The sequence below is a fragment of the Trichechus manatus genome, unplaced genomic scaffold, assembly GCF_000243295.1.
Source record: "Trichechus manatus latirostris isolate Lorelei unplaced genomic scaffold, TriManLat1.0 scaffold00005, whole genome shotgun sequence".
Classification (NCBI taxonomy): domain Eukaryota; kingdom Metazoa; phylum Chordata; class Mammalia; order Sirenia; family Trichechidae; genus Trichechus; species Trichechus manatus.
The window spans coordinates 8086856-8155534 of record NW_004443941.1 but is presented as its reverse complement, the minus strand read 5'-3'; the positions used below and the strand labels follow the sequence as shown (position 1 = coordinate 8155534).

The 68679-nt window shown below is 41.6% G+C and overlaps 1 long non-coding RNA gene across 1 annotated transcript; it reads left to right on the top strand.

Moving 5' to 3' along the window:
- The first annotated feature begins 31853 nt into the window (after window positions 1-31853).
- On the top strand, window positions 31854-35584 carry LOC111821303 (uncharacterized). Its single transcript, XR_002824746.1, has 3 exons — window positions 31854-32661; window positions 33772-34016; window positions 34400-35584. It is a non-coding gene; the product is annotated as an uncharacterized LOC111821303 (long non-coding RNA).
- Window positions 35585-68679: the final 33095 nt, after the last annotated feature.

The following is a 68679-nucleotide window of genomic DNA, read 5'->3' as shown; positions in this document are numbered from 1 at the left end:
TCACCGCTGAGCGTGAGGCCAGCCCGCCGGAAGGAAGAGGCCAAGCTCCAGGCTACTGTCCTGCCTCGCCTGGGGTCGCGCGCTCCCTGCCCTCGGGAACCCGAGTCGCTGTGACCTCCGGCAAGGGCGTCGATCCGGACCCCCAGGCCAAGTAACTCCTGGTTCAGAGCTACAAGGATTTATGGAAAAGCCTACGTCCCTTGTATGCATCCCACTTGTTACTTAAGAGACTTTTATTCTGTTCTCTCTAAGCCCCCATCTTTCTGGTATTCTCCCGGCCGCCATCAGCCCAAGGACGGGAATAGTTATTCATTCAACAGATATTAATTGAATCATTATTGTGTGTGTCAGGCGTTCTCTTTAGTCTCTAGAGTTGGAAAGTGTAAGAGCACCTGGTTTCTGCCCTCCAGGGACTTAAATTCAAGTGGAGGTACAAACTAGTGACGGAGCAATTACAAGAGTGCTTTTAATTGCTATAGAAGTGCAGGGTGCCTCGGGAACTCAAGAGTGATGCTTAATGTGTAAGGATTGAGTACAGAGGAGGCACTCTAGGAATTCAAAGAGGTTCAGGATGGCCAGAGATTGCTTGCAAGAGAGAGAGTGGACAAATGAGACTAAAAATGCTAGGGAGTTTAGGGCTTTATCCTAAGGGCAACGAGAAACTGTTGAAAGATTTTAAGCACAGCAGTGGCATGATAGGATTTGCATTTTAGAAGAATCACTGGCTTTGTGTGGAGAACGGCTTGGAATGGACAATGTTGGAAACTGGAGGACTGGTTAAAAACTGAGCGGTAATCTAGGTGACAGAAGGATGGCCTGGTTGTGAGGTGAAATGTTTTGAGAGCTATTTCAGGAAGCAGAATGGTTAAAGCTTGGTAGTTGATTGACCATGAAGAGTGAAAGAGAGGGAAGAGACAGGATGATGACAGATTTCTGGCTTGGGAGACTGGGTGGTGAAGCCCTTCAGGGAGAGAGAAAACACAAGAGCAGAAAGAGGTTTGGAGGCAGAAATGGCAAAATGCGTTTGGGATGTTTACATATTTTGAGATACGGATCAGGAGGAGGATCTAAACTGGAATATAGATTAGCATACAAGTGGATAGGAGGGGATGAGATGTTGTTGTTAGGTTCTGACTCATAATGTACAACAGAATGAAACACTGCCTCATCCTGCACCATCCCCATGATCATTGTTATGCTTGAGCCCATTGTTGCAGCCACTGTGTCAACCCATTTTGTTGAGGGTCTTCCTCTTTTTCGCTGACGCTCCTCTTTGCCAAGCATGATGTCCTTCTCCAGGGACTGGTCCCTCCTGATAGCATGTCCAAAGTATGTGAGACAAAATCTCACCACCCTCACTTCTAAGGAGCGTTCTGGCTGTGCCTTCCAAGACAGATTTGTTCATTCTTTTGGCAGTCCATGGTGTGTTCAACATCTTTGCCAACACCATAATTCAAATGCGTCAGTTCTTCTTCTGTCTTCCTTATTCAATGTCCAGCTTTCACATGCATATGAGATGATTGAAAACACCATAGCTTGAGTCTGGCACACCTTAGTCCTTAAAGTGACATCTTTGCCTTTTTAACACTTTAAAGAGGTCTTTTGCAGCAGATTTGCCCAATGCAATGTGTCTTTTGATTTCTTGACTGCTACTTCCATAGGTGTTGATTGTGGATCCAAGTAAAATGAAACTTTGACAACTTCAGTCTTTTCTCTGTTTAACATGATGTTGCTTATTGGTCCAGTTGTGAGGATTTCTGTTTTCTTTATGCTGAGGTATAATCCATACAGAAGGCTGTGGTCTTTGATCTTCATCAGTAAGTGCTTCAAGTCCTCTTCACTGTCAGCAAGCAAGGTTGTGTCATCTGCATATTGCAGGTTGTTAATGAGTCTTCCTCCAATCCTGATGCCCCATTCTTCTTCATACATTCCAGCTTCTCGGATTATTTGCTCAGCATACAGATTGAATGATGACAGGATACAATCCTGATGCACACCTTTCCTGACTTTAAACCATGAAGTATCTCCTTGTTGTCTTCAAATGACTGCCTTGTGATCTGTGTACAGGTTCCTCATGAGCACAATTTAAGTGTTCTGGAATTCACATTCTTATTGCAATGTTATCCATAATTTGTTATGATCCACACAGTCGAATGTCTTTACATAGTCAATAAAACACAGGTAAACATCTTTCTGGTATTCTCTGCTTTCAGCCAGGATCCATCTGACATCCGCAACGATACCTCTCATTCCACGTCCCCTTCTGAATCCGGCTTGAATTTCTGACAGTTCCTTGTCAATGTACTGCTGCAAACACTTTTGAATGATCTTCAGCAAAATTTTACTTGTGTGTGATGTTATTGATATTATTAAATAATTTCCACATTCAACTGGATCACTTTTCTTTGAGATAGGCATAAATATGGATCTCTTCTAGTCAGTTGGCCAGGTAGCTAGCTGTCCTCCGTATTTCTTGGCATAGCCAAGTGACCACTTCCAGCACGGCATCCGTTTGTTGAAATAACTCAGTTGGTATTCTGTCAGTTCCTGGAGCCTTGTTTTTCGCCAGTGTCTTCAGTGCAGCTTGGACTTCTTCCTTCAGTACCATTAGTTCTTGATCATATGCTACCTCCTGAATTGATTGAACGTGGACCAATTCATTTTAATACAATGACTACGTATTCCTTCTATTTTCTTTTGATGCTTCCTGCATTGTTCAGTATTTTGCTCACAGAAACCTTCAGTATTGCAACTCAAGGCTTGAGTTTCTTCCTCACTTTTTTCAGCTTGAGAAATGCCGAGCATGTTCTTCCCTTTTGGCTTTCTATCTCCAGGTCTTTGCACATGTCATTATAATACTTTATTTTGTCTTCTCGAGCCGCCCTTTGAAATCTTCTGTTCAGCTCTTTTCCTTCATCATTTCTTCCATTCGCTTTAACTACTCAATGTTGAAGAGCAAGTTCCAGAGTCTCTTTTGATATCCGTTTTGGTCTTTTCTTTCTTTCCTGTCTTTTTAATGACCTCTTGCTTTCTTCATGTATGATATCCTTGATGTCATTCCACAATTTGTCTAGTATTTGGTCATTAGCATTCAACGCGTCAAATCTGTTCTTGAGATGGTCTGTAAATCAGGTGGGATATACTTAAGGCTACACTTCGGCTCTCGTGGACTTGTTCTGATTTCTTCGGCTTCTACTTGAACTTGCATATGAGCAACTGATGGTCTGTTCAGCATGTGAATTGATGACATACAGCACATGAAAAGAATAGGGTCTTTGCCAGACTTTGAGGAACTCCAACATTTAAGGAAGGGCAGAGAAAGAGGACATAGACTGTAAAGAATATTCAAAAGGAGCAGTCAGAGAAGCTAGGAGAATGGGCATCACTGAAACCAGAGAATGTTTCAGATGGAGGAAGTGATCAACAGTGCCAAACTTGGCTGACAGGCCAAATGAAAGGAAACCGGAGAAGGGGACTTACTGATAAACCTGATAAAAACAGTTTCAGTGGTGTTTGGAATGGAAACCAGACTACAGTGACAAAGCATGAACAGGAAGTGAATAGAGTCAGCAAAAGTGGACAACCTTTTTTAAAAGTTTGCGTGAGAAGAACAAGAGAGAGATGAGGTAGCTGGAATGCCAAGAGGAATTTTTGAAGGTGGGATTAATTTAAATGTTTAAATATTGATGAGAAGGAGCCAATAAAGAGAGAGATTGAACACGTGTAGGTAAGGATGATGGAGAGTGGGAGGCGTATGGAACAGTTGGCCTTAACAGTAAGCCAGACTGGACTTCCATTGTCAGAGGAGGAAAAGAGAAGGACAGGTGCAAATGCAGGAAGGTTGCAGATTTGGTCGCTGAAAGTTAAAGAAGTTCATTTCTGATGGTTTCTGTTTTTTCCTGTGAAGCAAGAGAATGGAAATGATGGAGTGGTGTGTAGGAGATTTGAATAAGATTGGACTAGGCTTAGTCTCCAAAAGTCAGAAAACTGATTATAGAAACAACAGAATTGCTTGCCATGGACGAGGACTTAATAAGCCTAGAAGCATAAACTTACTGTTATCAGTTTGCACAATTTAGTGATTTTCTCTAAGCACTGGATTTTCTCCAGTAATCCTTAGGATTGTGTGACATAATTGACTGATATTAGCCAACTACTAGCTGAAAGGTTGGCAGTTCCAACCCACCCACAGGAGACAGGCCTGGTGATCTGCTTCTGAAAGGTCACAGCCTTGAAAATCCTATGGAGCAGTTTTACTCTGACACACGTGGGGTAGCCCTGAGTCAGAACGTACCCAATGGCAACTAACAACAACAACATAGAATGACAGTATAGAATGTCATTTATGTTCATGGTAATGATGGTCTCGTTGCAGTCAAGTCAATTCCAACTCTTAGCGACCCTATAGACAGAGTAGAACTGCCCCATAGGGTTTCCAAGGTGTGGCTGGTGGATTCGAACTGCTGACCTTTTGGTTAGCAAGCTCTTAACCTCTGAGCCACCCAGGTTCCAGGTAATGATGGTAGTGATGTTAAAAAACCCAACCAAACCCACTGCCGTTGAGTCAATTCTGACTCATAGTGATCCTATAGGACAGAGTAGAACTGTCCCGTAGGGTTTCCAAGGCTGTAATCTTTATGGAAGCCAACTGCCACATCTTTCTCTTGCAGAGCGGCTGATGGGTTTGAACTGCCAACCTTTTAGTTAACAGCCAAGCGCTTAGCCACTGCATCACCAGAGTTTATTGAGTAATTTTCAAGGCCAGCGCTTTACCTGCATTATCTCACTGAATTCTCCTCTATATAGAGATGATTGAAAATAGTTGAAAGAGAGTGAAGTCCAGAGCCCTGGTGGTGCAGTGGTTAAGCATTTGGCTGCTAACCAAAAGATCGTTAGTGAATCCACCAGCTGCTCCTTGGAAACTCTATGAGGCAGTTCTACTCTGTCCTGTAGGGTCACTATGAGTCGGAATCGACTCCACAGCAATGGGGTTTGAATAAAGTCTAAGTTGGTTGAAATCAAAGTGAAGAGAGAAGAGGGTTTATAGGGAGAAAATAAAGGGGTCAAGGAACTGCAGATACTGATGAGGTAAACGAACAATATGAAAGAGCGAGCAAGGGATCTGGAAAACAGAAATGTTTGGATTTAAGATCTCAAAGACGAAGCAATTTCAAGTGATGTCAGGCTCCCTGGAAATGGATGTCTAAACTGGAAAGGTTGAAAAAATTATTCGTGTAAAAGAGATCAAGTCTCTTCCTGCTATTCTACCCGAAGTTTTATAGAAAAGACTACTGAAACCCTTTCAGGTGAGAAAGTTGGTAGACGGAAAGTTTCTCTGTGGGACCTGGTCTACTCATCATTCCAGACAGTAGTCCAAATTCTGGGCTTGAGTTTTATCTCTTGGAGCTCAGGATACTTCACCAAAGCATAACAGCCCATTATCCTTTCAGCCAGATCCTGAGGGAGACATTGACTTCTTATCAGACCCCTCAAGAAAGCTGACTGTAATCACCCTTCTTGGAAGACCCAGCAAGTGCAAATCCCTTCTTGAAAAATATTCTGAAGTGAGAGGTTCCTGCTGCAGCTGGAGAAATTGGCAGAGGTAATTATCAATCATGTATCTATGTCTTTGATATAGTTATTGGTCCGCTACTTGATAATCCATTATTCTCAATGAACAGGATAAAGACAGATTGTTAGCATCATTCTTTCCCCTGCCTCAGTCGTCCCTGTATATGATGTATTAGTACTTGGGGCTGGGAATATATTGGCAAGTGGATAAATCACTGTTGCCAGGAACATAATCTTTAGAAGTATTTGAATAATATTAGAAGACTCATTTGTTCAAATCAAATATCTGGACTCCTACTATGTTGTAATTATTGAAGGCACAAAAATATTGGCTCTGAGAAATGTTGAGGGTTTTATTTTTCTACTTTCTATATAGTTTTTAAGGAGCCCTGGTGGTGCAGTGGGTAAAACAATCGACTGCTAGCTGAAAGGTCGGTGGTTCGAAACCACCAGCAGCTCTGTGGGAGAAAGATGTGCCAGTGTGCTTCCATAGAGATTTACAGCCTTGGAAACCTAGGGGTCGCTATGAGTCATAATCGACTTGATGGCAGTGGGTGGGGTGGGTTATAATTTTTAAATTTTAAATATTTCATCCAAACATCCTTCTCATTCAGGCACAGTACTTCTTCATTTCATTTTAACTAGAGTATTTTTGGAGTTCAATTTTTTATAAAGAGGAAATGAGCCCTATTAACTTCTTCTCTATGATTATTTTACAGTTTTTCTGTTTGTTAAGTATGTTGCTATTATTCAGTATAATATAGCTAGACGTGACTTTATTTTTATTTGTCTTGCATGGTGTTTTTGTTTCTTGAATCAAAAGGCTCATAAAAAAAAAAAAAAAGAAAGAAAAAACCTATTGCTGTCAAGTCAATTCCAACTCATAGCAGCCCTTATAGGACAGAGTAGAACTGCCCCATAGGGTTTCCAAGGACCACCTGGTGGATTCGAACTACTGACTTTTTGGTTACCAGCCAAACTCTTAACCACTGCACCACCAGGGTTTCCAAAAAGGCTCATATCATTCATTAATTATGCATATTTTTCAGTTATTATCTTGCCCCAAATTTTTTATCCTTTTTCTCTCCATATAGAATTCCTGTTACACATGTGTTGTACCTTCTCGTTCTAATCTCCATGTTTCTTATAGTTTGCAAGTCTCTCGACTTCATTCTGTACAACTTTATTGGCCATTTCCAGTTCTTGGGTTCTTTGTTCATCTGTGTCTGATTTGCTGTTCAACATGTCCATGGAGCTTTTAATTTCAGTAACTATATTTTTAATTTTAGAAGTTCTATTTAGTTATTTTCCAAATCTACCTATTTTTTCATAGTTTCATTCTTTCTTTATGGTTCTAATAACCTTAATCATTTTAGGCATTTGCTGACTTTTGCTCATGTTGGATAATTTACTTGTATTTTGTAATTTTTTATGTTATGAATTCATCTTCAGAAGGTTCCCCCCCACAGGGAATCCCATGAGACCCAGGTTGTGAGAATGTCTTTCAGAGCAAATTTTATTGTTTACTTGCATGAAAGCCACAGAACTATCACAGACCCAGTACCAATATTTATGTTCATTTTTCAGCTAATGTATATTTGGATTTCTGTCCTATGCAACTTATAGGCATGGGAGGGTTCTACTTTCATACAGTGTTTTACTTTCAATTCCTTTAGGTCCAAAGCTTTAACTTCTAATCCCTGAGTAGATTTTCCCTAGTTACTTGCTGTTTTCAGATCCAGTAACTCTGCCCCACAGTTGATGCAGGGTCATCTCATTTCACTTATCACTCTGGCTTTCCTTTCTTCTTTGTTTCTGGCATCTTGAGGTTTTCCTTTCTATGTATGAGCTCATCCGTGGTTGTCATTTGTTGTTATTTTTAATCTAGCATTTCTACATAAGAAGGTTTCTGCATTAGCTTAGGCTGCCATGCCACTGGAACTGGGAGACCCTTAAGGAACGAGCTCCTAACTCTAAAATATCAGGCGTCACTGGGAGCAGGAAGGAACTATTATAGGTTGGTAAGAGCTTCCACGGAGTCCCTGAAGTTGTATTGCATAGGTGGCCGTTGGTGATGCTTATCCACAAGGCTATATTTATTTAATGATTAAGAAATTAATTTATTATTTAAAAAATACCTAGTTGGTATTTAAATGCAAGATAAGTTATTCAGCACTGCTGAAGCTCTTTGTGTTTCTTCTTTTTTTTTTTTGACAAGCTGTGAATAATGTAGGAGTTGACAGCCTCCCTCATAATCAGGTATAGTAAAGAGATGCATTGTATATTTTAATGGCAGTTCATGAAACTAACAATACAGTCAGTGGAGAGATAATAACTAATGCACAGAGAGATGTGCACTTTTTCCACCTACCTCCAGCTTTTGTATGTATAAATAGAACAGGCCTTACTCATAGTCAGAGGATGAGATTGTCTGCGTGTATAATTTGACTAGCCAGCAAGACGCCCACACTTTATCTGATACTTGAAATGCTACCATTTGCAATCTGTTTCTTTGTACTAAGCAGAATCTCTTTTGAGATTTATAGATTCATAAGAGGGGTAATGTATCAAATCCCTAATTCTCCAGAGTGAATTATACACCCATTAATTCAATAAACATTGAGTGACTCTTGTGTGCCAAGTTTGGGCTCATAAGATGGATGACACAGTGCTTGTCCTCAAGGAATTCACTGTCTAGTGGATTGACAGACATGTACACAGATAAATTAAAATTGTAACTACTGTTAGCGGAGGTTTCTCTCTTTTTTTTTAAAATTGTGCTTTAGGTGAAAGTTTACATCTCAGGTTAATTCCTCATACAAAAATTTATACACATATTGTTTTCTGACGTTAGTTGCAATCCCCACAATGTGACAGCACACGCCCGCTTTCCACCCTGGTTCCCTGTGTCCATTCAGCCAATTCCTGTTCCTTCCTGCCTTCTCATCCTACGTCTGGACAGGAGTCGCCCGTTTGGTCTCATGTATCTGATTGAACTAAGAAGCACACTCCTCAGGCTGTAAATCTTTACGAAAGCAGACAGCCACATCTTTCTCCCGTGGAGCGGCTGGTGGGTTCAAACCGCTGACCCTTTAGTTAACAGCTGAGAGCTTTAACCACTGTGCCACCAGGGCTTCTCTGTCAACAGTAGACTGACTGAATTATGATATATTTGCGCAGTGAAATACTACATAGCAATGGCAATGAAAAATGCACAGATGCATGCAACAATATGGATGAATCTCAAAAATGTAATGTTGGCGCAGAGGAAGCCAGATGAGAAAGAACATGTTCTGTATGATTCCATTTATATAAGGCATATAGAGATTACCTTGAGGGTAGGCTAGTGAATGGAAGGGGATGTGAAAGGGGCTTCTGGGGTACAGGTTATATTCTGTTTCCTCATTGGGGGAACTGGTTACATGGGTGTGTTTAGGATGTTAAAATTCATTGAGCTATACACTTATGATCATGCCCTTTTATATGTGTATATTATGCTTTTAAATATGTATAAAAACATTAAATAAAAAAAAAAAAACAGCTCCAGGCTTCTTCACAAAGTTCTGTTAGATGCCATTGAGTTGATTCAACTCATAGTGACCCCATGTGACAGCATAGAACTGCCCCATTGGGTTTCCTAGGCTGTAATCTTTACAGAAGCAGGTCACCAGGTCTTTCTCCCACAGAGCCGCTGGGTGGGTTTGAACTGCCAACCTTTAGGTTAGCAGCTGAGCTCTAAAACGTTGTGCCACCGGGGCTCGCTCTTCCAAAAGTGTAGGCTCCTAATTCCTACTTAGCCCCAGAGAACAAGGTGAAGCCTTCCTCTCTCAGTCCAAGCCACTTCATTTTGGACTTCTGGGTAGTCAGTGGTGGACACCAGCATTCTCTATGGGAAAACCCTCGCCCCTAGCCATAGGGTATGGTGTAGCTGTCTCGACCTGAGTAATTCAATTTTTCTGTTGCAGTTGCTTTGCTGTATTTTTTTTTTAATTAATCTTTGTATTTTGAGATGATGGTAGATTCACATGCAGATGTAAGAAATAGTACAGAGAGATCCCTTGTACACTTCACCCAGTTTCCTCAAATTGATAACATCTTGGAAAACTGTAGTCTGATACAACAACCAGCATATTTACATTAATAAAATCAAGATACAGTTCTCTCACAAGGATTTCTCCTGTCACCCCTTTATAGCCATACCCACCTTCCTATGCCTTCTGACATTCCTAACCCCTGGCAACCACTACATTGTTCTCTATTTTTAAGAATTTTATCATTTCAAAAATGTTATTTAAATGGAATCATACATGATGTAACCTTTTGGGCTTTTTTCACTCAGCATAATTCCCTGGAGATTCTTCCAAGTTGTTGCATGTATCAATGGTTTGTCCATTTTTATTGCTGTCTAATATTCCATGGTATGGATATACCACAGTTTGTTTAACCATTCACTTATTGAAGGACAAGTCATTCCCAGGCTTGGCTATTCCAAATAAAGCTTTTAAGAACATTCATTTACAGGTTTTTCCATGAACGTAAGTTTTCATTACTCTGGGATAAATGCCTAGGGGTACAATTTCTGGGTTGTATGGTAGTGGCATATTTAGTTTTTTGTTTTTGTTTTTTTTAAATAAGAAACTACCAAGCCATTTTCCAGAGTAGCTTTACCATTTTATATTCTCACAGGCCATGTATGAGTGATCCAATTTCTCTACATCTGCACCAACATTTGGTGTTGTCACTGTTTTTTAACCATTCTGCTAGTTGTGTGGTGATATCTCATTGTGGTTTTAATTTGCATTTCCATAATAGCTGATGATGTTGAATGTGTTTTCTGTGTTTATTTGCCAGCCGTAGATCCTCTTTGATGAAATGTTTAGTCATGTATTTTGCCTGTTTTCTAATTGGATTGTTTAGTTTTTTACTGTTCAGTTTTGAGAGACTTGTATGTATTCCAGATACTAGTCCTTTGTCAGACGTGTGGTTTGCAAGTATTTTCTCCCTGAACGTTGTCTTTTCATCCTCTTAAACAGAGTCTTTTGCAGAGGAAAAGCTGTTAGTTTTTGATGAGGTTCAAATTGTTATTTTTTTCCTTTTATGGGTTGAATTTTTAGTGTCAAATTTATGAACTCTTTGGCCTAGTCCTAGATCCCAAAGATTTTCTCCTATTTTTTTTCTAAAAGTGTTAATAGTTTTATGTTTTCCATTTAAGTGTATGATCCATTTTAATTTTTTATAAAGTGTGATATTTAGGTCAAGGTTCGCTCTTTTGCTTATGGACATCCAGGTAATTCAGTTTTAAATAACACCACTTGATGAACATCAAGAGTTCAGTCATTTATTTCCACTGTCTTTACTCAAGGAGCCCTCGTGGCACAGTGGTTAAGCACTTGGCTGCTCACTGAAAAGTTAGTGGTTTGAACTCACCAGCTGTTCCATAGGAGAAAGATGTGGCAGTCTGCTCCTATAAAGATTTACAGCCTTGGAAACTCTGTGGGGCAGTTCTGCTTTGTCCTGTAGTGTCACTATGAGACGGCAGTGGGTTTGGTTTTATTTTTATTTTTTTGGTCTTTACTCAAACATGCAGTGAAAAGACTGTCAAGCCAGCATAGGTCTGCTGGCACTATCTTACACTGGGTTCTCTAGAGAAGCAAAACCAGTTAAGTGTATAAATATACATACATAGAGAGAGATTTATATCAAAGAAACGGCCCATGCAGTTGTACAGGCTGGAACGTCCCAAGTCTGTGGGTCAGGACAGAGGCTTCTCCTGATTTACGTAGCCGAAGGAGCTGGCGAACCCAAGATCAGCAGGTCGGAGAGCAGTGCTCTTGCTTACAGGCTGTGAGGATCTACGAATCCCAAGATCAGCAGGCAAGACCACAGGTAAGCTACTAGCTCAAGTCCCAAGAACCAGAGGTCAGACTAACAGGTGCCAGCTGCAGGATCCAGAGTGAGCAAAAGCCCACAAACCTTCCCAGAGAGTCGACTTACATTCGATGCAGGCCACACACCCAAGGAAACTCCCTTTCAACTGATTGGCTACTCACAGCAGATCTTATCATAGAGATGATCCCATTATATCAAATCTCATCATGGAAGTGCTCACAACATCATATGACTGCCAAACTACATCATAACTGCCAAACCACTGAGAATTGTGGCCAAGCCAAGTTGAACAACCTTAACCATCATAGGCACCATCCACTCTTATATTCTACTAAGAGCCAATACTTGAATAAAAAGACATATCTCTCAAGAACAAAGAGTAAGTTTTACGGACAGTTCTTAAATCCATAGTTAGTAATACAAGGAACACATTTACTTAATTCTGCTAGGACCTGGTCCTGCCAAAAGTGTACCTAATTTACTTTGTTTGGAACACTTAACAGTGGTGGACATCTGCCGTTGTTTTTGACTGTCCAGCATCTGAACCAACTAACTGGGTTTGGGAAATCTATTGTCTAGGTCTTGGTGGGAAGTAGGCTACTACCTCTAACTTCAGAAACCTAAGGGGGGAGATTCACCATCTGCTCACTTCCCTGACAGCCTTGTGACCCAGATTTGGCCACCGTGCACTTTGAATCTTAAACAAGTGATGCCAACATAAAGGGATGATATTGGCTAGGTGGTGGCTGTGGTATAGGCAGTCTGGCATCTGTGGCTGTGTTCATCAGGAGCAGTGGCCACCGACAGGGCAGCTATGTCAAAGGCTAGTGGTGGCCTGTGTTAGTGGTATCAGCAACATCTTCACCAGATTGTTTCTATTACCCTTACTCCCTTGGTTCCAGCCCATTATCTCAACATGTTTCTCATCACTTCTGTAAGTTACCTGATACTTTCCAATAGATTCATCTTCCATTTAAGTTAGCCAGAGTTGGCTATTATTGCTGATAATCAAGATCCCTCACTGATACTTTCAGCACATCAGTCTAAAGTAGTGGTTGAGCAGATTCCCACCCCTAGAGTTTCTGATTCAGTAGGTCTGGAGTGGAGCCTGAGAATTTGCATTCTTTCAAGTTCCCAGGTGATGCTGCTGCTGTTGATCAAGAGACCACACTTCATCTTCGTCACGGTGGGTATGACTTTATAGTGTTTCTTCAAACCAATAAGTAGATGCTTGACAGTTGGATTTGGACGATCAAAGGACTTATTCTTTTGGTTTCCCCAAAACCATCTATTCCAAAGGAGAACTGATGTCTCCATCTCTAGAGATAAAAAACTGTTAAATGATACTTCTTCAGCTTTAGAAAACTTAGAGACCTACTGGAGACTTCACTAATAAAAAGCAAAGTCAGCTGGAAGAGGTCGTGTGGGGTATAGGGTACAGTGTTAAGCTGTAGGAGGGAGTTTCTGACCCCATGGTGGAGAGAGTTTGCTTGTCTTAGAGGCTCACTCAGTTTGATTGGGGTTGATGATTTCCCTAATGAATATCTGGAAGTTTGGAACTGGGGTCTCTGTGAAAAGAGTCACAGAAGATAGTGTGGGAGAAGCCAAAACCACTCTCCACCTTATAGTTTAGAAGGATTTGTTCTGAATTTAAAGTACTTTTTAAAAAAATCAAAGTATATATGACCTTTTCATCTCCTGTATGCCGTGTTCCCTTCCCATAGACAGCAGGAAAAAAGAGTGCAAATGGAAACTCAGTCATATGCTTAAGACACACGGGAAATTTAAGGAGAATGTCACCTATATCCTCAGTTTTAATCATCAGACTAGATTTTCTTTTGTAGTATTTGAAAACGGGAACAGAAAAAAAGCTGGAAAGATGTAAGAGAGGAAAGAAAAGTGAGAAAAAGGTATATATATATATGCACATACATAGAATATGTGTATGATATTGAAAAACCATTTTAATTGTCCTGGAGTCCAGATTTCTGGGTCCATGGAGTTGAGGTGACCCACTCAGGCCATCTACCCTTAGGTGTCCTTTTCAACCTTGAACCTTTAAGGAACTGTTTTCCTAAAGTCACCTTCAAGTACAAAGCCTAGTAAGTAGCTTAGGGGAGGTCGTTTTGCCTTGGGCATCGGGCTCTTTTGGAGAATTCCAAAGACCTCCAGGAGACTACCCTGCTCAGACCCACCTGTATAACCTGTTTTCACTATCCAGTCTTCTGAGCACCTTCCCAATACCTTTGGGTTGACACTGCCCAATTCGAATCATATCTACTCACAACAAATATATTCTGTTACATTAATTTTTGGTATTTCTCTGTACTTTTAGGTTTTTAACAATATATATTAAACTTTTCTAACCTGCGTAAGAGGGAAATGAATAAATTAATTTGAAATTGTAAAGAGTTTGTGGAAAAGTAAATTGAGGCTCTAGGGAGCAGGTAGTAGAACAACAGATGGCCCCATTAGGCTAACAACTGGGCTTTTGTTTTGGTGCTTGTAAGCTATACCAAAACCAAACCCGTTGCCGTCTAGTCGATATGAGTCATAAGCTACAGGTAGTTTAAATTGCTTTGGGCAATATGAGATTTTTTTTTTTTTTTTTTGGGAGGCTGCATAGAGGAAGGAAGAAACTGGGAGCCCCCATCAGAGACCTGGGAAGAGATTTTGAAAGGGGTTCAGGAAAGGGAAATGCCATGTGCTATGTGAAGGAGGTCCCCTCCTCCAGTTCCCTACAAAGTTCTTGGGAAAGCATCAATTTCCAATTCAATCTTTGTGTAGTCGGCTCTTATTTTTAGAAAGCATTGACATGATGAGTCTTGATTGCAGGGCGGCAAGGAGAGAGAGCAGAGCCTGCTGAAGGGGGTGCAGACATGTGGTTATAGATTCAGAAAGTCCTCACTATTCAAGGGTGATTTGTCCAGAAAAAGTCTACAGAAGGCAAATCTACTTAAAGTAGGAGATAAAATTCTATACTATGTAGTGGGAGGAAAAGGAATCGGAATTTATCTTGAACAAAACAAAAATGACAATAAGTTTATTTTATCTACATTTAACAGAATTAAGTCATAACTGTAAGTACCTTTGTAGGATTGTCAATTGTTGACTCCCCCACATAGACTGCCAGGGACAACTGTTCATCAAGCAAAGCTGAGTTGATTGAACTTACAGCAGCAAAGGAGAAACACACTCTTCGACAAGTCTTAATTGTGTCTCAACAAGGGAAGGTTAAAAACCAAAAAACCAAACCCATTGCCGTTGAGTTGATTCTGACTCATAGTGACCCTATAGGACAGAGTAGAACTGCCCCATAGAGTTTCCAAGGAGCACCTGATGGATTTGAACTGCCAACCTTTTTGTTAGCTGCCATAGCACTTCACCACTACACCACCAGGGTTTCCAAGGGAAAGTTAGGGTAGGGTATTTACAGGGGTTTGAGGCCTGGACTTAAAAAGTTTGAGGCTTGTTTTTCTAAGCAGGAAATTGATTAGGATTGGGCAACGTTTTTTACGTAATAGTTTAGAATTGGTAGACACAGTGAGGGGAGGGAATTGAAGCAAGTCTTGGTAAGTAAAATGTCTGAAAATTAAGCTCTTTGCCCAGGTAATGAGCCCTGGTGGCATAGTGGTTAAGTGCTCAGCTGCTAACCAAAAGGTTGGAGGTTCGAACCCACCAGTCGCTCTGAAGGAGAAAGATGTGGCAGTCAGCTTCCATAAACATTATAGCCTTGGAAACCTTATGGGGCATTTCTGCCCTGTCCTATAGGGTCGCTATGAGTCAGAATCTACTCGAGAGCAATGGATCGCCCAGGCAAGTAATCTATTATCCTGATAGTAGAGCTGTTGCCCAGATCAGCAAACTGTTTGCCTCCAAAAATGGGTTTGAAATATTTCCTGAAGCAAACAGTGACCATATTTATTGTTATATTTTTATGTTCTTGAGCAGGAATTTCCTGAAACAGTCAAATCGTGTTGGCACAAGTGGTTTCAATTTTCAATACCACAAGCTGATTAATGGCATAAAAAAAAAAACCCAAACCAAACCCATTGCCATCAAGTCAATTTTGACTCATAGCGACCTTATAGGACAGGGTAGAACTGCCCCATAAGGTTTCCAAGGAGTGGCTGGTGGATTTGAACTGCAGACCTTTTGGTTAGCAGCCAAGCTTTTATATATATATGTATATATATATATATTTTTTTTTTTTTCCTACTCAACCTTCTGCCTGTGCAAGGGAAGCAGGTAGAACTCCTCCAGGATGGTTAGTCCTATGATATCTGGTGGGGTGGGGATGGGGAGCCAGTGTGGAGTAAGGATAGGTGTAACAACAGCTGGGGGCACTGTGTGATCTCCTCCAACCCCATAAGGGGGAAAGAGAACCAAGATCAGCAGCGCCAGGCTGACTTCCATTAGGCGAAGGCCAGACAAGCCTCCTCTCTCCACCATCTTTACTAATTCTGACACCAACCATGCCTCGCACAGCACTACTTCTCTGCTGGGTTCAATAATTCATTGCAATAGCCACACAGAACTCACAGACCATACGCACAATTATGGGGTTTATTAAGGAAGTAACAGTTACAATTCAGGCTCAGGAACACTCAGGATACAGTTCTTCCATCAGGATAGCCTCTTCCCAACCGTGCTCACAGGGACGCCTCTCCCTGGCCCTAGGCCTCTCCCCAAAGGCACTCAGCTTTCTTGCTCAGTGGGCCCAGGAAGCCCACCGCGCCCTCTCCTGCTGCCAGGTCTCTGCTTGCTGGGTCTCTCCTGCCATCACTTCTCACCAGCTTCAGGGTTACATCTCTCTCTCTCAGTCTCCTACTTCCAGGAGCTTCTCAGCACAGGGATCCCGGGTCCAAAGAACATGCTGTCCGCTCCCGACCGTTCTTCCTTGGTGGTGGTAGGATCCTCCCTTCTGTGCTGGAATTGGCTCTTTTAAGGCAAAACTGACCAATCCCTTTGGTAGGCCACAACTACCCTATCACGCAGTCCTGCCCAGTCACCTGGGTGGGAGTTACAAGACCATAGCTAGAAAGGCCACACACAAAAGTAATTAATCCACCACAGGCTACCCCTTGGCTTTTCTAGCCATGGTTCCTTCATATTTGGAGGATAATGTCCCCCTCCCAAACATTTTAGTAGTCCAAAACAGTCATCAACAATTAGTCCTTCAACAGGGCAAAGAGTCCAAAGGGTGAGTTTACTCACGTACCAGCCATTCAGGTCCGCTGCAGGTTTCATCTGATCTGGTCAGGTTCTCCAAAAGGCATCTTGTCTTCATGCTTTCTGGCCTCTGACAGAATTCACCTGAGAGAAGATTATTCCCTTGCTCTGAGCCTTACAAGGTATCAGCATAGCAAAACCTTTAAGGGACTTGAGCTTGGGCCACTATACTCTAATCCAGCAGTGCCTCTCCCTTAGTCCACTGTTTCATACTTACAGCTTCTACAATTGCAGTTTTTACAATCACAATTAATCCCATTGACGATTAGCACTCATAACACTCACAGCTGAATCGTATAATCCTATCAGCAGCTTCCCCTACCCACTTTTCCCCAGACCCATCAGGAAAAGAGGAATCTATTCAGTGGGGATCCTACCTTGTCCCCCTGGTTTAATGTAAGCACATTCAGGAAAGTGTGTAAGCCAGCCACTTCATGCGTTTATCTCCCGCCGTTTTAGATAGCCAATGTTTAAATTGCCTGTCCATATCAATCCAGTACTGAAGCGACAAGTGTATTCTTTGGTCTTGAAGAATCTTCTGTTCCAGCTGGAACTTTGAGCATCTGCATCAAACTGCAGAGCAAGCCATCAGATTGCAGCAATCTACACCAGCTCACAGTGCCAAACATCTGTCTCTTCATTTCACTGGGTTCTGGTCAGCTCATCCCTCGCCATCCAAGCTGGCTCACAATGGGTAGCAAGCAGCCTTAGGCTGAAGAGTTCACACACATCTCCTGGCACTTCAGACAGCCCCTTCACACTCTCATCCCTAGCTCCCAGGGGCTCGGTCAATGGGTTCCACACATAAACTTCAGGAGTCCAGCAACTCCTTTTGCTTCTAATCAGCCAGCCCTTCCTCTCTCCTCTCTAGCCCCCGTAGGCTAGGTCAGCAGGTGCCAGTGGAACATGTCCAAACTCAGCCCATCTCTTCACTGCTACACTTCCCCACTTCCACTCATTGAGTGGACCCAGGTGGTCACCACGAGTGAGCAGACCAAGTTGTCTACTTGCCAGCTCTCTTTAATGTCCAGTCCTAGAATGGGGTGCCTTCTGATGGACCCTGACTTTTCCTGCCCCAGTACATCCAAAAGCAAACTGCTTGCTCAAAATTCAAAAAGCAAAACAGCCACTTTTTTTTTTTTCTGTACGTTCTTCCTTCAAATGCAAATCTTCCATTCTCTCTGCAGTTCTGGGTGGTTCTGCATGTCTTTTCAAATGCAAATCTGAGTGAGGCTCAGGTTTTTGACCTGAGGCCCTTACTCTATATACAGGGCTACTGCATTCAACTCTATATACAGGGCTACTGCATGCAAACAGCCTGTGTTTCCCTCAGGCAAATCCTCGTTCCCCTTTTAGCATATCCAATCAAATATTGGCTGAAGGCAGAGTTACACGCTCTCTGTAATCTATAATACCCAAAATTCATTTATGGTGTACATTTAGGTCTGCTTTACAACATTAGGTAGGAGAAACATTTAATATCCACAGTACATTCAGATAAATGCATAATCTTAAACACATAACCCTTTTAAAACATTCCAGTTCAGTCTTCTGTACACCTTAACTGTCTTCTCATTCATATGCATAAATCCTTGGACCTCTGGCTGGGTGGAACCAGAAGACCCTGTCCCCCTAATCATCATTCTGCTTATCTGGCCTGGTTTTTGCCCCAGGCCACTCCAGGTGCAGCTTTTCAGACATTACAGGTAACAACAATCAAAGCAACCACCCAAGAATCAGAAGTTTCACTTCGCAAGCCTTTTCATTCTTTCTCTTACAAAGTTCCATGCTTTCATCAGTCTGGAGCCATTGCAAAGAATCCCACTCCTGACACCAACTGTAAAAGCAGCTTGTCTGGCCTCCACCTCATGGGAGTCAGCCTTGTGCTGTTGATCTTGGTTCTCCTTCCCCCTTGTGGGGTTGGAGGAGGTCAGACACTGCCCCAAAGCCATTTTTACAATAGGCAGGGCTGGGTATGAAAGAGAACCGGATTGGTTCTATCCCCAGAACATTGGGGATGAGCTCAGCAGGAGAGCTGTTATTTACTGAGCCAGTTGTATTCATTTGCTCCGCCATCATCATGTAAAAAAAACCCTCAGCTTCTTAGGCTCATGTTGTCTCATTATATTGCTGTCTACTCCTTTTTGTTGCTGTCACCTCCTAGCTTCCTGGTCACTTGTCATCATTTGTTGAAGATATTGGCACCTGGCTCACTGTCTTCTTCCCTACCATTATCCTGGATGACATCAGGGTTCATACAGATGATCCAGTCAACACCTGGCTCTCAAGTCCTTTGACTTCCTCATCTGCAGTGATTTTTGTCCTCCATCTTTCCCCAGCCACCCTGACCATTGTTATCACCCAGAGCTGCTCCACTCTATTTTTTTTTTTTGGCTGGGGGTGGTGGTCCAGGTGACCCACAGGTGAGTCCTGAGGTAGCTGGACCTTTGTCTGGGCACGTGTGTCAGTACCCACTGTGGGTTGATGTATGGAAGCCCCATTGATTGTGAGGGGCTTTAGGGGCTGACTGTGGAGGTGCTAACTTTACCCTGGTCTCTCACCAAGGGAGTCCTGTCACCAGACTCAGTCAGTAGCCCCAGCTGACACTCAGAGGCAGAACAGACCCATGAAATGAATGGTCAGTGCCACCACCCCAGTGTTTTGTTTTCTTTTAATTTTTAATTTTTTTTCCCCAAGTTAAGATTCAAGTAGGTTTTTGAATATCAGTTTCTAGAGAGAGAAGGGACTGGGCTGGAGATATAAACTTGGAAGTTGTCAGCATATAGATGATACTACATTTGATGCCAAGGGACCAAATAAGGCCACCCAGAATGCAATATAGACAGAAAGAAAAGAGAGAGTAAAACCTTGATAATTCCAAGTGGTACAGAGCAGAAGTCAACAAAGAGACTGAGAAAAATAAAACTAGGACAGAGTGGTGTTGGGGCCTCAGGTTCACCCCCACGTTCCAGTATTCACTGGATGGACTCATGGGGCTCAGCATAAAGTTGTACTCATGGTTAAGATTTATTACAATGACATACTAAGGCTACAACACCAGATCATAAGGGAAAAAGACACAGGTGGAGTCTAGAGGAATCTGTGTGTTGGCTTCCTCGTGTTCTCTCCCTCCCATGAGGGCCCACACAGAGCACACTCTTCCTCCAGCAATAAAAATGCAGCAACATGTGTGTGGTGTATCTACCCAGGAAAGCCCATTAGAGATTCAGTGCCTAAGGTTTTTATTGGGTCCAGGTCATGTAGGCACTCTCTGCCTACAAAATTCCAGACCCTTATAAGGAAAGCAGGTGTTCAGCATAAACCACATTGTTTGTACACACATCCTAGGCACAGTAAGCCACCCTTATCAGTTAGGGAATGATGAGAATGCTCCTGAAATCCAAGGTCTGAAATGTCAGCCAAGGGTTAAACTTGCAAGCCCTTTTTTAAGGATGGTATTCCCAGGACTGTTAACTCTTTTCTGTGGCATCACAGAAGCCATATAAAGATAATATTTATTTTTCTCCTGGAAACTATTTCAGAGAGAGAGAGATGCTCAATGGATTTGGCAATATAGAGGTTATCGGTGAGCACAATTTCATGGTGGAACAGGGAAGCTGGACTGGAGAAAATTCAAGAGTGACTTGTTTGTGACAGAGTGGAGACAGCATGTGGAGGCAGGATATTTCAAAAATTTTTCCTGTAAAGGAAAGCAAAAGAGAGGTAATTTAAAGGTACAGATCAAGAAAAGTTTTTTTGTTTTTTGTTTTTCTTTTTTTTGACAGAGGAGATACTAACACATGTTTCTTTGGGATCAGACTAATTTATTACAAAAAGAGAGATGATGATGTGGAGTAAGAGGGATCAGATCCAGGGAAGAAGTGAAATGATGGGGAGGATGGACACTGGAAGGAAGAAGGAGAAAAAATGTATAGGTGCAAGTAGAATCATAGATTTGGAGGTCAGAAGACAGGCAACTTCTGATGGCTTCTGTTTTCTTAGAAGTTTGAGGCAGTTTCCTCAGTTGGGAGTAGAAGGTTGTGGAGAAGATGTGTGAGGAGAAAGTAGAAAGCTGGGAATTTGTAGAATAAGGAGGAAGATAATTTGGGTAAGAGAATATATAAGATGGGAAGCAAGTAGAAGAGAGGTCATGTTAGGGATTCAGGAGAACTATGGAATTTTCTTCTAAATGTTTTATTACTGAGAACAGTAATTTATTAAGATCTGCTTTGAATGGAAAATATTGTATTGGGTGTTGTTATTAGTTGCCATTAGTTGGCTCCAACTCATGGCGACCTTATGCATAACAGAACGAAATATTGCCCAATCCTGCACCCTCTTCATGATCATTGGTATGCTTCAGTCCATTGTTTTGGCTATTGTGTCAGTCCATCTCATTGAAGATTTTGCTCTCTACTTTACCAACCATGATGTCTTTTCTACCAACTGGTCTCTCCTGATGATATGTCCAAAGTCAGCAATGCAAAGTCTTGCCATCCTCACTTTTAAGGAGCATTCTGGTTATATTTCCTCTAAGACTGATTTCTTCCTTTCTTTCTTATAAGACTGATTGTGTTGATTAGCAGTTAAAAATAGAAATGAAATGATCAGGCCTTCAACCAAATAGTTCATTATTACTCAAAACTACTTTAGTGTTACAATTTCATTCCCAAATTACTCTGGCACTGAATAACTGAAACTCAATGACCAAAAGCCAACCAACCAACCAGTCTCTCCCAGCATAACACATCTCTAACATTACACCAGAGCCCTGGTGGTGCAGTGATCAAGAGCTACAAGTGCTAGCCAAAAGGTCGGCAGTTTGAATCCACCAGCCACTCCTTGGAAATCATATGAGGTAGTTCTACTCTGTCCTGTAGGGTTGCTATGAGTCGGAATCAACTCAATGACAACGGCTTTGGTTTGGTTCTAATGTTACACTATAACATCGCCCACCACGCAAAACAGGAAGAACAGTTATGCTTAGCTGATAGTGTTAGATGGTCTGTCATGTATCATTTCCGTTACATTCTGAATATCAAATTGCTATATTATGTGACAGTTCTTTATATATATGTTTTTAACACTGCTATGGCAGGAATATCTTTCCATTTTTGCAGAAGGGTCTCATGAAGGAAGACATAAAGTATATTTAAAAAGAAGTTTCAGAATCTTTGTGATCTAAAGGACATATTTTTAGTCCATATTCTGACTCTCGTATTTGCTAAGTTCCAGCTGTAGCACTTGTCTCAGAGAACGACTCTGCCCCACCCACTTATCTCATTATTACTTTCAGTTGTGAGATGAAGCGTTTTGTCTTTTGTTTAACTCAAGTTAAATCAGAGAAAAGATTTTCATATCTAAAAAACTTATTCAAACCTGCAGTTACCGTGCTGTTTTTCTTAGTGCATAAATCATTATTATCACATTTCTTAGTTTTTCTAGGTCATGAAATAATTAAACTTCAAATATGTCCTTTTTAGACAATTAATTTAGTGCTATGGATTTAATTTTTACTTATGTGAATTTTACAATGTGTAACTTTTCATATATTTCTGAAGCATTTTTATATTAGTCTCTTAACATTTATTAAAGGCCCACTATCCTTGGAAACCCTATGGGGCAGTTCTACTTTGTTCTGTAGGGTTGCTATGAGTCAGAATCAACTCGACAGCAACAGATTTGGTTTTTTTATTCATATGCAAAGGCCACCATTCATGTCAGTTTGTCATGCTGTGGTGGCTTGCGTGTTGCTCTGATGCTGAAAGTTACGCAACCAGGATATCAAATACAAGCAGGGTCACCCATGGTGGACAGGTTTCAGTCGAGCTTCCAAAATAAGACAGACTGGAAAGAAAGGCCTGGAGACCTTCCAAAAATTAGCCAACGAAAACCTTATGGATAAGAACAGAATGTTGGCCAATATAGTGCTGGAATATGAGCCCCGTAGGTTGGAAGACACTACCCAATAGCCGCAATGGACTCAAACATACCAACAGTCATGAAGATAGCACAAGACTGGGCAACACTATATTCTGTTACATGTAAAGAGACAACTTGACTGCACTTAACAACAACAAATGTGCAAAGGACTATTCTAGGCACTGTTGGTTCTAGTTTTTTCCTCATGTTTGTCAGCTTTTTGCCTCAGCTCTTGGAGAATTCTGAGTATCAGAGATTTGAATTCCCTATCAGGTAGTTCTAGTGCATTTTCTTCCACTGGAGAGTTATCTGGTGTTTTATTTTGGACACCTACTGGAACCATCCTGTCCTGTTTTTGTAAATGTTTTGATATTGTCTGCTGTCTTCGGTGCATTCAGTAGTTATTTTTCTCGTTTATTGATTGTAGATTTGTTTGTTTCGTCCCTTTTTTAAAAAAATTTGACTATGTCTGAGCAGGCGGACTGTGTGTTGTTTGTTGTTTGCTCATCTGTGGGCACAATACTTTTTGCCTCCTTCTCCAGTTGGCAGGGTCAGTCACTCAGATATGGTACGGCAGGGCAGGTCTAGCTGAAGACGATTTACTGGGACGGGTTGTTTGTGGCACTTACTACAGCCACCAGAGAGGGTCAGTAATCAGTGCAGGGCAGGTTCCAGTAGGCTGTGCCCATGCTGCTTGGTGGTATGATGTCAAGCGCATGGTGCAGATAGGCAGGATGCAGCGGGGAGATCGTTATGTGTGGAGCTAAGATGGATATAGGAGAGAGGAGAGAGGAACAGGAGCCGAAAACATACAAACAAACAAAAAAGAATGCTAGGGGAGCTTGCATTGGAGTGGAAAGATGAGAGACTATGAAATGGAGAAAAACAGAAAGGGGAAGAGGAAGAAAAGAAAAGAAAAGAAAAGAATGAATAAATAAAAATCGGAAAGGTTAAAGAACCGCAAAGTTCCCGGGGATCCCACTGGTGCAGCTGTGAGGTCTGGGGAAGTCGCTCTCAGGTGTTGCAGTACAGCCTGGCTAGAAGGCCTAGAGGTATACAACTCCAGGTATTCAGGGAGCAGAAAGAGAAGGAAGATAGAGAGAGACGAGAAACTGAGCAATGAAGCAAGACAAAAAGGGAAAAAGAGGGAAAAGAAAACAAAACAAATTAAAAAAAAAAAAACAAGATAGGCCCCCCCAAAAAACAGAAAAATAAACCAACGAGAAAACAAATGTCCTCAGGGATCCCTCTGCATGTCTGTGCAAGCTGTGGGGGAAGTCTCCTTGCCACGCAGCACCGCCTGTCCAGAAAGGGCTCCCAACTCAAGAAAAGGAAAAGAAAACAAACAAACAATTCTAAAGAAACAAATGAACAAAAGCCCTGGGATCCCACCAGCGTGGCAGCCCAGACCGGGAAGCAGCTCCACAGTCTAACGGAGCTCTGCAACCCCTCAGGAAGAAGCATAGATGGTGCACGGAGCCAGGTATTTGAGCGAAAGGAGGGGGAGGTGGTGAGAGGTAAGGAAGAAATCAAAAGAAGCGGAAAAAAAAGCAACACTAGCAGCCAACAAATGGCACTCAGAGAGTCAGCTAGTGCGGGCTGGTGTCTCTCGGACAAGAGACTGTGTCCGCGGGAAGCAGAGGGCGCCGAGTGTGGGTGAAGAAGGGTAGGGAGTGGGAAAGCGTATATCACAAACTACGGGAGCTCTGCAGCCCCTCAGGAAGAAGCAAAGATGGTGCACGGAGCCAGGTATTTGAGTGAAAGGAGGGGGAGGTGGTGAGAGGTAAGGAAGAAATCAAAAGAAGTGGAAATAAAAGCAACACCAGCAGCCAACAAATGGCACTCAGAGAGCCGGCCCATTCAGATGTGTGGAATCCAAGCAGCTGGTGTTTCCCGGACAAGAGATTATGGCCACGGGAGGCACAGGAGGCCGAATGGGGGTGAAGAAGGGTGGGGGGCTGGGAAACCGTATATCGCAAATTACCGGTTGTTTTGTCTCCCGCTAGACGCTCCGTGAGGCTGCTTTCTCGTACCCCATTTGCTGGTCTCCGATAGGAGTCCAAGATGGCAGATCCGCAGTGCATTAGCTGGTAGGGGACCTCTGCATGAATCTCTCCTCGCTGTCCGTTCTCTGTCAGTTTTCTCACTCCTTTTGGTGCTTGGCTGAATTCTTTATCTCTTCATTTGATGTTTTGGGGTTTCAGGATTGTTGTATTCTCTGTTGGCTTAGTTTTTCGGATCTTTGCTGTGGAGGGACAGCGTGGTGCTTCTGCCTAGAGCGCCATTTTGCCGGAACTCCGCACTGTTGGTTCTAGGAGAATAAGATTAATTATACATCTGGCTTTTCTGTTTATAGGTATGTCAGTTTGGGTCCTCTAGGAAGTAGACAGATGGAGTTAGAAGTGCAAGAGTTTATTCGAAGTAATGCCTGTAGTAGGTTGAATAGTGGCCCCAAAAGATATATCCAAGACCTAAGTGGGCCCTGAATCCGGTAACTGGCGTCCTTATGAGCAAAAGGAGAGGATGATTTGAGACACAGACATACAGAGAGGAAGGTCATGTAAAGACAGAGACAGAGATGGGGGAGCAAAGGATGTTGAGAGCCACCAGAAGCTAGGAGAGAGTCCTGGAACAAATTCTCCCTCAGAACCTCCAGAAGGAAACAACCCTGCCAACACCTTAATTTCAGACTTCTGGGTTATGAGATAGTAGACCTATGAGATAATAAATTTATTTTGTTTTAAGCCACTGAGTTTGTGGTAATTTGTTATGGTAGCCCTGTTGTTGTTGTGTGATGTCGAGTCAATTCCAACTCATAGCGACCCTGTAGAACAGAGTAGAACTGCACCATAAAGTTTCCAAGGCTGTAATCTTTACAGAAGCAGATTGCCACATCTTTCTCTTGTGGAGCAGCTGGTGGGTTCGAACTGCTGACCTTTCAGTTAGCAGCCCTAGAAAACTAATGCAATGCCTATGAGAGATGAGGGGAAAGAAAGAGGATTGAGTAGGGAAAGCATTTAGACCATGATGTTGATCCAACACCTGTCAAAGGAAAGGGGGGCGGGGAAAGGTGGAATTGAGTAGGGAGAGCCTTAGACTTTGATGTAGATCTAACAAAATCTCAGCTCACCCAGTCTCGCTCTGGAGCAAAGATTGCCTGTTAGAGAACTACTTCCTTGGGTAGAAATGGCTAGACCTAGAACCCCTGCCATGCTCAGTCATTGCCGGGGGCTGCCTGGCAAGAATGTGGCCTCAGCTTGAACACGGTGGTGGTGGATTCCAAACGTGCTGCAGCTGGAGGTTATGAGCTAACTACATTCTGCAGCTGGAGGGAGATCTGAGTAGTGTATCTCCATGACTGCTGCAAGAGTTGTGCCCCATTCGCTAATGTCGTCTTCCTCAAAACGTTCAGTTCTGAAGTCCACAAGTTCAGAGCCTAAATTGTTGTACAGTCCCCTAATTCTTCTTCGGACAACCCCTCATCTCTCTACTAAACACTCTTATCAGACTGATCTTGGTAAAAGATAATTTTTATCATGTCAGTCCTTTACTCAGAAATATTCAGTGTCATTCTATTATCTAAGGAGCCTGGGTGGTACAAGCAATTTGTGCTCGGCTGCTAACCTAAAGGTGGGCAGTTTGAACTCACCCAGTGGCTCCATGGAAGAAAGCCCTGGCGATCTGCTTCCGTAAAGATTACAGCCAAGAAAACCCTATGGAGCAGTTCTACTCTGTAATACGTGGGTCCCCATGAGTCAGGGTGGACTCAACGGCAGCTAACAACAACTCTATTATCTACAAAATAAAGCCCAGACTCCTTAGCCTGGTACTCAAGGTGAGCACAAGACTGGCCCCAACATACCATTCTGTTTTTATCTAACTTTGTCTCCTCTCTGGTCAACCAACATTTGGGTGTACTTGTGATATTCCCAACATTTCATTTCTATTTACGTATTTCTTGTTGCTCACATGATACCTTCTACTCCACCTGACATATCATTCTCTCTTCTATCTGCCTATCAAAACCTAACCCATCCTTCAAGGCCCAGTTTACATTCCCTCACTAAAGAAAGCAGTCTCTGGCCCTTCCTCAGAAATAGTTCAATGTGTCTCCCACTTGTTCAGATACTTCTTTCTTTTATCACCCAAGCTTCAACGTGAATATGTCTCTTCCCCAACTCTACTGTCATTTCCTTTGGAATATGACAAACACAGTGTTGTTTTTTACTCAACAAGTACTCCAGGATTTAATGAATGAAGGGGAAAATAAATGATAAGAAGGTGTCTTAGTTGTCTAGTGGTGCTATAACAGAAATACCACAAGTGGATTTTAACAAACAGAAATTTATTCTCTCACTGTCTAGGAGACTAAAAGTCTGAATTCAGGGTGTCAGCTCCAGGAGAAGACTTTCTCTATCAGCTCTTGGGGAAGGCCCTTGTCATCAATCTTCCCCTGGTTTAGGAGCTTCTCAGTGCAGAGACCCCGGGTCCAAAGGACACGCTCTGCTCCTGGCTCTTCTTTCTTTGTGGCATGAGGTCCCCCTCCTCTCTGCTCAATTCTTTGTATTATATCTCAAAATAGATTGACTCAAGATACAACCTAATCCTGTAGATTGAGTCCTGCCTCATTAACACAACTGCCTCTAATCCAACCTCATGAACATCATAGAGGTTAGGATTTACAACACACAGGATAATCATATCAGATGACAGAATGGTGGACAACCACACAATACTGGCACTCATGGCCTAGCCAAGTTAACACACATTTTTGGGGACCACAATTCAATCCATAAGAGAAGCCAAATGAAAAGCAAAAAAAAAAAAAAAAAAAAACAGAAGAGATAAAACCTCAGGGTAATAGAGGAAAGTACATTGTGAAGTGAAAGAATACTCTTCATCTGTTTTTGTCTATGATAAAGACCAGGGCAGAATTCTTTACCCAAGTTGCAGAGATTTTTAGGCTATTTATGGATGGGCTTTGGTAGTGGGTGCTAATCAAGAGCTCTTAGAAGCTGTCTTAGTCATCTAATGCTGCTGTAACAGAAATACCACAAGTGGATGGCTTTAACAAAGAGAAATTTATTTTCTCAGTCCGGTAGGCTAGAAGTCCGAATTTAGGGCATCAGCTTCAGGGGAAGTATTTCTCTGTTGGCTCTGAAGGAAGGTCCTAGTCATCTATCGTCCCCTGGTCTAGGAGCTTCTCAGCACAGGGACCCCTGGTTCAAAGGACACAGTCTGCTCCCGGCACTGCTTTCTTGGTGGTATGAGGTCCCCAACTCTCTGCTTGCTTCCCTTTCCATTTATCTCTTGTAAGATAAGAGGTGGTACAGGTCACACCCCAGGGAAAACTCCCTTTACATTGGATCAGAGATGTGCCTTTGTAAGGATGTTACAATCCCACCCTAATCCTCTTTAACATAATGTAATCTTGCTTCATTAACCTCAGGCAGAGATTTGGATTTACAATGCATAGGAAAATTACAATCACAAAATGAAGGACAACTACACAATACTGGGAATCATGGCCTAACCAAGTTGACACATATTTTTGGGGGACACGATTCAATCCATGACAGAAGCTTAGGAAAAATTTATGTATAAACATTTACTTTTTTTTTGGGATTGGATCCATAGCCTGTATCTGATTTTTAAAGGAGTCTGTTATCATAAAAAGATTTAAAACCATTTGACCAGCATTCAAGGCCTTGGCAGAAGTGACGTTGAGCAGAACTGAGCCTGTTTTAGCAAGGAAGAGGTTACTGGTAATCTTTAAGAAAAGTTTCTGAAGAATGAGAAAAGCAGAAGCCATATCCCCAGGAATTAAAGAATGAGTGGGTGGTGAGGAAGTGGAGGTAGCAAATATAGACGCTTCCTTCCAAAATTGTATCTGTGAATGGAGAAGGAGATGATATGGTAATTTGAGGAACAGTAGGATCAGGGGAAGGCTTTTTTTGGACAGGAAATACTTGAACATATTTACAAAGAGGTGAAAAGGGGCTAATAGAGGAAGTAGGTGGGAAGTGTCTGCATAGTCTGGGTTTGTGCTCTGGTAGCAATCCCAAAGTAAGAGTGACTTAAAACATAAACATTGCTTTGCTAATGCAAACTCTGCTGTAGATCGCCATCCTCCAGGCAGAGATCTGTTCATCCAGGCTGCTTCAGCCTTGGGGAACTACACCCAACCCAAAAAACCAAACCCACTGCTGTTGAGTCAATTCCAACTCACAGCAACTGTATAGGACAGAGTAGAACTGCCCTGTAGGGTTTCTAAGGAGTGGCTGGTGGATTTGAACTGCCAACCTTTTGGTTAGCAGCCAAGTTCTTGACCATTGCGCCACCAGGGCTCCTAGGGCTCTATGCTCATGGTCAAAGGGTAAGAGAGAGAGACTGGAAAATAATGCAGTGAGCCCACTGTCACTGCTCAGAAGTGATGCAGTAAAACCTGCGAAAGCTGGAACTTGTGGAAGGTGGAAACCTGTCTAAATAGACAGCGATAGAAAAGTGGTGACCGCACCTTGTCAAAGGCGGAAAACTTGCGAGACCCAGAAAACTAAGGCAGTCCCATTGTGTTCCTGCTCTCACAGGCTTCACTGTACCCGTTACTTCCGCTCATATTTCACTAGCCAGAACTGGTTGCACAGCTATGCTCAATTGAGGGAGACAGGGAAGTGTAGTAGGAATAGAAAAAGGATTTGATGAGTAAATGTAATTATCTCTGCTCTAATTTGGGGGAGTTGTAAGTGGCATAGTTTTTAGATATCACTGGATCTTCCCACAAAAACAGAGCAACTTGAATGGCAAAACCTAAAACCCACGAACATCAACAACAAGGTGGCAAGGTATGAACCCCCAAATATACGCAGATGAGGAGAAGTTATGATAGCCAGAGAATCCCCAAATTACCCAAAGATGCCCCCAAAGGAAGGAGCCCCACATGGTGTGGAAAGTTTAGAGGACCCAGCTAGAGGTAGCAGTCAAAACTGGGAAGAAGCTTTGTGAGTTCTATTTTGCAGATGAACACAAAAGGACTGTGGGAAGACTGGATGATACTAGATTGGTCAAGGCCCAATGCACTCTCCAGACCAACGTAAACTCCCTTCCAGGACCAAGCCCTGTGCAGGTGGTGGAGCTGCTAGGACCAGACATAAGCTCCAGGGGCCATGTTTTGCAACCACTGCAGATAGCATGTTAACTAAAGAAATTCCATATCTGAAAATTCATCCCCTAGTCTATTTCCCATAGTAATTATATTCAGTAACATTGTCCAGTCTCACATATCAGAGGGCTTGACTACATTGCACCATTAATTAAGATATTTTAATAATAAAATGCAGTCAACACAGACACTTCAAATTTGACCATAAACTCTCTCCTATTATCAGATTTCTAGGGAAAATTAAAGTCCAAAGATTAAAACTCTTTGTAAATTAAAGTTTAAAGGACTTAATGTCAAAGTCAAATTCTCTTTCCCTTCAGATTTAAACGTCAAAGAAATTAACATCCAGAATTCATCCTCTCCACTTCGTATTTGGCTTAGTCTTAATTAGACGGGTTCTTGAAGTTTGGTTAGGGTTGGGATTTTTTTAAGCAGTTAAAGCCTGGACAGAAATTGTTTCATTTAATATAAGTCTCTCATTGAGCTTGAGAGACCAAAAAGCTAATAAGACACAAAATCACTACAACACTGTCCCCATACCCATAAAATGTAGAAAAAAAGCTATTTCTCAGCCTCTAGTGTAGTTATGAGGCCTGATGAGACAGTGCTTTAAAGCACTTGGCTGCTAACTGAAAGGTGGATGGTTTGAACCCACCAGCTGCTCCGAAGGAGAAAGATGTCAGCCTGCTTCCATAAAGATTACAGCCTTGGAAACCCTATAAGGCAATTCTAGTCTGTCCTGTAGGGTTGCTATGAGTCAGAATTGACTAGATGGCAGCGGGTTTTTGGTTTAGTGTAGTTATCCCAGACAAAATTATATTCCTAAAGCTCAGCAGTTGGTGATGTCAAGTAACAGGGCAGAGACCATGGAGTCAGGGTTAGGGGAGGGTCTGAGTTTTAGCTTTACCAACATGGTTGATCGGGCATAAGGTTCTGGAATCTATGACCTATGAACATAAACTTAATTAGGAGATTTTAATTAAGGTAGTTAATTTGTGCACTTTGAATTTCTTATTCCTAGGAGAAATTTTTTACCTATTCATATTACCTCCTCTCTCAGTGACATATGAGATACTGTCTTCTTGTGAAGCTTAGAAATTTGTAGTGTTTGAAGACTGTATCAGTCAGGATAGGCTGAGTTATGCTGCAGTGACAAAGAACCTCAAAATCTTAGTCTTTGAAACAACAGCAGTTTTATTTCTCACTCATACTCTGCATCCCCTGCAGAATGCTCCACACTGTACTCATTTAAGGAACCAGAATGATGGAATCCTGCCAGGTTTTCCTGTGATCACCGCAGCAGGGACAAGGGAATGTGACAATTTGCGCCCTGACTCTTAAAATTTCTGGCCAGAGTAGCACTCGTCTACCCACATCACTTCCGCTCACATTCCAAAACATGCCATGTGGCCTTCTAACTTCAGGGGGCGTGAAAGGACAATCCCTTTGAGTTCTAAGCTCTCAGCCCTTTAGTGCTACATTTCGAGTGAGCTCTGTCTGCTAATACCGCTTGTATAATAACTTGTGAAGGATCCTTGGTGGTGCAATGGTTAAGCACTCAGCTGCTAACAGAAAGGTCGGAGGTACGAACCCACCCAGTGGCTCTGCGGGAGAAAAGACCTGGCAATCTTCTATGGTAAAGATTACCTGTTGTGGGTTGAATTGCGTCCTCCAAAAATATGGGTTGTAAATCCTAACCTCTATGCCTGTGGTTATAATCTCATTTGAGAACGGGTGTCTTTGTTATGTTAATGAGGCAGGATGAGTGTGTATCTTAAGTCAGTCTCTTGAGATATAAAAGACATTAAACACGAGCTAGCAAGGAGAGATGGGGGAAGAGAGATGCCAAGCACGTAAAGATGGCCCAGGAGCAGAAGCTCAGAAGAGACAAGAACTTTGCTCCTGAGCCAATGGAGAGAGAAAGCCTTCCCCTAGAGCCGGCGCCCTAAATTTGGACTGCTAGCCTCCTAAACTATGAGAAAATGAATTTCGTTGGTTAAAGCCACCCACTTGTGGTGTTTTATTATAGGAGCGCTTGATGACTAAGACAAAAGCCTATGGAGCAATTTTGCTCTGGTCGCTGTGAGCCGCAAGACTCGATGGCACCTGACAACACCAACAGATGTCTGCGAGCAGACAATCTTAGTCTGACAAGTTTGGGCCGCTGTGACTGCTTCCAAGGAGCCCTGGTGGTGCAGTGGTGAAGTGCTCGGCTGCTAACTGAGAGGTTGGTGATTGGAACCCACCAGCTGCTCAGCGGGAAAAAGATGTGGCAGTCTGCTTCCGTAAAGATTTACAGCCTTGGAAACCCCATGGGGCCATTCTGCTCTGTCCTATAGGGTTGCTATGAGTTGGACTTGACTCGACAGCAATGGATTTGGTGACTGCTTCCAGCTGTAGAATAGCTTAAACCATTGTTTCACAAACTTACCTGATCAAAAAATTCACCTGAGTGCTTGTTAAAAATACTGATTCCTATATCCAATCCTGGAGAAGTGATTCAGTAGATCTGGCGTGAGACCCAAGAATCTGTATCTTTTTAAAAAAAATACCCTCTGTTATGCCAAGGAAGCCTTCCTTCTAGCACGGGGTTCTCATCATGTCCTCACTTTTGTTTCAGCTGGGAAATCGTCCCCAGCAAATTCCAAAGCTGCTGTGCCGGTTCCTAAAGCTTGTACCCCCAGGACTCAAAGCGTTAGTGGGGACCAGCACCTTTGCCAGGTGTTCCTTGAGACAGTTTCTGCTGCTTTTTAATGTCCCAGGTTTCTCAGACATGTTCCCACAGGGCACAGGAAATTCCAGCATGCCCGTCTACAGCCACCAAGCTGTCAGGAATGCTCCAAGTATTTTCTACGCCTGAGTCTGTGGACAAGCCAAGTGCATTCAAGGTTAGTGACTTAAGTTTTTGTCCTTTGCCCTGAATACCAGTAACAACTGAAAGTCAGAAGGTCTTTGGTTCCCTGAAGAGCGTTCAGAACTTGGCTTAAAGCAACAGATACCTAAAGGATCTCATCCTGCCAGCATCTAGCGTGTATATCACACCAAGCTACACCTGCGCGGCCCCCTGTAGCACCTGCCCTCGAAGACCACTTGCCTTTGCAAGAGCACAGTGTTTGCTTTTTGCCTCACTTTCCAGAGGCTGCAGAGACCACTTACAGGTCTTGTGTTGACGCTGAGGGTCCTGGGGCCCCATGAGCCGTTGCTGAAGCCTGCCTCTGTAAAAATATCCACTCACCATAAACTACAGTCCTTCCCTAATATCAGAATACCCTGCACTTGAAGGCTTAAAGCTGCTTCTCCAGACTGCGGATATTAAAAGCTTATACCACTTGCCAAGGTCCAAACATTCTGTCTGCACACACTTCTGAATTTATGTGTTGTTGTTGTTAGGGGCTGTCCAATTGGTCTCAGTGCTCATGCCCCCGTGCACAACAGAACTAAACGCTGCCTGGTTCTACGCCATCCCCATGACCCACTGAGGATCACACGGTTGTGATCTACAGGGTTTTCATTGGCTGATTCTTGGAAGTAGACTGCCAAGTCTTTTTTCCTAGTCCGTCTTAGTCTGGAAGCTTCACTGAAACCTGTTCAGCATCATAGCAACACACAGGCCTCACTGACAGATGGGTTGTGGCTGTACATGAGGTTTATTGGCCAGGGTTTGAACTAGATCTCCCATGTGGAAGGCAAGCATTCTGCCATTGAACCATCAAAAAAAAACCCCACAAAAACCCAAACCCATTACCATCCAGTCAATTCTGACTCACAGCAACCCTATGAGTAGCCCCATAAAACAGAGTAAAACTGCCCTGTAGGGTTTCCAAGGCTGTAAATGTTTACAGAAGCAGACTGCCAAATCTTTCTCCTGCAGAGCAGCTGGTGGGTTCAAAACACTAACCTTTCAGTTAGCAGCCCAACACTTAACCACTGCACCACGAGGCCTTCTTTTAAATATATATAGCTCCTCTAGATTCCAAATTTTGCTTTTTATTTTTCAGTGTTCTTCAACATCCATCCAGTTGGAGGTCTTCAGACTTCAGAATTATACTCCCTTCCAAAACGGCAGGTTTCACCACACCCTTCAGGGGCAGAGCTGGACTCCTGTGCCACTTATGGCCAGGAAGAGAACAACTGAAAGGCTAGACTCTGGCTGACCGGCTGCTGAGTAGCCTGAGGCTGATTAGTGCCTGCTGGTTTATTCTACACAGATTTGCCAATCAGTGGATCATTCGCCCACCCTAAGGTAGAGTGAGCATAGGGATAGAGAGGCCTGGAGCCACGTTCCTTGGGTTCCATCCACTTGGGAGGAAATACCATGAGTGCAGACACATTCTTTGCTAAGGGCAGGGGAGGGGGGGCGGCTGTTTCTCCTCAGTGAGGTAGGAGATAACCTCATGTCATAAAAACACTTCAAGCAGGAGAGGGTTTAGGGACATGAGGAAAGTATATGTGGCTTGGAATAGCTAGTGTAGGGAAAGGAAGAAAAAGTCAAGGAGGGATTAATTTAAAAAAACTCCTGAACACAGATGTTTCATAGCAGCATTATTCATAATAACCAAAAGGCAAACATAACCCAAATGTCCATCAACTGGAAAATGGTAAATAAAACATGGTATTTCCCTGCAGTGAGTTATTCAGCCACGAAAAGGAATGAAGTCCTGATACACGCTACAACATGGATGAACCTTGAGAAGACTGTGCTGAGTGAAAGAAGCAGCCACAAAAGGCCACATATTACGTGCTTCCATTTATATGCAGTGTCTAAAATAGGCAACTCTATAGACAACGTAGATTAGTGGCTGCCTAGGTTTGGGGGTGGTGAGGAGATGGGGGGTGGTAGCTAAAGGGTACAGCGTTTCTCTGTGCAGTGATGAAGATGGTCTAAAATTGATCATGGTGATGAATGCACAACTGTGAATATACTAAAATCCACTGAATTGTTCACGTAAAAATCCCCCTAGCATCCCTAACCATCTAGCGTTAGGGTCCAGGATGTCACCAGATTGGAAACAAGCAGAAGCTGGGATTAAAAAAGTGAGCAATGGAAGGAACTAGACCAAACGGAGTGGGAGCAAGTCAGGATGATGCTAGCAACCAGGCTACATAGAGGACAAGGGAAGCCAACTGGGTTACGACCGAAAGTAAACAGAATATGATACTAACAGCTGACACTCACTGTGTACTTCCTACGTGCCGGGTTTATGTGGGTTATCTCATGTAACCTTCACAGGAAGCCCATGAGGAAATTAGGACATAAGGAGATTAAGTAACTTGCCCCTGGCCACTCAGCTAGTGAAGGGCAGGGTCAGGACTTAAACCCGGGAAGCTTGACTCTAAAATCTCCAGCCTTAACCACTACGTTACACTGGTCGAGGGTGGAAGGAATCCAGGTATCCTGAGGACACATACCAGGTTCGGTAGAATGGAAGAAGTGACGAGATTATGGCCAGGGATGGGCATTTAAATTTAAGATCTTGTGGATTGAGCAGATTCCATATTCAAGGACTGTGGGTGGCAAGAGGTCAACAAGGCTGAGAAAATGTGAGGCCAGGCTGTCCAAAAGTCATGAACGGGGATATGGAGGTGATCACGGACGATGGTAGCTGGAGAGAAAGGATGGAATAAGTTCCTGACACGCCACGTTGCTAATAGTCAGGGATAGTTGGTGACAAAGTCGAGTGAAAAGTAGCAATAAATTGTTGAATCTTGTGGCTTGGCTCATCATCTGCTTTTAGCATTGGAAATCAAGCTATTAAATTCCCAAGCAGTCACTTGTTATGAGAATACATATAGTATAACACTTTTATTCCTAGAAGCTCCTTTTTTATTTTTCATTAAAAATTTTTCATGTTGCTGACACCTGTCCCATTTAAATGTAATTTCTATTTCTTTAGATATTCTTGAATAAAACATTCTCTCCCATGCTGTTCCCTGGCAGTGAGGATATTATTCTCTGGCACCGTCTGATGACATTTGAAAAGTGTCTCCTGCTTCCCCGTCGTCAGATTTACATTGTACTTTCCTTCATGAATACAGAACATCTTTTTCTAGTTCACCGTCTCTCTCTGCTTGGACCCTCCTTCCCTCCCTCGCAACCCCCTCTGTCTGTCTGTCTCCCTTTCTTATAATAATAAGTGGAAGATAACTCTGGTATGCTGTTCTTAATCTCCTTTAAAGTCACACACATTTAATACTGTGTTTTCCTTTTCCAGTCTCTTTCTATTTCAGCTGACTGCAGTTTCCTCATGGAAAAATGGGCTGTGTCATTTAGCAACGCGCTTTGCTGTGAGATCTTTATTGGAAATGCCAAATGATAATCTGGTAAATTGGGCCATTGTATTTTTCAGCTATTTTCTGTTTGTACCTCCTTTGGTCTATTTTTTTTAAATCTCATCTCTGTTTTTTCATTCGAGGGCATTTTCTCCTTGAGTAGCTCAGTAAGCTATCTTGTCAAAATACATAAGCAATTTCAGAGGATTTGATCGGAGCTTTCAATGGCTTCAAGGTTCTGGTTTCTCAGAATGTCTGTACTTGAAAGTTTTTGTACTTGAAAAGCACCTATAGATTTTTCTGATTTAAAACAGTACTAAAATAAAATAGAATAGTACTGAAATAGATTCCCCTTGATAGGTTAATTGTTGAATGTATATTGGTTTTTGCATTTGCCTTTCTGTTTTCCCCATGTCAAGTAAAAGCGTGACACCACACCTCTTCCTGTGGCATTAAGGTCATTATCAGAATTGGGTTACTTCTTCCATCCTCATCTCTGCTACTACTCTGACTCATGTCCTTGCCTCTTCACCTCTGCCCTTTTCTGAAACTTGTTGCCGTGGAGTCGGTTCCAACTCATAGTGACGCTATAGGATGGAGTAGAACTGCCCCACAGGGTTTCCAAGGAGCGGCTAGTGGATTTGAACTGCCAACCTTTTGGTTAGCAGCTGAGCTCTGTTGCCTCCCAGCTGGTTGATGAGCTTCCGCATTCCATCCCTACCATCGATTCTCAACCAGCAACCAGAAGGGTCCTGTTAAAACCCATCAGGTCAGGTCAGACCTCTTAGACCTTGAATGGCTCCCCATCTCCTTCAGAGTAAAAGTCTAAGTCCACACAGTAACCTGCCAGGCCCAAAGTTAGCTAGCCTTCCTTCCCTCTCTACCGTCTTCCAACTTCTCTCCCTCCTGCTCGCTCTGCTCCAGCCCCAGTGACTCCTTGCTGTTACTTGAATATGCCAGGATGCTTCTACCTCAAGACTTGGCTGGCTGGCCCCTTGGTCTGTAGTGCTTCCCTAGATAAGGCATGCTCCCTCACCTCTTTCAAAATGACACCTTCTTAAGGAGGCCTTCCCAGACTCCCTGCTTCAAATTCCACCTCAGCAATCTCTAATCCTTTTCCCTGCCTTTTTATTTTTGTTGTTGTTAAGATAACATTTGCCACCGTCTGCGTGTGGCTGCTACTGAAAAAAGGTCGGCAGTTCTAATCCACCAGCTGCTCCTTGCAAACCCTTCGGGGCAGTTCTACTCTGTCCTATAGGGTCGCTATGAGTTGGAATCGACTCAACGGCAATGGTTTTTTTTTAAAATGGGATATATTTTAACAAATGTATTATTTATTGCCTGAACTGCCACACAAACGCTCAGATATAAGCTCCATGAGGAGCTTATACAAGAGTGCCTGACACAGAGAAGGCTACCTACCCCCCAGCCCTCCGAAAAAAGAAGTTGAATGAATCAACTTGACAGTTAGCCAGGGAGATGAGAAGTGTTTACTAAATGAAGTAGCACAGCTGAGACTGGCTAAGAATCCGTGGTTACAACAGAAACTACGGAAGCTCAGTGGAATCTGGGCGGGACAGTCCTGGGAATACTAACCTCTCTCTCCAGCTTCCTGGCTCTTGTGCTAAAGATAAAGGTGAAGCTGGGCTCATACTTACCATCATTGAAGGCCATGCTTGTCTCCATTTAGATTAACCCATTGCCGTGGAGTTTCTGACTCATAGTGACCCTACAGGGCAGAGTAGAACTTTCCAAGGCCGTAATCCTTATGGAGGAGCCCTGATGGCGCAGTTATTAAGAGCTTGCCGCTAGTCCAAAAGTTGGCAGTTCGAATCCACCAGCCGCTCCTTGGAAAACCTATGGGGCAGTTCTGCTCTGTCCTATAGGGTCTCTATGAGTGGGGATTGACTGTCAACAGTCTTTTTTTAATCCTTATGGAAGCAGATCGCCAGGTCTTTCTCCTGCTGAGCAACTGGTGGTTTGGAACAGCTGACCATTTGGTTAGCAGCTGAGCACTTAACCACTGCACCACCAGGGCTCCTGTCATTTAGTTTAACCCACTGCTGTCGAGTCGACGCCGACTCATAGGGACCTTATAGGACAGAGCAGAACTGCCCCATAGAGTTTCCAAGGAGCACCTGGTGGATTCTAACTGCTGACCTTTTGGTTAGCAGCCGCAACGCTTAACTGCTACACCAGCAGGGTTTCCTAAACTGGAAACCAGAGGCTCCTTGGAAACCCTATAAGGCAGTTCTACTCTGTCCTTTAGGGTCGCTATGAGTCGGAATGGACTCAACAGCAAGGAGTTTTGATTTTTAAGCTAAATCGAGGCTGTAGGTGTTGCGTTTTACCTGAGGATCTCAAAGTACTTGAAAATATTCAGCTAACTTTTCTGTTATCTAGTCTGTCACAAATTTTGAAACCTTGTTTAGCTTTTATAGAAGTGGAATTGGAAGCCTTCATCTCCCTGTTTCCCTCATCGCCCGGTCAGTCTCTTTCTTTAAAAAATTTTTTTTTTATTGTGGTAAATGTGTCTGTAACAAAATATTTGCCATTGCAGCATTCTTCATAGGTATAATTATGTTCATCATGTTGTTCAGCCATCACCATTATTATTTCCACGTTTTCCCATCAGCCTTAACAGAAGCTCAGTGTCCTCTAAGCAATGACTCCCCCTTTCCCTTTCCCTCCTGCCCGTCTGTCATTCTTTCTTGATTCATAAATCCCCTTCCTAAAAGATCTTCATTGGAGCTTCTAGAAAGCTTTCTTTTGGGCCTTGAATCCCACATGAAGCACAGTTTTATCTTAAGGGAAAAACAGAAGTTGAAAAACTAACAAATCTTTAACTCCAAGTTCTGTTTTCAGTCTGCTAGACCCTTCAATTAATCAGCACCTGGAATCTGCAGCTTCCTTTGGGTACATACTTTTGTGTATATAGCTAGTTTAAAGAACAAGTTGGACTTCGTAGGGTGCAGGATGAAGCCTTTCCTCCCCCATTCTCAATTCAAGCCAGGTCTGCAGACTTCACTCTTTCCCATACGTTGGATGAAATCTTGGGCAGTTCTCATACCTTTTTAGGTAATTCGTAAGTAGTAAAAAGTCTAGTCCAGAGTAATAATCACATGCCTCCAGTCCAATACAGTATTATAACAAAATGCCAACACGTATCCATTAAAAGCTTCTCCCTTCGCCCAGCTCATACCTGCTTCAGTCTTGGAAGCCTTGATGAGGGAAAGTATGTAGCTGGTTAGACATCCACTGTTGAGAGGGCATTGCTCTTTCTGACACACCTCTTGGACAAGGTCCCATTGATGACAGGTCAGCTCCCTCCTGCAGGATTCCGCTTTCCAGGTCTGACCCCACCTCTACCGCAGTGAAAGTGTGGCTCACTCCTGGATAGCATTTCTATCTCCTTCAGTCCTTCCCTTCTTCCCTTCATCCCCCTGCTCTGCCATCTTTGACTGATTTAGCTGCAGCCTTTTCACTCTTAGACTTTTCAGTGAGTGATACGCCAGTCCCTATGTTCCCGCAATTCCAGGGGACACAAGGCAAGCTCTCCAAGTGATTCTCTTGAAAACCACCTCACTTGAGGATACGGGTGAGAACTCCTCTCCCAGGTCCTTTGGCACATGGGGATGGGCGGAGGGAACACACAGTACGCAGCAACACTGCCAACAGCTCACCCAGACGTCACCACCCGTGCCTTCAGCTTCAGTACAATGTTTACGTATGCATGTAATCTGAAGGTGAGTGATAGCTTAAGACTAACAGAACTGGTTTCTCAGTGTTTTAACATGTTGAGGAAAGCACAGCATCTACTGTGCAAATAATAGAAGCCTCAGCTGAAACTGAGTCTCTCCTCCTAGTCATTTTAGCAGCTCTGTTGATCAATTGGCCTGCCATGCCCAACTCGCCCTCTCCACTTGACCCACAGTCTCTAAAATATTTATTATATGAAAGACCCTGGTAACAAGTGATTGAACCAGAGATGCCCATCTGACCCGGAGGATCAATCCAAAGACTGAGCTGGTCCAATCTGAGACCCAGAAACTGTTTAGTAATATTGTAGTTCTTGAATTGAAAGTCATTCAGAGTCAGTACGGAAAGTCCTAATGGGCAAACTGACGAGCAAGCTGGAGAAGGAAGCAGAAAGAGACAGGAAGCCGTAGATCCAGAGACAGAGGAGAGAACAGTGTCTGATGACTTTCCAGTTTCCATGAGACATTCTGTCATTTTTTCTGCATTTGTCTCTGTCAGATTCTGTGTTGCCCCTTTTTACTCAGGCTGCTTGAGAGGGGAGAGGGAAACTTCCGTTCCTTACAAACAAATGAACTAGCTAGAATAATTATTTTCTAGACAATTATTTTTTTCTTTATTACATGCTTTCTGTAAATACTTCAATAGTATATCTTACTGAACATCTTTTTTTCTTTGATATACATAGATTTATTGTGCTTCAGGTGAAAGTTTACAAATTAGTTTCTCATTCAAAAATTTATATACAAATTTTTTCATGGCATTGGTTGCAATCCCCGCATTGTGTCAACACTCTCCCCCTTTCCCTTTCCACCCTAGGTTCCCTGGTTCCATTCGTCCAGTTTCCCTGTCCCTTCCTGCCTTTTCATCTTTGATTTTGGGCAGGCGTTGCCCATTTGATCTGTATACTTGATTGTCTAAGAAGCACGTTCCTAACGTGTTATTGTTTGTTTTATAGGCCTGCCTAATCTTTGGCTGAAAGGTGAATTTTGAGAGTGGCTGCAGTTCTGAGTTAGAAGGGTGTGCAGGGGCCATAATCTTGGGGGTTCCTCCAGTCTCTGTCAGACCAGTAATTCTGGCCTTTTTTGTGAATTTGATCTTTTGTTCTACATTTTTCTCCCGCTCTGTCTGGGATCCTCTGTTGTAATCCCAATAAGAAGGGTTAATAGTGGTAGCCGGGCTCTATCTAGTTCTGCTGGTCTCGGGGTCGTGTAGGCTGTGGTTCATGTGGTCCATTAGTCCTTGGGCTAATTGCTGCCTTGAATCTTTAGTTTTTTTTTCACTCTCCTTTGCTCTGGACTAGAAGAGACCAATAGTTGTATCTTAGGTTAGTGAATATCTTGAATTAAGAACCACACCCTAATCCTTTGCTACTCAAAGTGTGATCCATGAACCAACAGCGTGTTTATCGCCAGGGGAATTTGTTAGAAACACAGACCCATACTCCAGACCTACTGAATCAGAATCTACATTTTAACGAAATCCCTAGGTGATTTTGTGTGCATCTGACAGCTTGAGAAGCCCAGCTCTAATCTACTTTATACACTTAGTCAAATCACTCTTCCTCAGACACTGCCTTCATCATACCACTAGGATTTTAGCTAGGGTTTCCCATTGTTCTCACATCAAGTCAAATGCCTTAGCCTGACATGTAAGGACACGGTAATAGGGACCTAATCTATGCCTCCAGTCTTTCCTACATGAATGCCCTACTCTAACTAAATTGGTCTACTCATCATTCTCCAGATGTGCCAAAGCACCTGCATGGCTTTTTCTCATGGCATTTGCCTGTCTGCAGTCTTCGTTCCCATCTCCTTTCATGTCCATCTGTCAAAGGCCAGCTTAGTTTCTACATCTTCTGTTAAGAGGCTTCTGCTGCTCACTTCCCATCACATTGCTGTATCATTCCCTGAACATCTGCACCCCTTAACTGGCAGTCCCATTGCCGTCTTTTTTCTTTCTTTCTTACTTTTCTTTGTAGCCTCTCTCCATTCACTAATGCCTATCACAATGCAGTGCGTATAGTAGTTGGTTGATTCATTGGTTACAGTCTTATTTATCTTTTAATTTTTCTTTTCTTTTTTTTCTAATTTGGAAGAGGCTTGTTAATTCACAGGATTCTAATTTCCCTGACCAAGCAGGGGTTAAAGTTGAGCAGGAAGAATCTTGAAGTATTGTGCTCATGTTCTTCTATGTTTGGAGGTGAATTTTCATCACACTCTGATGAGAGTACAGTCATTTCAATGATATTTTATTCTCCAAACAGGTGTTCTGTGTAAGCAAACATTCTAGAGGTGAAGGCTCTGATCAATCTCTTTAAAAAAATATTTCTAAGATATTATTGCAATTGATGTTATAACTGAACACATAAGTTAGTAGTCAATTGCTCTGTAATTCCTCCCTGTGGTGCTTAATGTTGTCAACCCAGCTAGGCTATGATTCTCAGTGGTTTGGCAGGCACTGTGGAATCACCTTCCATTTTGTGATCTGATGTGAGTAGCCAATCAGTTGAAAAGGGAGTTTCCTTGGGGGTGTGGCTTGCCTCCAGTATATAAATGGATGTTGTGGCAAAGCTCGCTCTCTTTCTCGACCCTGTACTCTTCTCATCACCTCATCTCTGGTTTTTGGGAAGTAAGCCAGCAGAGGCCTCCAGTCTGCCACCTGACTCGCAGATTTTGGGTTGGTCAGCCACTGCAACCACATGAGCCAGCAGAGGTCTTCAGCCTATAGCCCGGCCCATGGATTTGGGGCTTGCCAGCCTCCAGAATTGCATGAGCAATTTTCTCACAATTATGTGAGTCATTTCCTTGATGTAAATTTCTCTCTGTATATATTTATATACATGTCACTGGTTTTGCAACTCTAGAGGACCCAGACTAAGATACTCCCCCATCCCTATCCTGCACCATTGGTCCTTGAGCTTTCACTGAGTGAGGAGATGTAGATGCCTTATGTGCTGCTGTTAAGTCTAGTCTACATGTGGGTTAGCGTCAGCGTGGTGAGTGGGAAGAGCAGCAGTTACGAGGTGTGTTTCCATCTGTAAGCCCATTTTCACGCTTCCCTTATTTTGATCTGAGCCAGTAGAACGTGGGAAGAGTGAGGAGACTCTCAGTGGGCCCCTGCTGGGGCTGAGCTACCAAGAGTACTGTTCTTTTTATATTGCAATAGCTACATGGGTGTCTGCCTAGATGTGGTTCTCAAACATGCATGTGCATCAGTAATATCACCCGGAGGGCTTGTTAAATCACAGATTGCTGGGCAACTCCCTAAAGGTTCTGATTCAGGAGGTCACGGGTGGGGCCTGAGAATTTACATGTCTGACAAGTTTTCAGGTGATGCTGATGCTGCTGGTCCAAAGACCACACTTTGAGACAACTGGTACAGCAGGGAGGAAAACATCAAAAGGGAAAGAGAGCTGAATAAGCGTGAGATGATAGGTCAAGTCCCTGTGGATATTTCTTTTCTTTTGAAAGTGTGAAAATTGTATTCATTAATTCAGATAAGTGTTTTTAAATGAACAAAGATAAAAAGCCCAGTTTGTTTAAATAGATCTGTTTATGGGTTTTACCAGATCTGTTTATGGGTATAAACTGTTTCTATCACGTAGTTGTAAACATCAGTCTGTATCTGAGAAGGGATTTTTTATTTTTATATTTTAAAATTTGTTAATGCTAAGGAAATGCATTTTACTTTCATTGTTGTTGTCGGTGGCCGTTGAGTCAGTTCTGACTCATATTGACTGTACAACACAAAAAACACTACTTGGTCCTGCGCCATTCTCATAATCGCTGTCATGCTTGAGCCCATTGTTGCAGCCACTGTGTCAATTCATCTCATTGAGAGTCTTCCTCTTTTTCGCTGACCCTCTACTTTCCAAGCCTGATGTCCTTCTCCAAGGATTGGTCCCTCCTGATAACATGTCCAAAGTATGTGAGACGCAGTCTCATTATCCTTGCTTCTAAGGAGCATTCTGGCTGTACTTCTTCTAAGACAGATTTGTTCATTCTTCTGGCGGTCCATGGTATATTCAGTATTCTTCACCAATACCATAATTCAAAGGTATCAATTCTTCTTCAGGCTTCCTTACTCATTGTCCAGCTTTTGCATGCTTATGGGGTTATTGAAAACATCATGGCTTGGGTCACGCTCATGTTAGTCCTCAAAGTGATGTCTTTGCTTTTTAACACTTTAAAGAGGTCTTTTGCAGCAGATTTGTCCAATACAGTAAGTCATTTGATTTCTTGATTGCTGTTTCCATGGGCGTTGATTGTGGATCCAAGTAAAATGAAATCCTTGACAACCTCAGTCTTTTCTCCATTTACCATGATGTTGCTTATTATTCCAGTTGTGAGGATGTTTGTTTTCTTTATGTGGAGGTGTAATCCATACTGAAGGCTGTAGGCTTTGATCTTCATCTGTAAGTGCTTCAAGTCCTCTTCTGTTTCAGCAAGTCATATTTTCGTATAACTGTGAAATTAGTTAACAGTGTGGTAGAGGTATTCTATAGATTGCTCTCATTTTGTATTCATCTTGATGTTTTGAATATAATGATTTTTTTCGTACAAACTGTTGGTCACATTATCATTTTGTCATTGAATTTTTTGTGTAGTTTATCTTTATAGCTTTTTTTTCCCTTTTCATAAAGATTATTTATATCGATACTGAATGAGCTGACTTCAGATTATTTCCTGAAGAATGAACCATATTCCCCCGCTACTCTACAACCATATTCTTGGAGCAGTGAGATGCTGTGTTGTGCTTTTATTTTTAATGATCCATTTTAAAAATCAAAATACAGTTCCTGTGGATTGAATGATAAAACTGTAATTGCTTCCCCTCTGGGAGAGGAAATATCAGTACAATACTTTCCTCAAATGCTGTTGAAAAATAGTGCTTTGAAACAAGTTTTTAAAATTCCTTACTATGACTGTAAAGTAATCGGTCAAGTGTTTGAAAAAAAAATCCAAAGTTTATTCATCCTGGTGATTACTGTCACTTTGGAAGGCTATATAACTACTTCATTAATTCTGTTGCTACCTAAAACAGGGGCCAGCAAACTATGCCTGTTTTTGTAAATACAATTTTATTGGAATATAGCCAAGTTCATTCGTGTAAGTATTGTCTGTGGTTGCTTCACGCTACAACAGCAGAGTTGAGTAGTTGCAACGGAATCCATATGGCCCACGAAGCCTAAAATATTTACTATCTGAGCCTTTACAGAAAATGTTTGCCAACTCCAGGCCTAAAATATTTTTGGAGCTCTTATAGTGTTTTTGATTTTAGAAACACAGGAAGTTTTTTCCTTTTTTTTTTTTTTGAATAGCATCTATAATGGCAAATTGCAATTCATTAAGGTAGACTTGATTTTTCAGAAATGCTAACAGTTAGTCATTTGAGTTAAAGAATGTTAAGTAAGTTCCATGATCGGTGTACTGATGCCATTTTGTCCAAACACAAAGTGTGGATGTACTTAAAATAACCACGTTGATTTTGTTAGGTGGTTCAGAAACAAGCTCTGAAGCACCAAAGTGGGATTCCCAGAAATGTCTGAGCAATGGCAGAATTGTTGAAATAAATAGATAGGCTTCCAAGGGGACCATTGTTTTAAGTAAAAAATTAATTGACTTGTCACGTTATTGCCTACTCTGCCTTTTTTTAAGATTGATCTTGAATAGAAATGTCTACATGATCCAAAAAAAAAATGGACAAATAAATTGAGCATTATTTAGAGTCATGGAGTAGGAAAAAAGTTGTTTCTTTGAACTTTTTAGTTTACAACTGGATTGTACTAGTGTTAAACACACAATCCTAAATTTGGTTGAACTCTGAACAACTTCTAATAAACAACGAGAACACAGTGTTCTGAAAAGACAGTAACATTTTAAGTCACATTTCTGTTGCTCAGGCAACATAAATACTTTGGCTAGCCTTGTTAACAAAATAAAAAAAGAAAAAGAAAATTTCTATCATCTTACCAGTACTGTTACTGAGCTTGCTTTCCCCCACAAGCTTCTGTTGTAAAAATTTTTAAACCTATAGAGACGTCGCAGGAATAATGCAGTAACTCATATACTCCTCACTTTGGCAGTGGTATCACCATGGGGGTCTGAGGGGTGCAGACTGCACCTGGTGACACTGTCAGAGGGGGTGACACCAAAATGACTGTCTATAAAATTATTTGTGCAGTGTTCCAGCAGAAATTTATTATTTTTTAATAAAAATATCCCTGTAGTTATAACAACAAAAACATTTTTCATATGCCCAGCTTACCTGTATCAGTATACCTACAAGACTAAAACTGTATGCTGATTTAGTTTTTGAACTTGTAAAGTGCTCCAGTCAGAGCTCTCATTATTAGCCGATTACAGTGACCCTTTGAATCCCATGATTCCATCTGTGCGTGCTACAAGAATGCACCGTTGTTTCTGTTGCTGCTGGTGTTTTTATGGTTGCTGATTTTGTCAGATTTTCTGGTGTTCCAGCTACAATGTTGTGGTAATTACTATTTTTGAACCTATATCAATGACTCTTTTGAGAATGAAGTACTAATTAAAGGAAAGGAAGGAGTGATAACATGGCATTTACGGTTTACCAGTAACGTTACTGTAAAAAACATTACCAAGGATCCTGTATGGTCTGGTACAGGAGGAGGCCCATGGAGGGGGTGACACCATGGGTTACTGCACTCGGTGACACCAACCCTAGTGACCCCACTGCATTTTGATTCACCAGTGTTTAACATTTTGTCACATTTGCTTCTCCTTCTCTTTCCTTCCTTCCTGCTCCCCTACCTGCTTTTCTCTTCCGTTCCTTCCTCTTATCTTTTGCTCAGTCAAATGACTTGAGATGAGTCATCTGCAGACATGACATTTCACCCCTAAATATTTCAGCATGCACAACCTAGGACAATAACCTTGTGGTTATTTCCAAGAGTTTCCATTAATTTCTAAGTCATTCCCCCCACCTTTTTTAGTTGTTGTTATTTTTGTTGTTAATGATTTCATTTTACATTTTATGTGTGTGTGTGCATGTGTGTGAAAATATATATTTTTATTATTCTTGAGTAATTACCTAGTAGTGACGTTGCTGGATCTTATGGCAAGTGTATGTTTAACTTTGTAAGAAATTGCCACACTGTTTCCTATATCAGCTGTATATTTTTCATTCCCATAAGCAATGTTTGAGAATTTTATTTGCTCCATGTCCACATGAACACTTGATTTTGCCAGTCTTTTACATTTTAACCATTCTTGTGTGTCTTTAATGCCATTACATTGTGGTTTAATTTGCCTGATGACTAAAGATGTTGACTGTCTTTTCCTGGGCTTATTGCATTTATACATCTTTTTTGGTGAAGTCTATTCAAATGTTTCGCCCATTTTTAAAATAAACTGTGTATTTTAGCATAGTTCTGGGTTTGTAGAAAAATTTTAAAGCTAGTACAGGGAGTTCCTATATACCCTGTAGTCAGTTTCCCTTATTATTTACATCTTACATTAGTATGGTACATTATTTACAAACAATGAAGCAATATTGATATGTTATTATTAGTGAAAGTCCATATACTTCGTTAAGATTTTGTTAGGTTTTACTAAATGTCCTTCTTCTGTTTCAGGATCCCGCCCAGGATACCAGATCACATTTAGTCATCATGTCTTCTTCGGCTTCTCTTGGCTGTGACAGTTTCTTTGACTATCCTTGTTTTTGAGGATGGAGCCCTGGTGGTGCAGTGGTTAAAGTGCTTGACCTGCTAACCGAAAGGTTGGCAGTTTGAACCCACCAGCCACTCCATGGGAGAAAGATATGGCAGTCTGCTTCCATAAAGATTACAGCCTTGGAAATTTCCCTGTGGGGCAGTTATACTCTGTCCTATAGGGTCACTATAAGTCAGAATCGACTTGATGGCAATGAGTTTGGTTTTTGACAATTTTGAAGAATACTGTTCACCTATGTTGTAGAATGTCCCTCAGTTGGGATTTGTCTGATCTTTTCCTTATGATTATACTGAGGCTATCGGTTTCTGGTAGGAACACTAGAGAGAGAGTGTGCCATTTTCATCACATCATTTAAGGCTACATACTATCAACATGACATCACTGTTGATGTTATTCTTGATCACCTGGCTGAGATAGCACTTGTCAGGCTTCTTACATTGTGTATTTTTTAAAATATGTTTTGTAAGTGTCTTTCTAAGCAGTAAGAACAGATCTTAAGTCCTCCTAAAGTCATTATTTCCTTCCTCCAGGTGTCCTCTCGTAGAAGTATAAGACAATTCATCTATGTTAATCTTTGGTGCACTCCAACTTCCTTTTCCTTTAACAAGTAATTATGAATGCCAAGTCTGTGTCAAGCAGTCTGTGCTCTGACAGTGACCACAACACAATCTGTGTCCTCAAGAAACCCATTGTCTATTGTCATGGATTGAATTGTGTCCCTCAAAAATATGTGTCAACTTGGTTAGGCCATGATTCCCAGTATCGTGTGGTTGTCCTCCATTTTGTGATTGATGTAATTTTCCTATGTGTTGTAAATCCTAATCTCTGCCTGTGGTTAATGAGGCAAGATTAGGTTATGTTAAAGCGGATTAGGGTAGGATGCAACACCCTTACTCAGGTCACATGCCTGATCCAGTGTAAAGGGAGTTTCCCCAGAATGTGGCCTGCATCACCTTTTATCTTACAAGAGATAAAATAGAGAAGCAAGCAGACAAACGGGGACCTCATACCACCGAGAAAGCAGTGCCAGGAGCAGAGTGTGTCCTTTGGACCTGAGGTTGCAGTACAGAGAATCTCCTAGACCAAGGGAAGACTGATGACAAAGACCTTCCTCCAGAACCGACTGAGAGAGAAAGCCTTCCCCTGGAGCTGGTGCTCTGAATTTGCACTTCTAGCCTCTCAGACTGTGAGAGAATAAATTTCTCTTTGTTAAAGCCATCCACTTGTGGTATTTCTGTTTTAGCAGCGGTAGATGACTAAGACATCTAGTGAGCGAGCTCAACAAGTAAAAAGATCCTGTGCTTCCATAGAGGAAAGCTCAGGAGGCTGTGGAAGGATGCATCGGCTCATATGTGTATCAGGGAAGGCTTCCTGGAGAATACTTTTAAGCAGATACCTAAATGAGAAGGAATTAGCCAGATAAGCTGGAGAGAGTGTAAAGAAGAGTGTTTCAGGCAGAGAAAGTAGCTTCTGCAAAGACCGGTTAGTAAGAGAGACCATTGTCTATAGTGGGTATTCAGTAGTTTATGACGATTCAGACCTGGAGCCCAAGGCTAGCTGATTAGTGGGAGCTGATTAGAAAGATGAACCGAGTCCAGAGCACAAAAACTTTGTAAGTCACATAAAAGAGTTTAGATTAGTGGTTATCTGTGGGAGCTGGGAGCAGTTGTGTATCCCTATCCCAGGAAATTTGTGGAGTCTTTTTTTTTTTTTTCACTTTAATGTAATCATGGCCAAGCATTTTTGTATTGAACTAAATATTGTTTTATTATTAATTATTTTGCTTTTATGTTAAATTATGGATATTTAAAAATTATTTTAAAATCCTGTGTATAGATAGCTTATACTCTATGAATTTCCTTTTAGAATAACAAGACAGGGGTGATGAAAATTATTTGTTATACAAGATTTTGCTTAATGGGTGAGAATGACTAGTTTAGACCATGCTGACGGCAATAGGGAGCCCCTGATAAGGTTTAAGCAGGGGAGTGACATGATCAGATCTGCATTTTGGGAAGGTCACTCTAAGTGTAATGTGGAGAATAGATCAGAAGGAGCCATCTGGGAGTATGTAGACCAGTTAGATTGCTCCTACAGTAATCCAGGTGAGAAATGACAGTAGCCTTAAATAAGATATTGGCAATGAGGCATTGGTGATTTGTTAGTAGAATTCTCGCCTTCTATCTGGAAAACCTGGGTTCAGTTCCCAGCCAGTGCACTTCATGCACAGCCACCACCCATCTGTCAGTGGCGGCTTGAGTATTGCTATGATACTAAACAGGTTTCAGTGGCACTTCCAGACTAAGACAGACTAGGAAGAAAGGCCTGGTGACCTACTGAAAATCAGCCAATGAAAACACAGTGATCCAGTGTTGTTGTGCATGGGGTTGACATCAGTTGGGGGCTGACTAGATGGCAGCTGACAACAAGAAAGAAAGAACATAATAAATCTCCCCCCACCCTCCCTACCTCCCGCTGCCCCGGGTTCCCTGGAAGTTAGCTGTCTTTTTCCCAGAGATATTTGCTTTGAAGACAAAAAGAATAGTGAAATTTCAGAGGAAAAAAAAAACCCTAGTTGCTGTGGTGCTGATTCTCGCTCATGGCAACTCCATGTGTGTCAGATAGAATTGTGCTCCATAGGGTTTTCAGTGGCTGATTTTTCAGAAGTAAGTCGCCAGGGCTTTCTTCTGAAGTGCCTCTCGGTGGACTCAAACCACCAACCTTCTCGGTTAGCAGTGAGCACATTAACCATTTGCATCACTCAGGGACTCCCCTGAAAGATAATGGGTGAATATTTTGGAGCAGAGACATTCTCCATATTTCTCAAATCATACCAGTAGTGTAGTGGTTTAGAGCCCAGATGCTGGGTAAGAGGTGTGAATCCTCACTCTGACATGTAATCATTCCAGTCTTGGGCAAATTGCTTAATTTATCTAAGCCTCAGTTAATTTCTTCACCAGTAATATGGTGATATTATGGTCTGACTGTTGTAATTCCATATGCATAGATATTCGCTTCCCTTACTTGTTAGACCAGACCTGTTTCTAGCTAGAAGGAATTTAAAAAGCAAGTTGGACAGTTGACTTACGAGTAGTGGTATTGGATTTATACTCAGCCATCTACACGATCACATTTAGTTCCACTTGTGACAACTTTCAGGCAGTTTGGAGATTGGAATGGTTAGCAATGATTAGCATCCATGAAAGAAAGTGAAATATATCTGTTGGCCCCAGGTTTTAACATATCAGCAGCAGATGTTTCCCCTATATAATTTCTTATTGTCGTTTGGGCCCATGGAGAAGTATCTTCCAAGGATTTGAGAATGAAGAAACAAAATTGCCCTCTGAGAATAAACTGTAAGATCAGGACAGAAAAACATATCATTACCTGCAGTAGATAGGCTGACTCTTAGGCTACTAAAATGTCAATAACCTGATAAAACCAAAACACCAAACTTGTTGCTGGCAAGTCGATTCCGACTGAAAGTGACCCTATAGGACAGAGTAGAACCGCCCCGTAGGGTTTCCAGGGAGCAGCTGGTGGATTCCAGCTGCCTACCTTTTGGTCAGCAGCCAAACTCTTAACCAATGTGCCACCGGGGCTCTTAGAACATATATTAATATATTTAAGATACCAGTCAAAAGAAGATTGATCAGCCTCCCAGATAAAGAGATCTATAGGTAAAACTGACAGTACCCATTCAAGCTCAGAGCAGGGGAAAGGAAGTCTTATCCATTAGCCTGCATACGTCTGGTTTTAGTGGAGATGGGTGCAGGGGTGACAGCTGATGGATTGTTGAGGACTTTGGTTCTTTTTTCACATCATCTTAACTGAGATGGATGCTGTGACAGATATTACTGGTAGTCCCTATTATTTCAACTCCTGTTTTTCCTTGGGACTAGGACCCTTTATTTTTCCCTGGTGCAAAGCCACCTAGAATAACCTAGTAATAACTGTTGTATCACCATCCAGTCGGCTTTGACTCATGGCAACCTTATGTAGAACAGAATAAAACCTTGCCCAGTCCAGCACCATCTTCATGATCATTGGTATGTTTGAGTCCATTGTTGCGGCTGTTGTGTCAGTCTATCTCATTGAAGGTGTCCCTCGTTTTCATTGGCCCTCTGCTTTGCCAATCATGATGTCCTTTTCTAGCGACTGGTCTTTCCTGATGACGTGTCCAAAGTAACTGAGTTGAAGTCTCACTATCCTCACTTCTAAGGAACATTCTGGTTATATTTCTTCTAGGACTGATTTGTTCTTTTGGCAGTCCATGTTGTAGTCATTATTCTTCACCAACACCACAGTTCGAACGGAAGCTAGGTGACTAAGCTAGGTAACTTAGGCCATATGACTAAGTTCTAGTCTATGAGATGTAAGCTGACATTGTGTATGCAACTTTCAAGAAGTGTGCTTGTAAGGAAAAGGTATGCTTTCCTCTACTTCTTCCTTATTTCTGCTGGTTAGAAGGTGTATGCAATGACTGGAGATTGAGTAACCATCTTGACCCATGAGGTTGAAACCATGTGTTAAAGATGGCAGAGCAACAAGATGGAAGGAGCATGAGTACCCGGTAATGATGGAGCTGCCATACCAGCTCTGGAATGTTTAATCTGGACTTTATTTTTATGATACAGAAATACATTGTTCAAGCTACTAACATTTGGGGATTTCTACCACTCACAGATGTGCCTAATCCTAACAAGTATAGCTGCCTCAGGGTCTGTACTAGTTTCCTATTGCTGCTGTAGTAAAATACCACAAACTTAGTGGCTTAAGACAACACAAGTTTATTCTTTACAGTTTTGGAGGTCGTAAGTCCAAAATAAGTCTTACATGGTTAAAATCAAGGTGCCAGCAATGCTGTGTTCCTTCTGGAAGCTTCAGGGGAAAGTTCATTTCCTTGGCTTTTTAGCTTTTAGAAGCTATCTGCATTCCTTGGCTCATAGCCAACCTCTTGCTTCTCTGGCCACATCAGCCACTACTGCCTTTGACCTTCTTGCCTCCCTCTTACAATGACACTTGTGATTATGTTGGGTTCACCCAGATATTCTAGGAAAATCTTCCCATGTCTCGACCTTTAACTTAATCACATCAGCAAAGTCCCTTTGCCGTGTAAGATGATGTATTCACACACTCTGGGTATTAGGATATGGACATCTTTGGGGCCACTATTCTGTCACAGGATCCTTTAGCCAGTTCTATTTATTTTAACCACTTTGCACAGTGGTTAAGTGTTTGGCTGCTAACCAAAAGGTTGGTAGTTCAAATCCACCAGCCGCTCCTTGGAAACCCTATGTGGCAGTTCTGCTCTGTCCTGTAGGGTCACTATGAGTTAGAATTAAATCAACTAGTCGGCAATGGGTTTGGTTCGGTTTATCTTTATTGTGACTGCTGAGCAGCATTCGATTATGATTTGACTTCCCATGTAAGCTGCCTGTAGGGAGAGAATGCAAAGATCGTACAGCCCTTAAGATTTCTGTCCCCATGGCAGAGATTTCCTTCTTTCTTTTTCTTTTTTTTTTTTGTGCTGTTATTGTTTATTATAACTTATCATGTTTCTTCTAAAGAGGGCTCAATCTTTATAACCGGTTAGTTATCACCTTACAGCAGGACTTGTTCTTCTTTTTATTTTACTTTATTGTTGTACTTTAAGTGAAAGTTTACAATTCAATTTAGTCTCTTATACAAAAAATTATACATACATTGTTATGTGACCCTAATTGCTCTCACTGTACTGTGACAGCACACTCCTCCTTTCCACCCCGGATTTCCCATGTCCATTTAACCAGCTCCTGACCCTCTCTGCCTTCTCGTCTCACCTCTGGACAGTAGCTTCCCATTTAGTCTCATGTATCTACTTGCCCATGCCAGAGATTTCTCATGGTAAGTTAATAAAGTATCTTCTGGTTATGAATTGGTCTCTCTTTGCCTTGACTTCAAGGAGAAAATGCACTGATTATATGAAAGAGCATTCTGGTCCACGTGCAAGTTACATTTCTCATCATAAATTAATAAAGTGGCATTAAATAAATAAAGTCTACCCATGTCTCTTGTGCATGAGTCCATCGCTGAGGGCCTGCACGAGGGAACTGGCAGAAGTTTCTGGGCCAGATCCTAGAAATGGAAGTCTAATTATGGTGTTCCCATGCATCCTACCCAGCTCCTGCTGCCTTCCTTGGATGACCCTTTAACAACTTCTCTATAAGGGTCCTTTTCATTGATTTCTAGATCATTCACCTCAAAATTTTCACCTAAGTCACTTCAAAGACTTACTCAAAGGTCTGTGAAGTAATATTGCCCCTACATAATATATTTTAATACAGATAAAAATCCCTTTAGAAAATATTTTAATGGACATGAAGGGTTGTTTTTATTTTTCAGATAATCAGTATAGCTAATATGACTGACAATGTAACAATAAATAAAACGTTTTTAGTTAACTAAATAAAGCATGTGGTAAAATTGAAATCAGAGTGCTTTTTAAATAAACTAATTCTAATGTAATACATTTTAGCTAAATGCTTATCAACTATCATACCAGAAGATAAAATATTGGAAATATCAATTACTGTATGAAACTTGGAGATTCTCTGAAGAATATTAAGGTGACTTAGAGCTGGCAGGTTCTTTCCACTAAATGTGTCAAGCAGATTGGAGTAAACATTAGCTCAGAGTGTGACAATCTCCAAAACTTCCTCTGCTGCACAGTAAAATAATGCCTACAATTTAATATTCCGTGTTACCAACGCCTTCCCTTACATAATAAAGAAATTAAAGCATGAAGTAGGAAAAAACAAGCTGGATTTATTGAGACAACTCCAGGTCATCACTTCCTGGAAGGTGTGTGGCCAGATTTGTTCTTAATTCTGAGCCTCCTGATTCAAACATTTGTTCTGTGTCCTCGACCTGGAGTGCCCTTTTTGCTGACCTAGTAAACACCTCCTCGTTCTCCAAGATCCACATTAAATATCACGTCGCCTCTACAGGCTTCCTTGAACCCAAAGGGAAATTGACCCTTCTCATCTTCTGTGCTACCACTGACACACTCACTGCATATTTTGTAGATGTATCTCCCTCTTCCACCATATGTGAACTTCGAGTGGGTAGAAATTTTTAAAAAAGTATTTTTCCGCGGAGACTATGGCCCCCAGACACCCTGCTAACTCAGAACTGAAGCCACTCCTGAAGTTCACCTTTTAGCCAAAGATTAGACAGGCTTATAAAACAAACAGTAACACACGTGAGGAACATGCTTCTTAGTTCAATCAAGTATAGGAGACCAAATGGGCAACACCTCCCAAAAGCAAAGACAAGAAGGCAGGAAGCGACAGGAAAACTGGATGAATGGGCACAGGGAATGCGGGCTGCAAAGGGAAAAGGGGAGAGTGCTGACACATTGCAGGGATTGCAACCAATGTCACAAAACAATTTGTGTAAACATTTTTGAATGAGAAACTAATTTGCACTGTAAACTTTCACCTAAAGCACAATAAAAAAAATTTTTTTAAGTATTTTATTTACCTATCATAGCACTTAACTATGTGCTAGGCACCATTCCAAGCATTATAAAAATATTCAATCATTTAATCCTCATAACAGCCCCATGAGGTACATTATTACCCCCATTTTATAGATGAGGAACCTGAAGTGCAAAAGATTAAATAACTTTATTCATTTCTGTTTCACTAGCACCTAAAACTGATGCTAAACGTACAATAGGCAATCATTTATTCATTCAAATTCAAATAAGTATTTATGAAATACTTCATACATATGTCAGGTGCTCTTCTACGTGCTTGGGGTACAGCAATGGATACACCCACAAAATACCTTGGTAGTGTGGGGCTCACATACTAGTTGGCAGATACACACACACATACACACACACAAAATATAAGTAAAATAAATATATATTCTGATAGATGGCAATAAACACTACAGAAAAAATAAAGCAGGAAAGGGGAAAGTGAGTGGCTGGGAGTTGCAATTTTAGATGAGTAAATGAAGGGCTCATTTAGAAGGTGACATCTGAATGAAGGAGGCGAGTGAATGAATCACGCCTTGGGGAAGAGCTAGTGCAAAGGTCCTGAGGTGCCTGGAATGTTCAAGGAACAGCACTGTGACGGGAGTACTGCTAGAATGAAACAGGCGGGGAAAGAAGTAGGAGATGAAGTTGGGAAGGGGATGGGCAGTGGGCAGAGCATGGAGGGCTTTATAGGAATTTTAAGACTTGAGCTTTTACTAAAAACAAAACAACAAAAAAAAAATCACTGGAGGGTTTTAAGACAGAGGAATGACCTGGTCTGACTTATGTTTTATCTGTTTCTCTTTGACTACTATGTCAAGAATAGTGTGAATGGAGTCAAAGGTGGAAGCTGGGAGACTAGTTAGGAGGATCCTACGATACTTTAGGTGAGAGTTGGCAGTGGCTTGGACCAGTGGGGTGGTAGTGGAAGTGGTGAGAGGTGGTGAGATTCTGGACAAGTGTTGAAGGTTAAGCTGGCAGATTTGCTGACAGATCAGATGTGGGGTGGGGGAGAAAGAGGAGTAAAGGATGACCTGAAGATTTTGTTCTGAGTAACTGGGGAAGACTAGAAGCAAACAGGGTTTGGTGGTGAGGCAGTGGAGAGAGATCAGGAGTTCAGTTTTGGACTTGTTACATTCAAGATGTCTACTGGAGTTGCTAGCAAGCGAAGAATATTGAATGTACCATGGACTTCCAGAAGAATGAACAAATCTGTCTTGGAAGAAGTACAGCCAGAATGCTTCTTAGAAGGAAGGATGGTGAGACTTCGTCTCACATACTTCGGACATGTTATCAGGAAGAATCAGTTCCTGGAGAAGGGCATCATGCTTGGTAGACTTGAGCGTCAGCGAAAAAGAGGAAGACTCTCAAGGAGATGGTTTGACACAGTGGCTGCAACAGTGGGCTCAAGCATAACAAAATTGTGAGGATGTTGCAGGACCCAACAGTGTTTCATTCTGTTATACATAGGGTTGCTATGGGTCAGAACTGAGTAGACACCTGATACAGCACCTAACAACAATAACAACTGGGGTTGCTATGAGTTGAAGCTGACTCAGTGGCACCTAGCAACATTAGTGAGCGAAGTGGAGATATTAAGTAGCAGCTGGATATGTGAGTCTGGAGTTCAAGAGAGAAATGCTGGCTGGGAAGATAAATTCAGACATAGTTAGCCCACACTCAGTGGTATTTAAAGCCATGAGACTGGAGGAGATCAGCAAATACGTGAGTGAAGATAGCAAAGAGAAGAAGAGACCCAAGAACTGAACCTTGGGGTACTCTAAGTTTTGGATATCACGGAGATAAAGAGGACCCAGCAAAGAAGACTGAGAAGGAACACCCAGAGAGGTAGAAGGGAGACCAGGTAAGTGGGCTTCTAAGGCCAAAGGTTTAAAAAAAAAAAGAAAAAGTGGTTTAAGGTGGAGCGAGTGATCATATTCCAGTAATTGATCAAATAAGACAAGGATTGATACTTGGCCATTGGATATGGCAACAGGGAGGTTGAGGTGACCTTGAGAAGAATAATTTAACCAGAATGGATTGGGTGAACGCCTAATGAGATTGGGTTCAAGAGAGAATGGGAACAGAGATATTTGAGATGGTGGATGTAGACAACCCCTAGGAGGAGTTTTGCTGTAACAAGAAGGAAAGACATGGGGTAGTAGCTGGAGGAGGAAGTGGGTCAACAGAGCATTTTTCAAAGGTGGGAGAAATAACGTTCACTCAGTGGAAAAGATCTAGTAGAGAAGGAAGAAATCAGTGCAGGAGATTCAGAGGAGAATTGCTGGAGCGCTGCCCTTCAGTAGGTGAGGCTAGGTGGTGTTCAGTCCGTACGTGGAGCAGTGGCCTTTTCCAGAGGCACCGAGTGTTCATCCACAGTCACAGGATGTGGGCAGGACACACGTGGTGGGTGTTTGTGGGAGGGCTCTTCAGATTCAGTCTATTTTCTCAGTGAAACAGGAAGCAAGGCCACTAGCAGAGAATGAGGGTGGGTGGTGAGCAGGTATTTGAGGTTTGAGGAAAGAGGAGAAGGTATGAAGTAGTCGTCCAGGAGAGTGGGAGAAGAAATGAACCAGGGGAATACAGTATGATTGCCAGCAGCATGAAGAGCTCCCTCGAGGTGTCTGATCATAAATTTAAAGTCAGGTTTGGTTATTCTCCAGTCACATTTAGCCGCAGGTGTGGGCGTGGCCTAAGTGGAAAAGCTGCCTTCAACAAAAGTGATTATTTAATCAAGCAAGTAGCTCAAAGTGACAGAGGGGACAAGGGACCTGAGGACACATGCAAAGTGATATAAGTGAATTTAAGCTGGGTAAGGAATTCATTGCCGTCAAGTTGATTCCGACTCATAGCGACCCTATAGGACAGAGTAGAACTGCCCCATGGGGTTGCCAAGGAGTGGCTGATGGATTCAAACTGCCAACCTTTTTTTGGTTAGCAGCCAAGCTCTTAACCACTGCGCCACCAGGGCTCCAGTTGAACAAACGCATACATGAATGAATGAATAGTTTCTCTATTTGGATTTTTTTTTCCTTTCCCTTCCATTGGTTCAAATCCACGTTCTTAACAGCCCATGGAACTGCACTAGCCAGAAAACGTGCTTGGTGTGGAGCTAGTAAACACTGCCTTTGGACGGGAATGGTTTAACAGCGGTAAACATTATATCACAGGTCGTGGTGTAGAGGGATTTTTCTGTTTAAGTTTTCCTTTAGGTTGTTTAGAATTCTTTGATTCAAATATTAGCTTATTCTGGCAGCAGAACACTGACCTCTGGGAAATGCTGGAGGGTGACTCACAAAGTTTCCACAAGCATACAACTTTTTTTTTTTTTCTTTTTGGCCAGAACTCAGTATCTTTATTAGTATCTGGTAAATGATATTTGGATTGATCCTTTGGGCCCCTGTTTGGCTTCAATTTTGTATTCATCAGGCAGGAAGAAAGGCAAATACTAGTTCCTGCCCTTGGCTGGGGAAAACAGTGTTTACAATGCAGATTCTCCTTTAACTAATCCAAGCTGGAGGCCAGAGAGCGCCAAGAAGCAAGGTGCAAGGCCAACTTCCTTAGGAACCTACCTACCCACATCAACACACCCATCATTTCCACCTCCCTACATTGCAAACACAGCACAAAATAAACGCTCTTTCTCCTTCACTCTACATAACCGTCAGTCCACGTATAGCGGGGCCACACCCTGACAAAAGCCTCCTCACTATACATGGTCAGGGACCTTGGTGAAAATGGTGTGTACTATTTTAAAACTGGTGGTCAAAAATAGATGTGTACAAATAGAAAATGCATGCTTGCTGAGTTCAGGTTTGCCAACCCCTAAAACTCTTGGCCTGAGAGGTGACCAGTGTTATCTTGTCCTGTTAACTGGAAATCCTAATCAATGGAGAATGAAGAAGAATCCAATAGACCGACACTCTTACTGAGACCAGTGGTTCTCAGCAGGGGCAGTACCACGTTTCAGGATATGTTTTGGGAATGGTGTGTACATTTTTGGTTATCACAATGAGCATGGGTGTGCTTCTGGCATTTGGTGGCTGGGGGCCAGGATTGGCAGATGTGTGGAACAGTTCCACAGAACAAAGAAATTGTCCTGTTCAACTTTCAAACACACTGTGGGGCACTGATGTGGGTGAAAAACATACTTATTTGAATGTAGACACTGCCTCTGTTTTACATATGAATACAAAGTATAGTTTTGACAGTTTAAACACACATTGAATTTTATAGGAATGTCCCTCTTACCAACTGAGGGAAGACTGTACTTTGCTGGCAGTTTTACCAGGAGAAATATCATATTACCAATGGCAAGGCCACTTGTGATGTTTGACAGTATACCTATATCAGTCTGAATTCATAGCTGTCACATTCATGGTAATTCTATGTATATGTTTATTGGTACTTTAACGCTCTTTACGGACAATGCAAGGGCATCAGACCTCTATTAACTCCATTTACTCTCTTCCCAACTTATATGCCGTTATTAGACTGTATTTTAAGTCTAGATATATTTTAAATACACAAGACATTATTATTATTCTTGATTTATATAGTCAACATAAAAAAAAACAAAAAACCAAACCCATTGCTGTTGAGTTGATTCCAACTCATAGCGACCCTACAGGACAGAATAGAACTGCCCCACAGGGTTTCCAAGGAGTGCCTGGTGGATTTGAACTGCTGACCTTTTGGTTAGCAGCCAAACTCTTAACCACTATGCCACCAGGGTTTCTGGTCAACGTAAGACATTATTATTATTATTGATTTATATATATACTTTTTAAAAAAACCCTGTTGCAGTCAAGTCGATTGCAACTCATAGTGACAGAGTAGAGCTGCCCCATCGGGTTTCCAAGGAGCAGCTGGTGGATTCGAACTGCTGACCTTTTGATTAGCAGCCAAGCTCTGAACCACTGCACCACTTTATTTATTTTTTGCATTTACTAATATATTTATTTTTTGCATTTCTTTCCATTTCTTCTAGAATCTAGGATGATTTTCCTTCAGCCTGAAGACAATTTCTTAGTATTTCCTTTAGTATCTTTCAGTCCTAGTTTTCCAGATCCTGCCTTTCCTTGTCCTTCACCTTCTCCTCCTCTTCCTCCTCCTGCTCCCCCTCCCCCTCATTCTTCTTCTTCTTCTCATTCCTTCTTACAGCCTCCAGTTCTCTACCAAAATTTTCAATCTTGGTTTGTACCTCCTTGAACTTAGCAAGGAGTCCTGGTGGCGCAGTGGTTAAGAGCTTGGCTCCTAACCAAAAAGCTGGCAGTTCAAATCCACCAGCTGCTCCTTGGAAACCCACGGGGCAGTTCTACCCTGTCCTGTAGGGTCGCTATGAGCTGGAATTGACTCAATGGCAAAGGGCTTGTTTTTTTTTGTTTTTTAATTTAGTAAGTTTATTTTAAAGTTGCATGTTAACTGTTTCTATTGTCTGTTGTTTCGGTTGGTTTTGTTCATGTTGTCTTGTCTCCTCACGTGACTCGTTATTTTTGATTGTGTAGCGGGCATTATTTTGCGAAATTATAGAAATAATCTGATATATAGGTTTTGACATTAGTTTATAGTCTCTTCTGCTAGGCACCTGAGGGGACTAGCACTCCAGGATGATCTTAATTCACTCTATGGGATTGAAATGATTTGAGAATTCACTCTGATTTACCCTGACTCTTAGAACACAGCTCTTTAGGGTACTAATTCAAAGCAAAGAGGATTTACTAGGTCTCCTTCTCCTTGGTAGGACCTGGACACCCATCCCTGCAAAGCTGTCAAAGTGCTGCTCAGACAGACTCTTGACCTCCCAACCTCCTCTGGAATCAGCATCTAAAATGTGCCTCAAAATCTGGACTAACTTTCCTGAGCCTCCTGGGTCTGTAATTTTTCATTATTTTGTTAGCTCTCTGGTGCCTTTAAGCAGATTTAAAAAAATATATTTTGTCTCCAGTTTTGTAGTTGTTCTTGGCAGGGAGTTTGGTTTGAAAAACCTAGACTACCATTATCCAATTCTACATACATGTATTACTATTACTTTTCTAGCCCTTTTATCAAAATGTCAGATATAAAGAAGTGTTGGTATTCAATTGAATAGAATCTTCTCTTAAATCCTAACTTATTAATTATAAGTAGTTGCAAGCACCTGACCACTTCACTTTGTCTTCCACTGAGGACATGTCTGAGCATTTACATATTGAAATGTATCTTATTTTTATTATAAATTACTTTAACAAATCTCCTTTATGTTACACTTAGGGCATTATATTAATTTAAAACCTTTTTCTGTGTAAGTAAATTATATATGAATATCATTTCAGTACAGTAAAGGGGGTGTTTTATTATAAAAAGGGGGTAGTGGGTCTAATAAGATTGAGAACTACTATTCTAGATACTTGCTTGTGCTTTTTCCTTTCCATGACAGATTTATAGGTTATCTAATCTCACTCAACCTTTTCCATGAGAGGTAGGGAGGCATCCATCCCAGGAGTCCACATTTAAATCCTAAACTATGAGTAGTGTCCGGTAGGGGCTGGCTATGGAGTCCTCCCTCCTTATGCCATATCTGGAGGAAACTAAAGTAGAAATAGCCAAAATTTCTGATGGAAAAGAGAACCACAGTTCCCTGTGGGGCTAGCTAAGTAATTTTCTGTACATCAGGTTGGGTGGAAAGACCCAACATGGGCAGAGATCATACCTTCCCTGTGTCCTAGACCTCTGCCTCCAAATTCTCCCCCACCACAGATACACACAACCCATTCCTGTCCTTAGAAATATAAACTGCCTGCCCAGTCACTCTGTACACACTGCAAACAGACTCTGTTTATTCTCAGTATGTGTGTTGGACAGTAAGAGATTTACTCTAAAAGATGTCATTCACAAACTGCAAACATTCCACTTGAATGAAGGTACCAAGCAAAGGTTTGGAAAGATCTTCAAAAGAAGATCCAGGGAGGCAAAGGGTCCATTAATCAGGACCCTACAATTACGAGGATATAAGAGACCTTTCCCCATCTTTACGTCATTAGGGTGAAGCAGCTGCAAATAATCACAGCAGGAAGGAGCAGTGCAGGACACTGTCATGTAGTATGCTTAGAACGGCAGTGGAAAACGGCTAACATTTTTATTTTTTAAAGAGGGTAATTAAAAGGGACATCTTCGGGACCAACCAAAGAGAAGGCTTGATATCAAAACTCATATAAAACTGGGGGATATTTTCTGCCGTTGAGTTTAATGGGAAATCTCAGCAAGTAAAGAGATTGGCTGAGAAATGTTGTTTGTCTCCAGACTAGATCTTATCTCTCACGAATGCACACAGGGCCTCTTGCAGTAGAGTTGTGGCTTGGACGCAATATTTGCTGAGTTAAGTTGTGGAGTGGGGCTAAAGGACAGGATAGAGGGGAGTGATAAGATTAAGACAGGACCAAACAACAGTTCAGCTTAACTAGTAAAAAACATGTCTGCCTTGAGCATTGTGCCGTTTTTAAAATCTGTCTGTATGGGATCAAATTGACAACAGCAACTTGAAAAATTTAGATAGGAAACTTAGGGGGCAGTGGGTTTATGTTAATGGGGGAGGAATAACTTAGAAAAGGAGGGTGAGAATGGTTGCACAACTTGAAAAATGTAATCAATGTCCCAGAATTGTACATGTAGAAATGGTTGAATTGGTGTATGTTTTGGCTGTGTATATTCTCAACAACAGTAAAAATAAAATATATTATTTTTAAAAATCTTAAGGCAGTGCTGACTTCATGGGCAAGCAAACCGCACAATCACAGAGAGCTATGTGCTCAGTATAATGCCCTGCTGTCAATACCTTGAAACTCTTAACAAGTTTTTAACAAGAACTCTGCAATTTCATTTTGCACTGGGCTTCTCAAATTATGTAGCCAGTCTTGGTTAAGAGAGTGGACTTCTGTGTCTGAGAGATCTGGATTCAAATCCAGGCCCCATCATTTGCAAGCTGTATGGTCTTGTCCAGGGTCCCTGGATGGCACGAACTGTTTGCTCTTGACTGCCAACCTAAAGGTTGGTGGTTTGAACCCATCCAGTGGTATGGTGGAAGAAAAGTCCTGGCAATCTGCTTCCGTTAAGATTACAGCTGAGAAAACCTTATGGAGCAGTTCTACTCTGTAACACATGGGGTCGCCATGATTTGGAATCAACTTGATGGCAACTAACAACAGCAACGTGATCTTGCGCAACTTATTAAACCTCTCTTCATCTGTAAAACAAAACAAAAAAACCTGTTGCCATCCAGGTGATTCCGACTCATAGCGACCCTATAGGACAGAATAGAACTGTACCACAAGTCTTCCAAGGAGTGGCTGGTGGATTTGAACTGCTGACCTTTTGTTTAGCAGCCAAGCTCTTAACCACTGCACCACCAGGGCTCTTTCATCTGTAACATAGAGACCGAAATAGTACCTGTCTCATGGGATTGTTGCAAAGACTAAAAGAAACAGTATAGCAAGTGTTCCATAGATTTTTATTGGTGTTATTATCAATGACAAAAATCTAGATGACTAGTTGTCCATTGCAAAGGCATCAAGCAGTAGAACCGGTTGGAGTGGAACCGTTTTCTAAACTCATTTTTGCTAACACATTTCTGTTCTGAATGTGTATGTTGACGTCACCATCCTTGTGGCAAGACAGGCCAAGATAATTTCCCTAATTGCAGGCTTCACTGACACATTTTGTGCCAGAACCGAAGGAGAGTAGGTGTTATTTCAAATCTATGAATCATCCCCACACACTCATGCATAGCATATTTCTTATAGATTTAAAAGGGCTGAACTCTAACCAAGATAATGGAGACATTATTTTAGAATTTAGAAATATGCCCATATAAAGGAAACTTGCTATTGAAAATACTTACTTCTGCTGCGTGGGCCTGTCGAGTCATTTCACTTGCCATACCATTATTGCATACAATATTCCCAACCACAGAAGGTGCGATTCAAAAAATATCACCAGCCCATAGGCCTGCATCCTAATTATCACCTCGCCATGAATAAAGTGATCGTATTGTATTAGAATATGGTGTGGGCTAAGTTAGGAAAGAAATGTGGAGGTGAAGGTCAAGTGGAAGCATGTTCTTCCACTTTGACTGAATACCCCCATTAGATCCTTCCTTATTACTATAATTAAAAGTAGTCTTTGTCAGTACTTGTCCTTTTAAGATTTTTTTTTTTTAAGTGGAGAGCAAGTTTTTAAAACCTGAAATAGATAAAAAAGTTTTTTAATATGTTAAATGTGTCATGACCATTCTACTTAGTGAAGTACCTCAGCTACCATGCAGTGATGAGAAAGTCTTCCCAAAGACGAGTCATAGTTCTGGAAGAAAACCTTTCAGTTGCTGCAGAGACAAAATTGTCCCTTTCCCCTAATCAATGTGGGTTCCATGGCTGCATGTGAAGGTAAAGATGGACTTCAAAGTCTCTCTAAACATTTTGACCATGGCCCCCCCGCATCACTTAGTCATTAGAGGTAATCGGATCAATGAAAGGTGGTGGGTTTAGAGGAGACACTCCCTAAGGTTATGTCTTGCATTTTTTTACGTGCCGTCAGTGCCTAAGAAAACCTGGCGGTGAAGTGGTTACGAGCTATGACTGCTACCAAAAGGTCGGCAGTTCAAATCCACCAGCCACTCCTTAGAAACCCTACAGGGTGGTTCTACTCTGTCCTGTAGGGTCTCTATGAGTTGGAATTGACTTGATGGCAACGGGTTTGGTTTTTTTTGTTTTGTTTTGTTTCAGTGCCAAAATCTGTAGAGGAAGATGGGGCTGTTGCTAAATTTTTGTGGAACTTAATACGGACACTGACAAAAGCAAGTGACAGACTCGCCTCTGACATTCTCAGGGAGTGCACCTTTGGGGTTTAGGCACAAGCAGCCCACACAAGGCAAGGATCTGTGCACCTCAGGGTTCAGCAAAAAAAACAAGAGGGAGTATAATCACACTGCATGTAGATGGTTTAAATGCACCAGTCACGAGACAGAGTGGCAGAATGGATAAAAAAAAACATGACCCATCAATATGTTGCCTACAAGAGACACACCTCAGACACAAAGAGATAAATAGGTTTAAAATCAAAGGATAGAAAAAATATATCAAGCAAACACTAACCAAAAGAGAGCAGGTGTGGCATAATAATCTCTGATAAAATAGACTAAGTCAAAATCCATTATAAGAAACAAGGAAGGGCATTATATAATGATTAAAGGGTCAGTTCACCAAGAGAACATAACCATAATAAATACTTACGCACCCAATGACAGAGATCCAAAATACATAAAACAAACCCTAACAGAAATGAAAAGAGAAATAGACAATTCTACAATGATATTAGGAGGCTTTAACACACTCCTTTCAATGATGAACGAAACAACTAGAAAAAAACTCAGCAAAGATACTGAAGATCTAAATAATACAACCAACCAACCTGACCTTATAGACGTGTACAGAACACACCACCCAGCAGCAGTGCAGGACACGTTCTTCTCCAGCACGCATGGATCATTCTCCAGAATAGACCATATTTTAGGCTACAAAGCAAGCCTCAAAAAATTCAAAAATGACAAAATAATAGAAAGCATTTTCTCTGATCATAATGCTATAAAACTAGAAATCAATAACAGAAAGAACAAGGAAAAAAATTAAATACATGGAAACTGAATAAGTAACACTTTACTTAAAAACTACTCGTTAATACAAGAAATAAAAAAATAAAAAATTTCTAGATTCAAGTGAGAACAAAAACACAACATACCAAAACACTTGGGACACAGCAAAAGCAGTGCTTAGAGGAGAAATTATAGCAATAAATGCACACATCAAAAAAGAAGAAAAGGTCAAAATCAATAGCTTAACCCTACAACTTGAAGAAATAGAAAAGGACCAGCAATAAAAGCCCACAGTCACCAGAAGAAAGGAAATAATAAAGATCAGAGCAGAAATAAATGAATTAGAAAACAGAAAAACAATAGAAAGAATCAACAAGACTAGAAGTTGGTTCTTTGAGAGAATCAATAAAATTGACAAACCACTGGCCAAATTAACAAAGGAAAAAAATGAGAAGATAACCCAAATAATGACTGAGATGGGTGACGTTGCAACAGAACTGGCTGAGATGAAAGGATCATAACGGAATATTATGAAAAATTGTACTCCATCAAATTAAAAAATCTGGAAGAAATGGACAATTTTCTAGAAATACACTACCTACCTAAACTAACACAAGTAGAGGTTGAAAATTTGAACAGACCCATAACAAAAGAAGAAATTAAGCGGTCATAAAAAAAAACTCCCAACCAAAAAAAGCCCAACTCAGACAGCTTCATTGGAGAATTCTATTGAACATTCAGAGAAGAGTTGACACCAATTCTACTCAAACTATTCCAGAACATAGAAAAGGAAGGAATACTCCCTAATCATTCTATGAAGCCAGCATAACCCTGATACCAAAGCCAGGGAAAGACACTACTAAAAAAGAAAATTGCAGACCAATATCTCTCATGAATGTAGATGCAAAAATTCTCAACAAAATTCTAGCCAACAGAATTCAACAGCATATCAAAAAAATAGTACATCATGATCAAGTGGGATTCATACCAGGGATGCAAGGATGGTTCAGCATTAGAAAATCAATCAACGTAATTCACCACATACATGAAACAAAGGAAAAGAATCGTATGACCATCTCAACTGACGCAGAAAAAACATCTGATAAAATTCAACAACCTTTCCTGAAAAAACTCTCAGCGAAACAGGAATAGAAGGGGAATTCCTCACCATAATTAAGGGCATAAATGCAAAACCAACAGCCAACATTATTATTGACAGAGAAAGATTGAGAGCATTCCCTTGAGAACGGGAATAAGATAAGGATGCCCTTTATCACCACTCTTATTCAATATTGTGCTGGAAGTCCTAGCTAGAGTAATAATACAAGAAAGGGAAATAAAGGGAATCCAAACTGGAAAGGAAGAAGTAAAACTATCCTTATTCGCAGATAACATGATCCTGTACATAGAAAATCCCAGAGACTCCAAGAGAAAGTTACTGGAACTAATAGAAGGATTGCACAAAGTGGAAGGGTACAAGATCAACATGCAAAAAACAGCTGGGTTCTTCTACAATAACAAGGAGGATTCTGAAAGGGAAATCAAGAAAGCAATACCATTTGCAGTAGCCCCCAAAAGGATAAAATACCTAGGAATAAACCTAACCAGAGAGGTAAAAGACTTATACAAGGAAAACTATAAAACACAACTGCAGGAAACTAAGATCTTTGTAAACGGAAAAACATTCCATGCTCATGGATTGCAAGACTTAACATAGTGAAAATGTCAATACTACCAAGAGCAATCTATAGATACAATGCAATCCCAATCCAAATCCCAATAATATTCTTTAATGAAATGGAAAAACTAGGCTCCAAGTTTATATGGAAAGGAAGGAGACCCCGAATAGCTACATTGAAGAAGAACAAAGTAGGAGGCCTCACACTTCCCAGTCTCAAAACTTACTATCTAGCCACAGTTACCAGAACAGTCTAGTACTGGTTCAGTGACAGATACATAGACCAATGGAATAGAATTGAGAACCCAGAAGTGAATCCATCCGTCTACAGGCAGCTGATCTTTGACATAGAATCAAAGTCCCTTCAATGGGGAAGAAACAGTCTCTTTAACAAGTGGTGCTGGCAAAATCGGATATCCATATGCAGAAAAATGGAACAGGATCAGTACCTCACACCATGCACAAAAACTAACTCAAAACTGATTAAAGACCTAAATGTTAAAAACTAAAACTAGAAAGTTCCTGGAAGATAACATAGGGTCAAAACTAAGGGACCTAATTTTCTGCATAAATGGCCTATCAAACAAAACTAAAAATTCATGAACAGAAGGTAAATTAGATAAATGGGACTTCCTAAAAACTAGATAGTTACGCTCATCAAAAGAATTTACCAAGAAAGTAAAAAGGGAACCTGTGGACTAGGGAAAAAATCTTTGACAATGACATATCTGATAAGGGTCTAATTTCTAAAATATGTAGAAAACTTCAACATGTCAACAACAAAAAGACAAATAATACAATCAAAAGATGGGCAAGGGACGTGAACAGACACTTCACCAAAGAGAACATTCAGGCAGCCAACAAATATAGAAAAGATGCTCGTAATCATTAACCATCAGAGAGATGCAAATCAAAACTACAATGAGATGCTATCTCACCCCTGCAAAAATGGCACTGACCGAAAAAAACAAAACAACAAATACTGGCGAGATCGTAGGGGGATTGGAACTCTTGTACATTGCTGGTGGGATTGTAAAATGGTACAATCACTATGGAAAACAGTATGGCGCATCCTCAAAAAGCTAGAAATAGAAATACCTTATGACTCAGCAGTCCACTCCTGGATATATATCCTAGTGATATAAGAGCAGTGACACAGATAGACACGTGCACGCCTATGTTCATTGCAGCATTATTCACAATAGCAAAAAGATGCAAACAACTAAGTGCCCATCAGCGGAAGAATGGATAAGCAAACTGTGCTACATACATATAATGGAATACTATGCAACTATATACATATTTATATATATTTCTGTAGATCATCTTTCAGCCAAA